The 72,089-nt window shown below is 47.5% G+C and overlaps 1 protein-coding gene across 1 annotated transcript; it reads right to left on the bottom strand.

The window, feature by feature from the left end:
- Positions 1-35,950: 35,950 nt before the first annotated feature.
- LOC112898372 (serine-threonine kinase receptor-associated protein-like) lies at positions 35,951-61,098 on the bottom strand. The gene is made up of 5 exons (XM_025966700.1): positions 60,987-61,098; positions 40,523-40,658; positions 39,917-39,998; positions 38,782-38,957; positions 35,951-36,176 (listed from the first exon to the last, which is right to left on the bottom strand). Exons 1-5 carry the CDS (start codon positions 61,096-61,098, stop codon positions 35,951-35,953), a joined length of 732 nt encoding a protein of 243 aa, XP_025822485.1.
- Between the last annotated feature and the right edge of the window lie 10,991 nt (positions 61,099-72,089).

Genomic DNA, 72,089 nt, shown 5'->3' with positions numbered 1-72,089 from the left:
TATCTTGCATTTAAAGTAATTTTATAACATGAGGAAATAAAAATTATAATAGGAATAAATTGTTTGTGCATTCATACTGCAGCATTGTTTTGTTTGTGTTGGGTTTATAGATTTGAATTCAAATTGTATTTTTGAATTCAATTAGATTGGCTTGAATTAGAGAGTATAGAAAAGAGAAAAGAAATGAAAGAGAAAGGAGCAGCCTAAAACTCCTTGGCCCAGCCCAGCTTCCCTTTCCCCCTCCTCTTTCCCTGCATGGGCCACCCGAGGCCCAGCACCCCTCCCCTCTTTCCTCTCCTCTTTTCCCCGCGTGGGCCGCTCACGCCTGGCCCAGCTTGCCCCGTTCTCCAGCCCAATCACCGCTTCTCTCCTTTCTTTCTCTGGCCAGGTGGCCCCGCACGTCAGCTTCCCCGTCCTCTTCCCCCTCTCCTTCTTCCTCCTCAGCGCGCAACGACCCCGAGATCGCCGGCGGCCTTCTCTCCCCGGGCCCGCGCGCCAGTGTTGCTCCGCCGCCCTACAAAGAGCAGCTCCGACCCTCTCTGAACCCTAACCCTAACCCCCGCAGCCGCCACCGACGCCCAAGCACCACGGCCGCCTTGCTCCGCCGCCCGGCGCCCCTGCTCCGCCGCGGATCCACCGCTCCGGTGCCCTTCAGCTCCAGCCAAGGGCCGTAGTAATTGGGTCTTACGCCTCTGCATCACCAGGAATCTGTGACGAAGCTGCCGCCGGTGAGCCGCTCCGCCCCCGCAATTCTTCATCGCCGGCGATCCCCGAACTCCCCTAATCCCTTTGGCGCCTTCACAGGACCTCCACGCATCAATCCCCGGTGGCCAGTAGCCCGGAGAGCCCCGGCATCACCTTCCTCCGCGAGAGCCAAGCCCTTCCGCCGCCGGTCGTCGTCGTTCTCCTCCGTCCGCCGCAGTTCCGGCCTCCACAACCCCGAGGTGAGCACCACGCGTCCTCCTGGTCATGATGCGCCCGATGTCGTACATCATAAACCACCCTCGAGACCGGAACGCGCGCGCGCGGGCGTTGATCGCCACCCCGAGCCGCCCTCGCCGTCGATACACCCTAATCGTGCCCAAATTCACCGCCTCAAGTGCCCAGATGCGTTCGTAGTGCCCAGCCCTAGCTCCCAGGCCTGATGTCGTCCAGATCCGAGCCCGGAGCACGAAGTTGGGCCATCTCCAGCGAGGCGCCGCCGCGGGGCTTAGTCTCTGGCGACCTGCACAGCTGCCCGCGCACCCGCGTAGTCCTGGTCGTTCGATCTGTTATCCACAGGTGAGATTAGATCGTGGCCTCCTTTGATGCGAACCGTAAGATCCTGATCCGAGCGACCACGTCTGCGCGTACCGATTCGCTCAGGATTTTAAATCTGAGCCGTCCATCTCAGATCCAGCGGGAGGCATTAGATCCGTGCTAGGGGAGGGTCCGGAGCGTCGGATCGAGATCCGACGGCCGATACGCGTAGATACCCCTTCGCGTAATAGACCTAATCTGAGCCGTTAGATGGCGATCCAAGGGCCCAGAACAGAAGATACCGCTTCAGCCGTTTCTTTTGCTAAAGAGCCCTCGGGTTTTCCTGAAATCAACCCGCGGTCCGCTGCAGTGCAATAGTAATTGCAGTTTAGCCCTATTTCTTGCACCGAAGCCCCTGATCTTTATAGTATTAGAACCCGCCGTCCATGCCGTGAGTTTTAGCGTGTTAGACCCTGGAGTCTAGGGTTTAATTGCGTCTAGGTCCCTCAATTTTTGTGCAGAACCCCCTGGAAGTTCTGTTTCCTCGCAAATAGGTCCCTGGATCTTGTTTTAAGCGTAGTTTTCACGTTTTAGCTCCGTTTTAGGTGTTCTTTATATCCACGCGATCGTTGTAACATGTAGAATAGTTCTAGGCCAGTTTTATGTGCTGTTCTATCGTATTGGTGTACTGTTTCTTATATTTTGGTATTGTTTGCATGTGTGTGCATGTGTGGCCCATGTATTGCTGTTACGATCGTGAATAGACGTCGAGCCACCGGAGCAGTACCAGGAGCAGCCGTCTTCCGAGCAGTTCAAGCAGCAGCCGGGAGAGTACGAGGAAGGCAAGTATAACATGAACCTCCTATCACTTTTTAATACAATTTCATACTGCATTTTAATACTGTATGCCTATAAGGATTTCCTAGCCACTTTTATCCCGTATATTATACCTTGGGTTGCATTTTGGTTAGTTGTGCTAAGTGCTGCGCTCTCACATATTATGGTCCTTTTAAATTGATTTGATTAATGGTTATATTCAACTTAATCCTGAGAGTGGCCCTCTGTGCTGTGTGCTTGAGTGGTTCACGTCTCGTTAAAAGATGTTTTTGTTAGAAACTTGGTTTAGGGGGGCCAGCACGGTGCTTAGTGCTTGGTTGGCCACTCTCCATAAGGACCGGTTCATAGAGCGACAACCTGGGACAACCGCGCAACCACAAGACTGGAATGGGATGGTCTTGACTTACTAATTAGGTCGTGTTGGTTCGGGAGTAACTTACTTGCGTGGGCAAGAGGGGTGGTAAGCCTCAATGGTCCCTGCTCCTCCGGCTTGGTCTGTGCTATGTGTCTTGTACCCCCGGAGGTGGGCCCCATCGTCGCTGATCCAGAATCCTTAGCGGTTACACCGTACCAATGTGATCCTTTGTAACGGTCTCGTAGTGTGCTTGCTAGCCATCTCACCTAAGGAAGTGTGATGAACAACTAGCGTAGCTCACGACTTGTGGGTAAAGTTGTGCAACCTCTCGAGAGTGTAAAACTGATATATCAGCTGTGCTCACAGTCATGAGCGACCCAGATCCTCCTTTTGATTAGTGGGGTTATCAACTTTTGATTAGGAAGATTCCTCGGGTGGTTTGGTTTGGTCGGTTCTCAGTAGTTCTTAATTAATACTGATTAATTTCTTATGCAATTTGGGTTCATGGTAATTCATCCACTTGTAGTAATTAGCTTTAATAAAATTTTGCCAAGACTAAAAGCTAATGCAGTGAGTCAGCCAGCCTAGAGCCTCATAGTTTGTGTTATACTTGTTGAGTACTAGCTTGTACTCACACTTGCCTCTGTACTCTTCTGTTCTCTTGGATATCTTCGACTGCTGCTCAGTGCCCGGCAACGTGGAGGACTACGTCAGCGGCTTCGACGACTTCTAGGCGTTTGTCTCCCAGTCCCCGTCCCTGTGGTGCCCAGCTCTTTATGTATTCAATTTACGCTTTCGCATTCCTTGAACTGATTCTTGATTCAGTTGTAATAAAGATACTCATTTTATAATTTATACGCTTTTATTCGTGACATGTGTTGTGATATCTTGATAATCTGTTGTATATATGCGTGACTTGATCCTGGCGCATATATGATTGCTCGATTTATGTTCTTATAAATCGGGTGTGACAGATTGGTATCAGAGCCATGTTGACTGTAGGACGAAGCCTAGATAGAAACGGGTCGAGTTTAGGGATTTCTTTTCGCTTGCTCTGCTTCCGCAAAATCCAAACATTCATTTTTGCTTCTATTCCTTGAGTCTTAAGCCCTTGATTTGCTATCTCTCCTATCTTTTCTGAGATATAGTTTGAGCTTTCCGTAGACGTTGGCCTGAGTCGCTTAGTCCTGTAATTTATAAGTTTAGGCTGTCCCGATGAAAACACGCTAGAACGAGTGTGTTAGTCGAGTGGTGTGATAAACTCGACTAAGTTGTGAACATTGAATGGTTGTTATTGTGCAAATGTATGATTTGGATCTTTGGTTGATTGCATAGTTTAGTAGTTAAATTTGTTCATGCAAATCGACCCTAACCCAACTTGAACTAAATAATAAAATTTGAGTTAGATCGTTGGGGGTAAAACCTATATTCCTTTCTCTCTGTTATATCTGTGATATCCAGGTAGTTAGTCAACTAGATACTAAATTTGGGTATATATATGTAAGCAGGATATAGTTATACACGTGTACAAAGCAATAAGGGTATATTTGTAAATTATAAGTTTTATAAATTTTCATGTGCAAGTATGTGAAAATAATCCTAAATGTCAAATTTCAGATGGCTATAGAAAAGAAAAGAGCAAAGGTAGAATAAACACAAAGGGAAATAAACTTTATATGAAATTAAGGACCTTTGTGTAATTAATACAAACATATAAGGACTTACATATGAAATGGTAAAAAGATAAAAGTAAAACTTAGTTTTACCTAAGGACTAAAGTGTAAAAAGAACTAGTAATGATTACTGCAGGAAAACTTGCAAAAAGGACCCTAAGCATTAAAGCATTATGTTGAATTACACAACAACGTTTATAATTTGAATGGTGCTCTAAAGTTTAAAATAAAACTGTATTCTTTGAGATCTTGAACTTGAACCTTAAAGCAATCTTGTAGGATTTAAAATTCTCTACAACTTTCATGTTGAGCACTTTTCCATTTGACCTTTGTAGCAGTGGGAAAACTTTAGTTTACAGAGGGGTCCCTGAACTCTTTAGAAATTGCGAATAGGTCCTCCTGACATCTCTCTGCTTCTTCCTCCTCTGGCCGCGCCGCTTCCCCCTTCTGCGCCGCTCCTGCCACCGCCGCTCGCCGCCGATACCGCGCCCCGAGCGCCACCTCCAGCTGCCACAACCTCCCACGCGTCATCCCCTCCCGGTCTCGACTTCTTTCCTCTCCCCTCCTGGACTCACGCGCGCGCGCCACGGTAACCCGAGGCTGCCGCCGGCCGCCACCTCCTGGTCGCCGTGGGCAGGCCACCCCGGTGCCTTAATTCCCTCTCCCTCGCGCGCAGCAGCACCACATCCACACCCACCTGCTGTTTTGCTAACCACAGCGTCCAATTTCCAGTACTCGAGCTGCACTCCGCCGCCGCCGTCCCCTTCCTCTCCGGCCGCGCACCACCCGCCCGTGGGCAGCTCACACCGGACCACCTCCGCCCAAGCCAACACTTGCACAAGCTCTTCCGTAGTCCACTGGTGCTCCTCGACCACTCGTGGCCCTCCAATTTCCTTTGCAAACTCGTCGCCGACGAGCACCATCCGCCGCCGCCCTCGGCCTCACCGTGGGCAGCACCCCTCAAGCAATCCCGAGCCACCACGTCACCCTAGACAGCACCACATCATCGCCCTGAAGCTATAGGACCCATCCATTGATCCTCTGGTGCACCACAGAGCTTTCCCGACGCTCGCCGGCGATCTTCCTCGCCGCCGCCGCCTCGGTCTCCGTCGAACTCCCTCAATCTTGCATGAATTCATCTAATTGTTGACACGTGCACGTTCCTCACGACTCACTGGTCCTCGTGCGCAGGATCTTGGCCCACGTTCATCGCCGGAGCACCCTCGTCGCCGTCGACCCCTCCGCCGTCACCTCGGGTTCAAGTCGAATCCCACTGTTCCGGCCATCCCCGTCCACGACACGTAGCACAACAAGACCACAGTAAGCTCCTGACCCGATTCCTGCACTTGGACCTCGCCGCCGGTGACTGCCGTCGCCGGAACACGGCCGTCCCGATCTCACTCTGTTCGGGTTCACGGCCAAGGGCCTCGGGTTAGAAGGAAAGGAAAGCCAGGGGGTTAAGTGTAAAGCCATAGACTCAGAGGAATAGTGCCCAGGGACTTACTTATGTAATTTTGGCTGTCAACTTAGAAATACCATATCTCTTCAAAGAAAATTCATAAAATAGTAAACTAAATTTTGTTAGAAACTTTAGACAAGGATCTGTAACTTTGCTTTAAGAGTCAACTTCAGTTTTTGAATGTTTGATGACCTAATTTAAATATCAAGGTTAATTGCTTGTAGGCTTAAGAATTACATAGTAATTCATAGAAAAATGATAAATTAGTAAAACTAGTGTCAATAATTTTCTTTTGACATGTAGAATTGAAGAAAAATAATTAATCTTGTACTCTAGTAATGTTTTCTTATTGTATAGATTTTGTTAGAAATAATGTGTAGTTTACATATTATAATATAGTTTTAAATGTTCTAAAATCATGAAAATAGATTAAGGTCCTGTTTTGTAATATTATAACATCTTATTAAAATTTTCAACCAAGAATTAGATGTTAATTAAATTAGGTATAATATATTTAATTTTGAAGGTAATGGTAACTTAAAAAAATCATATAACTTGAGAGGTTAATATGTAAAGCTGTTAATATAATTGTTAATGGAAACTACACCACCTGTTGCCCCATGCTACTAATTGAACACTTAACCTAGCTAAATTGTTGTTTAATAAATCTAAGTAAACTTATTAGTGCTCAATAAATGACTGCCCAGTACAGGGTAATTAGGGAATATATCAAAAATAGAATGTTAGTTATATTGGATTGCAACTTTATCGGGAAGTAAAATAAAAGTAACAGCATTCCATAACTTGTAATTTGCATCTCATGTAGACTCGACCACTCTCGCTGACGGGGATTATCAGTTGATCCCGGAACAAGAAGAAGGTTATTCCGAAGACCCCGGGAATCTTGTCACGGATTTCTCTGAAGCCCCGAACCAAGGTTCGGAAGAAGCTAGTTTGACTAACCCCAACCCTGCTAGCGAAGGCAAGCCCCGGACATAACCCCTACTTTATTACATTGCAACCTATGTTATTTATATATCTGTATGCATTAGGTTCTTAGGAGTTATTTGGAAACCTTAGTTGCATTGTTCTAGGGACCAATGTATTGAACACTAGAACTTGAGTCCGACTAGTTGCTCTGCTTATAGGACCGGTAGAAGTCGAGTGATTTCCTGTCACTCGCGCGATATAGGAATTGTAATGTTTACATTCCTGTTTTCACTATAAGGATACCGGACGGGAGTTTTATGAGGTATCATGGACATGATGATACCCCGTCTGTGTTGTGGAATATGATAAGGTCGCAGTGTGTGGTAGCGGTGGCTAAGCGTTTGAAAGTACTAACCACATGCCGTGAAATATGGTAAGCGGTAAGCCTAGTAACCGATCGGCCCGAGGAGTGGACATACCACCCACCACATGTATTTGCTTCTTTTGGTTACTTTGTTCGACGTGTAGGCATATGTGTTGCTGGGCAACCAGGAGTACGGGTTTTGTAGTCGCGCTACAGACGTACGTCCTGCACTTTTGTAGTGCGTATGACCTGCAGTCGCTTGTGGTGGCACTGATCCACGAGTCGGAATGAAAGGCAAACGGTTGCTTCGGAATTACCCTGTGGTGTTCCAAGCGTGTGTGTTAGGTTTACCTTGCAAGGGTTGAATCTCGATTCAGAATCGTCCGCCTCTCACGATGTATGAGACTGCTTATCCCCTTTATCACATAGAGTAACAAGAGTAATCATGTGATTATTAAAGATGATGTTTGAGTAAAGATTCTACCATGTTTGGATAGTTATAGGTGCTTACCTAGAATGGTTAATTCAACTAGAACCTGAAAGCTAAAAATTGAAAATAAAGATCTACTCTTTGTTGCTTTTCAGCTGAAAACCCTACCCAAAGCTAAAAGCCAGCATGAGTCTAGTTATGGGCTAAGATATACCCAATTCCGGGTAAGTCTTGCTGAGTATTAGTATACTCAGCCTTGCTTTCATTTATTTACTTCAGGTAATCCTTCTGAGGAGCCCGCATTCATTACACCATGGCCTTACCCTTTGCCTGATGGTTGGTCCGTGGAATGGGATCCGTCCCCGGCCAACACCGACTCCGCCGAATGATATTATGCCAGGGCTAGCATAGTATCTGTAATGACGTCGTGTATATTCACTACGCTTTTCAAACTCCGCTGCTTTAACCAGAAACTTGAACTTGTGTTGTAATAAATTCTCCTCAGTGAGAACAAATGTTATTTTGTATATTTTTATAATATAACTGCCTGTGGTGTAAATTATTTTGGCATTGTATCTCTGGACTCACCTTCGTGTGAGGTACCTTGTTGGATCCTGCGTTCGGTGGTTCATCGGGACGTTACCCGACAGACCAATAGTTTTATACCGTTTGAAGTGCGAGGTAGCCTTTCATTGAGGACTCGCGTACTTGAGCCGGTATAATTCAGGTTGGTTCTGCCACAGCTGGTATCAGAGCTAACAAGTGTACCCTGGAGATATAATTAGCCTTAAAAAGTAATTTCTAGTATAAAATTTCATTAAAGTATTTGCGAACTACGTTGATACGTTAAGGATTATGTATAGTACGTAAGCCCTAGGGTAATGCTATTATGGGAATTAAAGGTGGCTGTGATATATATATATGACTAACATTCCAGCATTACTTTCAGTTGAAATTTAATTTCATGTACAATCCAACTTTACAATTATGTAACGACATCTTCGATCGGGAGGTAAGCAGGTAAGAATCCTCAGCCAACTGAGGGAGCTTGGCCTTCCTGTCGGTGATGCGAACCGAACGCTGTTTCTCAAGCAGTGGCCTACTTGAGATGCTGCCAATGTATCAACCTCGGTTGACTACATTGGGAGTATATGGTTCGGCGCAGGGTATGGCGATCGCTGTTCATACCCCCGCATTTTGCGGTACCCCGTGAATACGTTATCCAATAACGTATGCTAACGTTGTCTGTACGGCGGTAATTGTACAGATGCTGTTTCTATAGTGAACAGTAATGATTGGGGACGCTTTCATGATATGCTGGCATGAAAGGTTCATTGGATATATATGCATTGTGGTTTTCTGCAGGTACACTAACCACGATTTCGAAACTAGGACGAACAGGGTTTATCGACTAGTTAATAGGGAGAGACGTATTTCTATTGTGCCACCGTAACTAACCACGTAAGACCAAGATTACTTGGCAGTTATTTTTAGTTGTGAGATCGCTTAGTACGTGCATGCATAAATCCATTAATTAACTAAATTGAATGTTTAAATTGAAGCTTCCTAAGAAATCGGCAACATGTTGGTATTTCTTAAATTGGGTAAGTAAGAATCTTTAGTTGGGTATCTTAGACATCCATCTGATTTCCAGCCTTTGCTGTTATCAAAATTAGCTATCTTAATCCATTTTACCTTGTAAACTTTCTCAACAGGGTAAAACATATCTTACCATTTGCATTGTTGTCGCAGATGGCTGCTCCTACTAGTACCTTTTGGGATCAGGAGGGGCACTTTCACACCCATGGTTTACATTGGGAAGGGTTTCCTCGTCTTTTGTGGGAATCCTTGAGTATGTTTCATTATACAGAGCCTCCTATGTATGATGGAGTAGAGTATCTTGAAGAAGGAGTTTTCCGCTGCAGGGTTAAGATGATAATTCCTCAACACCCTTTCCGCTCCTTATGGCCTCCCATAGAAGTGGAAGTGGTTGGATATCGTCTAGTGGATACTCTTGAAACTGCTGCTTTAGAAGGAATCAAACTCTTCTGCAATCAACATCCGATTGAAGTTGCTGCATATCCTATTGGGTTGTTTCCTACCATAGACCCGAGTAATTCGGACTGGGATGTTCGGACAGACCATTATGGTCACTTGCTAGGAGATGTAGCTGAAGAAACCGTCCGTATCATTACCAGGTTCATGGATGTGCAATACCGTTACCAGATGCTACTGCGTCATGGGGTAAATCAGATAACCGGTGTGGCTCAAGGCCACTATCGGAATGCTGATCACCGAGTGACCCAAATAGAAGAGTTACAAGCTTTGGTAACCCAAAAGGATGAAATCATTGCAGCTAGGGATGAAACAATTCTTCACCGCGAAGATCAGATCATGGAGAGTGATCATCTTATCACCCAACGTGATGCTGTTATAGAATTTCTACAAGAGCATATTCATGATCTGATGCTCGAAGCGGATGATGCCCAGGCTCATATTGAAGAATTGCAGCAGCAACCCATCCTTCCTGCTATACCCCTCGTACCTGAAGAGGGAGAAGAAGAAGACCCAGAGGAAATTGAGGGTATTTCAGAGATTGATTCTGAGCATGGGGACCCTGTTATTAGTCCCCATCACTCTCTTTCTGGCAGTCAGTCTTCTGTAGGAAATTTCGACGATTTTTAGTAAATCGTCAACTTTCGAGATGTAATCTAAGGGAATGTAATAGTTTAAGTAGTCAAACCTCGCGCCATTTGATGTAATATAGATGGCCTAAGCTTTCGATATGCGATGTGAGAACTATCTGAATCACCAATGTAATATAATTTCCGGTTTTAATCATCTTGTTCATTATCTTTAATTCTGAAATGAGATGATGGTGCGGAATATATGCATTGTTTGTGTCTTCTGAAATTGGGAGTAAGGATATATGGTTTATAATGGACGTCTCCTTTATTTCAGATGGTTGGAGCTACAAGAGGAACCCCGGAGGGTTTCAGGGCTGATCAAGCCAGTGGTTCTCAGCAACCACCACCACCTCCTCCCAATCTTGCCGAAGTCATGGCTCGGCAAACGGAATTGCTTAATTTGTTGGTTCAAGCACAACTGAATTAGCAGCCACAATTCCGAGGAGGCCGGGATGATCGTAATCCTCCTGTGGCTAGCTACCAAGATTTCCTCAGTACCCAACCGCCTTTCTTCAGTAAGGCAGAGGAACCATTAGATGCCGACGCCTGGCTCCACATCATTGAGTCGAAGTTCGCTTTCCTGACCATACCATGTGCGGATTCTAGCAAGGCTTCTTTTGCTGCTCAACAACTTCGTGGTGCTGCTAGAATCTGGTGGGACAATTTTTATGCCATGCAACCTGCAGGGCATGTCGTCACATGGGATGAATTCCGGGTCGCTTTCAGAGCACATTATATTCCCGCAGGATTATTGGAACGAAAGCTTAACGAGTTCTTGGCTCTTACACAAGGTGCCAACACAGTTCTGCAATATGCACAGAATTTCAATCATCTGTGCCAGTATGCCGGGTATCATGCAGATAATGATACCAAGAAACAAGACCGCTTCCGTCGGGGCCTGAACACCAAACTCAAAGAGCGCCTGAATCTTGTGAAGGCAAATACTTTCAGTGAGTTGGTCAACATGGCCTTAACTCAGGAAGACTGCATTGTGGCGCATTATGCCGAGAAGAAGCGGAAGAACCCTGCTGGGACCTCGAGTGCTCAACCACCGAGGTATCGGGTTGTTCCCAATACGCCGCCCAGAGCACCACAACGCAATGCCCCTACGGGAAGATTGATTTTTAGGCCGCCTCAGCAGCAAGGAAGGTTCAGACCTCCTGTGCCACCGCAACAAGCACAACAATCTGGCCAACGGCCAAATATTCCGCAAGTGCCACAGAAAGGCAACAACTATCGCTGTTACAATTGCGGAAGTGCGGATCATCTCATCCGAGATTGCCCGCGGCCTAAGAAATCCAATCAAGGGCAGAGCTCCACCCAGGGAAACCAGAGTAAGGGCAAGAAGCCGGTGATGCAGGTCCGACAAGGACGAATTAACTTCACCACTCTTGCAGAACTTCCAGATGGAGCTCCTGTCATGTCGGGTACATTTTCTATTCACCACCAACCAGTTGTTACTTTATTTGACTCTGGGGCAACACATAGCTTTATTAGTAACAACTGTGGAACCCGACTAGGACTTGAATCTTGTCCTATCCAGGGGTCATATATGATCACTACCCCTGGAGGAAATGTTACTTCCAACCGAATAAGTAGATATGTGCCAATTCAGTTAGGTAGTAAAGAGATTAAAACTGATTTGGTTTTACTCAATTTAGAGGGTATCGATATCATACTTGGGACAAACTGGATGGCTGAACATCGAGTTCAGTTAGATATATCTTCCCGAGTTATCGAAATTGATTCACCATATTGTGGAGCCATTACTCTTGTTCTGCCTCCGCCAGAATGTCTACACCCTTGCACATATGCTATCACAGATATTAAAGTCAAGGATATTCCGATAGTATGTGAATTTCCCGATGTCTTTCCCGACGATCTGCCTGGAATGCCACCAGATCGAGACATCGAGTTCATCATTGAACTTCAACCTGGCACTGCTCCAATTTCAAAAAGGGCGTATCGCATGCCTCCAAATGAGTTGGCAGAATTGAAAGTCCAGCTCCAAGATCTTCTTGATAAGGGTTATATACGCCCCAGTGCTTCACCTTGGGGTTGTTCTGCTCTCTTTGTCAAGAAGAAAGACGATAGTCTGAGACTATGTGTCGACTACCGTCCCCTCAATGCGGTTACCATCAAAAATAAGTATCCTCTTCCCCGCATTGATATCTTGTTTGACCAACTAGCTGGAGCAAAGGTCTTTTCCAAGATTGATTTACGCTCTGGTTATCATCAAATCAAGATCAGGCCCAGTAACATTCCAAAAACGGCCTTCTCAACCAGATATGGACTGTATGAATATCTGGTCATGTCATTTGGACTTACAAATGCGCCGGCATATTTCATGTATCTCATGAATTCCGTATTTATGCCGGAGCTTGATAAATTTGTTGTGGTCTTCATCGATGATATTCTGATCTACTCTAGAACCAAAGAAGACCATGATATTCTCTACAACTTTCATGTTGAGCACTTTTCCATTTGACCTTTGTAGCAGTGGGAAAACTTTAGTTTACAGAGGGGTCCCTGAACTCTTTAGAAATTGCGAACAGGTCCTCCTGACATCTCTCTGCTTCTTCCTCCTCTGGCCGCGCCGCTTCCCCCTTCTGCGCCGCTCCTGCCACCGCCGCTCGCCGCCGATACCGCGCCCCGAGCGCCACCTCCAGCTGCCACAACCTCCCACGCGTCATCCCCTCCCGGTCTCGACTTCTTTCCTCTCCCCTCCTGGACTCACGCGCGCGCGCCACGGTAACCCGAGGCTGCCGCCGGCCGCCACCTCCTGGTCGCCGTGGGCAGGCCACCCCGGTGCCTTAATTCCCTCTCCCTCGCGCGCAGCAGCACCACATCCACACCCACCTGCTGTTTTGCTAACCACAGCGTCCAATTTCCAGTACTCGAGCTGCACTCCGCCGCCGCCGTCCCCTTCCTCTCCGGCCGCGCACCACCCGCCCGTGGGCAGCTCACACCGGACCACCTCCGCCCAAGCCAACACTTGCACAAGCTCTTCCGTAGTCCACTGGTGCTCCTCGACCACTCGTGGCCCTCCAATTTCCATTGCAAACTCGTCGCCGACGAGCACCATCCGCCGCCGCCCTCGGCCTCACCGTGGGCAGCACCCCTCAAGCAATCCCGAGCCACCACGTCACCCTAGACAGCACCACATCATCGCCCTGAAGCTATAGGACCCATCCATTGATCCTCTGGTGCACCACAGAGCTTTCCCGATGCTCGCCGGCGATCTTCCTCGCCGCCGCCGCCTCGGTCTCCGTCGAACTCCCTCAATCTTGCATGAATTCATCTAATTGTTGACACGTGCACGTTCCTCACGACTCACTGGTCCTCGTGCGCAGGATCTTGGCCCACGTTCATCGCCGGAGCACCCTCGTCGCCGTCGACCCCTCCGCCGTCACCTCGGGTTCAAGTCGAATCCCACTGTTCCGGCCATCCCCGTCCACGACACGTAGCACAACAAGACCACAGTAAGCTCCTGACCCGATTCCTGCACTTGGACCTCGCCGCCGGTGACCGCCGTCGCCGGAACACGGCCGTCCCGATCTCACTCTGTTCGGGTTCACGGCCAAGGGCCTCGGGTTAGAAGGAAAGGAAAGCCAGGGGGTTAAGTGTAAAGCCATAGACTCAGAGGAATAGTGCCCAGGGACTTACTTATGTAATTTTGGCTGTCAACTTAGAAATACCATATCTCTTCAAAGAAAATTCATAAAATAGTAAACTAAATTTTGTTAGAAACTTTAGACAAGGATCTGTAACTTTGCTTTAAGAGTCAACTTCAGTTTTTGAATGTTTGATGACCTAATTTAAATATCAAGGTTAATTGCTTGTAGGCTTAAGAATTACATAGTAATTCATAGAAAAATGATAAATTAGTAAAACCAGTGTCAATAATTTTCTTTTGACATGTAGAATTGAAGAAAAATAATTAATCTTGTACTCTAGTAATGTTTTCTTATTGTATAGATTTTGTTAGAAATAATGTGTAGTTTACATATTATAATATAGTTTTAAATGTTCTAAAATCATGAAAATAGATTAAGGTCCTGTTTTGTAATATTATAACATCTTATTAAAATTTTCAACCAAGAATTAGATGTTAATTAAATTAGGTATAATATATTTAATTTTGAAGGTAATGGTAACTTAAAAAAATCATATAACTTGAGAGGTTAATATGTAAAGCTGTTAATATAATTGTTAATGGAAACTACACCACCTGTTGCCCCATGCTACTAATTGAACACTTAACCTAGCTAAATTGTTGTTTAATAAATCTAAGTAAACTTATTAGTGCTCAATAAATGACTGCCCAGTACAGGGTAATTAGGGAATATATCAAAATAGAATGTTAGTTATATTGGATTGCAACTTTATCGGGAAGTAAAATAAAAGTAACAGCATTCCATAACTTGTAATTTGCATCTCATGTAGACTCGACCACTCTCGCTAACGGGGATTATCAGTTGATCCCGGAACAAGAAGAAGGTTATTCCGAAGACCCCGGGAATCTTGTCACGGATTTCTCTGAAGCCCCGAACCAAGGTTCGGAAGAAGCTAGTTTGACTAACCCCAACCCTGCTAGCGAAGGCAAGCCCCGGACATAACCCCTACTTTATTACATTGCAACCTATGTTATTTATATATCTGTATGCATTAGGTTCTTAGGAGTTATTTGGAAACCTTAGTTGCATTGTTCTAGGGACCAATGTATTGAACACTAGAACTTGAGTCCGACTAGTTGCTCTGCTTATAGGACTGGTAGAAGTCGAGTGATTTCCTGTCACTCGCGCGATATAGGAATTGTAATGTTTACATTCCTGTTTTCACTATAAGGATACCGGACGGGAGTTTTATGAGGTATCATGGACATGATGATACCCCGTCTGTGTTGTGGAATATGATAAGGTCGCAGTGTGTGGTAGCGGTGGCTAAGCGTTTGAAAGTACTAACCACATGCCGTGAAATATGGTAAGCGGTAAGCCTAGTAACCGATCGGCCCGAGGAGTGGACATACCACCCACCACATGTATTTGCTTCTTTTGGTTACTTTGTTCGACGTGTAGGCATATGTGTTGCTGGGCAACCAGGAGTACGGGTTTTGTAGTCGCGCTACAGACGTACGTCCTGCACTTTTGTAGTGCGTATGACCTGCAGTCGCTTGTGGTGGCACTGATCCACGAGTCGGAATGAAAGGCAAACGGTTGCTTCGGAATTACCCTGTGGTGTTCCAAGCGTGTGTGTTAGGTTTACCTTGCAAGGGTTGAATCTCGATTCAGAATCGTCCGCCTCTCACGATGTATGAGACTGCTTATCCCCTTTATCACATAGAGTAACAAGAGTAATCATGTGATTATTAAAGATGATGTTTGAGTAAAGATTCTACCATGTTTGGATAGTTATAGGTGCTTACCTAGAATGGTTAATTCAACTAGAACCTGAAAGCTAAAAATTGAAAATAAAGATCTACTCTTTGTTGCTTTTCAGCTGAAAACCCTACCCAAAGCTAAAAGCCAGCATGAGTCTAGTTATGGGCTAAGATATACCCAATTCCGGGTAAGTCTTGCTGAGTATTAGTATACTCAGCCTTGCTTTCATTTATTTACTTCAGGTAATCCTTCTGAGGAGCCCGCATTCATTACACCATGGCCTTACCCTTTGCCTGATGGTTGGTCCGTGGAATGGGATCCGTCCCCGGCCAACACCGACTCCGCCGAATGATATTATGCCAGGGCTAGCATAGTATCTGTAATGACGTCGTGTATATTCACTACGCTTTTCAAACTCCGCTGCTTTAACCAGAAACTTGAACTTGTGTTGCAATAAATTCTCCTCAGTGAGAACAAATGTTATTTTGTATATTTTTATAATATAACTGCCTGTGGTGTAAATTATTTTGGCATTGTATCTCTGGACTCACCTTCGTGTGAGGTACCTTGTTGGATCCTGCGTTCGGTGGTTCATCGGGACGTTACCCGACAGACCAATAGTTTTATACCGTTTGAAGTGCGAGGTAGCCTTTCATTGAGGACTCGCGTACTTGAGCCGGTATAATTCAGGTTGGTTCTGCCACAATATCCTTCCGAAGTTTCATTTCCGCAGTTGCACAATAATTCTTTCTCATAAAATTTCGTTGTTGCAATCAGATGGTGAACACTAGGCGCACCGGTTCCGGTTCTGACCAGCAGGAGCAGAACAACTAGAGTACTGGTCAGCCGCTACCGATGCCGCTACCACTGACCCCGGAGCAGTTCTTCCAGCTCCAGATGCAGATGATGGCGACCCTGAACAATACCGTTCAGGCTCTGCAGCATATCCATGCCCAGCCACCACCTCCACCGCCACCTCAGCCCCGTGACAGGCGTGCGGATTTCCTGAGAGGTCACCCTCCGACCTTCTCTCACGCCACGGACCCACTCCAGGCGGACGACTGGCTTCGTTCGGTAGAGCGCCAGCTGGTTGTTGCGCAGTGCGACGACCGGGAGAGGGTTCTGTACGCAGCAGGGCAGCTGCGAGGCTCCGCTCTCGGCTGGTGGGAGTCCTACCCGGCTCAGGACCGTGACTCTCTCACCTGGGTCCAGTTCCGTGAGCGTTTCAGGAACCATCACATTCCTGAGGGCATTATGAAGATGAAGCAGAAGGAGTTCCGTGCCCTTAAGCAGGTAAATTTGAACGGAATTCTCTGTAATTTCCTTGAGCTTGATCTATCCTTGATCTCTTTCGTAAGCCTGACATATTGTGCGATTTCCATCCTTGTTATCCGTGTTCGTTATTTCAGGGATCGATGACGGTGACGGAGTACCGTGACCGTTTCCTTCAGTTGGCCCGCTATGCCCCTGCTGACGTCGCTCGTGATAGCGATAAGCAGGAGTACTTCAAGGAGGGACTGGATGATCACATCCAGTATGCGCTGCTGAATCACCACTTCGACAACTTCAACCAGCTGGTTGATGCAGCCCTCAACACCGAGCGTAAGCGCCGGGAGATTGAGGATAAGAAGAGGAAGATGGCTCCATCCTCTTCGGGCAGCAACACTCGTCCCCGCTATCAGCATCCACCACAGCAGCAGCAGAGGCCACCCCAGCAGTAGTAGCAGCGGCAGCAGTACCCTCCTCGTCCTCCGCAGCAGGCAGGACAGGGACAGAGGCTTCCAGCGCCTCCGGCTCCACCAGCTACGAGGCAGGGAGTGCCAACTCCTCCTGTCGGGCAGCAGGCCGCTGCATTTCCGCGAGTGTGCTTCCACTGCGGCGAGCCGGGACACTACGCCAACGTCTGTCCTCAGAAGGCGCAGGCAGGACAGCAGGGGCGTGCAGCACCGCCCAAGGCCCCAGCTCAGGGCAGGGTGAACCACGTGACGGCCGAGTCAGCGGCCGAGGCTCCTAACGTGGTTATTGGTACGTTCATGGTCAACCCCCATCCTGCTACAGTGCTTTTTGATACTGGCGCTACGCATTCTTTCATCACCCAGTCTTTTGTTGAGCATCATGGCATTCCTACTAGCACATTAAAGAGGTGCATGTTAGTATCTTCACCGGGAGGGCAGTTGAGGTCTCATGTCTTCTGTCCCAGAGTCAGTGTGGCCATAAGGGGGGTAGATTTCAGTGCAAATCTGATGGTGCTAGACACCAAGGGCATTGATGTGATCCTTGGGATGGAGACTCTTGCAAAGTGGGGAGTCCGGATAGATTGTGCTCAGAGGACTGTTCTTCTGTCAGCACCGGATGGTCAGGAGGTCACTGTTGGTGCCACAGAGCCTTCTGGATTTCTTCATCAGATGGAGGCTAGACCCACGGATGGTATTCGCGTGGTGTCTGAATTCCCGGATGTCTTTCCGGATGATTTGCCAGGTATGCCGCCTGATCGCGACATTGAGTTTTCTATTGATCTCTTGCCTGGCACAGCTCCTATTGCTAAGCGGCCCTATCGTATGGCACCTGTTGAGCATGAGGAAGTTAAGAAGACTGTCGACGAGTTGCTAGCCAAGGGCTATATCCGTCGTAGTTTCTCTCCTTGGGCTTTTCCTGTATTGCTCGTAGAGAAGAAGGATGGCGCGAAGAGGATGTGCGTCGATTATCGGGATCTGAATGCAGTCACTATCAAGAACAAGCATCCATTGCCTCGTATTGAGGATCTTTTTGATCAGCTTCAGGGTGCTTGTGTATTCTCGAAGATTGATCTGCGTTCGGGTTATCATCAGCTGAAGATTCGTCCTGAGGATATCCAGAAGACGGCATTCACTTGCAAGTATGGGCTATACGAGTATACGGTCATGTCCTTTGGCTTGACCAATGCTCCGGCTTTCTTCATGCATCTGATGAACAAGGTTTTCATGGATTATCTGGACACCTTTGTGGTGATATTCATTGATGATATCCTGATATATTCCAAGTCAGAAGCAGAGCATGAGGAACATCTGAGGCTCATGTTGCAGAGGCTCAGAGAGCACAAGCTGTATGCCAAGCTCAGCAAGTGCGAGTTCTGGATTGACAAAGTTCCATTCCTCGGTCATGTGATCTCTAAGGGAGGTATTGTTGTAGACCCCGGGAAGGTGAAGGATGTGCTTGACTGGGTTGTACCGCAGACAGTGAAGGAAGTCCGCTCTTTTCTGGGCTTAGCAGGTTATTATCGGAGGTTCATTGCGAATTTCTGCAAGATCGCGAAGCCTTTGACTTCCTTGCTGGAGAAGGGTGTGGATTTCTCTTGGACTGATGAGCGTCAGAAGGCCTTCGAGGTGCTGAAGAAGAGGTTGACTACGGCGCCAGTCTTTACTCTGCCAGACCAGAGCAAGAGGTTCACAGTGTATTGTGATGCTTCGAGTGATGGTCTTGGTTGCGTCCTGATGCAGGAAGGCAGAGTGATAGCTTATGCTTCGCGGCAGTTGCGCCGGCACGAGCTAAATTATCCCACCCATGATCTGGAGTTGGCCGCGGTTGTGCATGCTCTGAAGATATGGAGGCATTACTTGTTTGGGCAGAGGTGTGATATTTACACCGATCACAAAAGCCTCAAGTATATTTTCACTCAGAGTGAGCTGAACATGCGGCAGAGAAGATGGCTAGAGTTGGTCAAGGATTATGACCTGGAGATTCACTATCATCCGGGCAAGGCCAATGTTGTAGCGGATGCTCTGAGCAGGAAGAGCTATGTTAACATGGCCGTGGCTTTTCAGATGCCTCAGGAGCTATGCGAGGAGTTTGAGCAGTTGAGTCTGGGTTTCTTGCATCACGCCTCGGGTACATCATTCGAGGCAGAACCCACTCTAGAGGCAGAGATCAGGCAGCATCAGAAAGATGATAAGAAGCTGCAGGAGATCCGTGAGTTGCTCAAGATTGACAAAGCACCTCATTTCAGGGAGGATGATCAGGGTACCTTGTGGTACAAGGGTCGCATATGTGTGCCGGATGTAGCAGATCTCAGGAAGCTGATCTTGAGTGAAGCTCATGATACAGCGTACTCTATCCATCCCGGCAGTACGAAGATGTATTATGACCTGAAGGAACGATTCTGGTGGTATGGAATGAAGCATTCCGTTGCGGAGTACGTGGCTATCTGTGACACTTGTCAGCGTGTCAAGGCAGAGCATCAGAGGCCAGCAGGGTTATTGCAGCCATTGAAGATTCCAGAGTGGAAATGGGAGGAAATCACTATGGACTTCATTGTTGGCTTGCCTCGTACTCAGAAAGGGTACAACTCCATATGGGTAGTAGTGGATCGGTTGATGAAGGTTGCTCATTTCATTCCGGTGAACACTACCTACTCTGGTGCTAGACTCGCAGAGTTGTACATCTCCAGGATCGTCTGTCTGCATGGTGTTCCAAAGAAGATCATATCTGACCGAGGATCTCAATTCACTTCGCGGTTCTGGGAGCAGTTGCATGATTCGTTGGATACGAAGCTGCGCTTCAGTACTGCTTATCATCCTCAGACAGATGGGCAGACAGAAAGGACCAACTGTTCCAGACTGTGCTATTCAGTATGGTACCAGCTAGGATAAATGCCTGCCTTATGCGGAGTTTTCGTATAACAACAGTTATCAGGCCAGTCTGAAGAAGTCTCCTTTCGAGGCCCTATACGGCTGGAAGTGCAGGACTCCGCTGTATTGGGATCAGATTGGCGAGAGGCAGGTATTTGGTCCAGATATTGTTGAAGAGGCCGAACAGCTGGTACAGCAGGTGCGAGAGAATCTGAGGGTCGCTCAGACTCGTCAGAAGAGCTATGCGGATGTTCGTCGTCGAGATCTGACCTTTGCAGTAGGTGATCATGTATACCTGAAGGTCTCGCCGATGAGAGGAATCCGCAGGTTTAATGTACGAGGGAAGCTAGCTCCTCGATACATTGGTCCGTTCAAGGTGTTGGAACAGAAAGGTGGGGTGGCATATCATTTGGAGTTACCACCCAGTCTCTCAGGAGTGCACGATGTGTTTCACGTGTATCAGCTAAAGAAGTGCTTGAGGGTGCCCGAAGAGCAAGCACCGATAGAAGGGTTGGATGTGCAGGAGGATCTGACCTATATCAAGCATCCGGTGAAGATTCTGGAGGAATCCGAGAGAATTACCAGGAACAAGAAGATCAAGATGTGCAGAGTTCAGTGGAGTCATCACACGGAGGATGAGGCTACCTGGGAGCGAGAAGATGAGCTGAGAAAGACATATCCCGATCTCTTTGCTAGCTAGCCTATCAGAATCTCGGGACGAGATTCCTGTAAGGGGGGTAGGTTTGTAACACCCTAATGTAATTTGCCTAATTTTAATAAATTTATGTTGGGCTTAAATAAATTCTCCAGCGTTTTTCCTAATTTATCTTGCATTTAAAGTAATTTTATAACATGAGGAAATAAAAATTATCGTAGGAATAAATTGTTTGTGCATTCATGCTGCAGCATTGTTTTGTTTGTGTTGGGTTTATAGATTTGAATTCAAATTGTATTTTTGAATTCAATTAGATTGGCTTGAATTAGAGAGTATAGAAAAGAGAAAAGAAATGAAAGAGAAAGGAGCAGCCTAAAACTCCTTGGCCCAGCCCAGCTTCCCTTTCCCTCTCCTCTTTCCCTGCATGGGCCACCCGAGGCCCAGCACCCCTCCCCTCTTTCCTCTCCTCTTTTCCCCGCGTGGGCCGCGCACGCCTGGCCCAGCTTGCCCCGTTCTCCAGCCCGATCACCGCTCCTCTCCTTTCTTTCTCTGGCCAGGTGGCCCCGCACGTCAGCTTCCCCGTCCTCTTCCCCCTCTCCTTCTTCCTCCTCAGCGCGCAACGACCCCGAGATCGCCGGCGGCCTTCTCTCCCCGGGCCCGCGCGCCAGTGTTGCTCCGCCGCCCTACAAAGAGCAGCTCCGACCCTCTCTGAACCCTAACCCTAACCCCCGCAGCCGCCACCGACGCCCAAGCACCACGGCCGCCTTGCTCCACCGCCCGGCGCCCCTGCTCCGCCGCGGATCCACCGCTCCGGTGCCCTTCAGCTCCAGCCAAGGGCCGTAGTAGCTCCACCTTGCCATCCAGGAGCTTCCCGGGCCTAATAATTGGGTCTTACGCCTCTGCATCACCAGGAATCTGTGACGAAGCTGCCGCCGGTGAGCCGCTCCGCCCCCGCAATTCTTCATCGCCGGCGATCCCCGAACTCCCCTAATCCCTTTGGCGCCTTCACAGGACCTCCACGCATCAATCCCCGGTGGCCAGTAGCCCGGAGAGCCCCGGCATCACCTTCCTCCGCGAGAGCCGAGCCCTTCCGCCGCCGGTCGTCGTCGTTCTCCTCCGTCCACCGCAGTTCCGGCCTCCACAACCCCGAGGTGAGCACCACGTGTCCTCCTGGTCATGATGCGCCCGATGTCGTACATCATAAACCACCCTCGAGACCGGAACGCGCGCACGCCGGCGTTGATCGCCACCCCGAGCCGCCCTCGCCGTCGATACACCCTAACCGTGCCCAAATTCACCACCTCGAGTGCCCAGATGCGTTCGTAGTGCCCAGCCCTAGCTCCCAGGCCTGATGTCATCCAGATCCGAGCCCGGAGCACGAAGTTGGGCCATCTCCGGCGAGGCGCCGCCGCGGGGCTTAGTCTCCGGCGACCTGCACAGCTGCCCGCGCGCCCGCGTAGTCCTGGTCGTTCGATCTGTTATCCACAGGTGAGATTAGATCGTGGCCTCCTTTGATGCGAACCGTAAGATCCTGATCCGAGCGACCACGTCTGCGCGTACCGGTTCGCTCGGGATTTTAAATCTGAGCCGTCCATCTCAGATCCAGCGGGAGGCATTAGATCCGTGCTAGGGGAGGGTCCGGAGCGTCGGATCGAGATCCGACGGCCGATACGCGTAGATACCCCTTCGCGTAATAGACCTAATCTGAGCCGTTAGATGGCGATCCAAGGGCCCAGAACAGAAGATACCGCTTCAGCCGTTTCTTTTGCTAAAGAGCCCTCGGGTTTTCCTGAAATCAACCCGCGGTCCGCTGCAGTGCAATAGTAATTGCAGTTTAGCCCTATTTCTTGCACCGAAGCCCCTGATCTTTATAGTATTAGAACCCGCCATCCATGCCGTGAGTTTTAGCGTGTTAGACCCTGAGTCTAGGGTTTAATTGCGTCTAGGTCCCTCAGTTTTTCTGCAGAACCCCTTGGAAGTTCTGTTTCCTCGCAAATAGGTCCCTGGATCTTGTTTTAAGCGTAGTTTTCGCGTTTTAGCTCCGTTTTAGGTGTTCTTTATATCCACGCGATCGTTGTAATGCGTAGAATAGTTCTAGGCCAGTTTTATGTGCTGTTCTATTATATTGGTGTACTGTTTCTTATATTTTGCTATTGTTTGCATGTGTGTGCATGTGTGGCCCATGTATTGCTGTTACGATCATGAATAGACGTCGAGCCACCGGAGCAGTACCAGGAGCAGCCGTCTTCCGAGCAGTTCGAGCAGCAGCCGGGAGAGTATGAGGAAGGCAAGTATAACATGAACCTCCTATCACTTTTTAATACAATTTCATACTGCATTTTAATACTGTATGCCTATAAGGATTTCCAAGCCACTTTTATCCCGTATATTATACCTTGGGTTGCATTTTGGTTAGTTGTGCTAGGTGCTGCGCTCTCACATATTATGGTCCTTTTAAATTGATTTGATTAATGGTTATATGCAACTTAATCCTGAGAGTGCCCCTCTGTGCTGTGTGCTTGAGTGGTTCACGTCTCCTTAAAAGATGTTTTTGTTAGAAACTTGGTTTAGGGGGGCCAGCACGGTGCTTAGTGCTTGGTTGGCCACTCTCCATAAGGACCGGTTCATAGAGCGACAACCTGGGACAACCGCGCAACCACAAGACTGGAATGGGACGGTCTTGACTTACTAATTAGGTCGTGTTGGTTCGGGAGTAACTTACCTGCGTGGGCAAGAGGGGTGGTAAGCCTCAATGGTCCCTGCTCCTCCGGCTTGGTCTGTGCTGTGTGTCTTTTACCCCCGGAGGTGGGCCCCATCGTCGCTGATCCAGAATCCTTAGCGGTTACACCGTACCAATGTGATCCTTTGTAACGGTCTCGTAGTGTGCTTGCTAGCCATCTCACCTAAGGAAGTGTGATGAACAACTAGCGTAGCTCACGACTTGTGGGTAAAGTTGTGCAACCTCTCGAGAGTGTAAAACTGATATATCAGCTGTGCTCACAGTCATGAGAGGCCCAGATCCTCCTTTTGATTTGTGGGGTTATCAACCTTTGATTAGGAAGATTCCTCGGGTGGTTTGGTTTGGTCGGTTCTCAGTAGTTCTTAATTAATACTGATTAATTTCTTATGCAATTTGGGTTCATGGTAATTCATCCACTTGTAGTAATTAGCTTTAATAAAATTTTGCCAAGACTAAAAGCTAATGCAGTGAGTCAGCCAGCCTAGAGCCTCATAGTTTGTGTTATACTTGTTGAGTACTAGCTTGTACTCACACTTGCCTCTGTACTCTTCTGTTCTCTTGGATATCTTCGACTGCTGCTCAGTGCCCGGCAACGTGGAGGACTACGTCAGCGGCTTCGACGACTTCTAGGCGTTTGTCTCCCAGTCGACGTCCCTGTGGCGCCCAGCTCTTCATGTATTCAATTTACGCTTCCGCATTCCTTGAACTGATTCTTGATTCAGTTGTAATAAAGATACTCATTTTATAATTTATACGCTTTTATTCGTGACATGTGTTGTGATATCTTGATAATCTGTTGTATATATGCGTGACTTGATCCTGACGCATATATGATTGCTCGATTTATGTTCTTATAAATCGGGTGTGACACTTGCCCAGCCCAAGACCAAGTGACGCTACCTAGTCACCCATGTCGGCGCTAACTCAGGAGTTCCCCTTGCGATTCATCTGTTCCTCGCCATCGTTCTCGGCAACCGACGGATGGTAGCGGCAGCAGCTCTCCCTGATCCAGTCCCATCAGGTGCGACGGCGGCTTCCTCTCTCCCTCGCGGTTCCGTTCCAGCGCCACTTTCCTCTACCCCTCTCCCTTGCAGTTTGATTCAAGGCGGACAGAGCGGCGGCGTCTTCCTCTCCCTCTTGCGGTTCAGCCCCTTCATGATCCCTCAATCATCCGTAGTGAGAGGGGCGGCCACCATCCGTGCTATGGCGATCACGGTGCCAGAGCATTGATGGAGGAGGGATCAGGAGGGGCTGAACTGTGAGAGGGAGAGGAAGCGGCCGCCGCTCCATCCGCCTTGAATCAAACCGCGAGGGAGAGGGGCAGAGGAAAATGGCACTAGAATAGAACTGCAAGGGAGAGAGGAAGCCGTCGGCGCACCTGATGAGCCTGGATCAGGGAGAGCCGCCGCTGCCACCACCGTCCGTCCCTCGGCCGCTGAGGACGATGGTGACGAACAGATAGATCGTGAGGGAAAGGAAAAATTGGATCCATACCATTAAAAGATTGTGATTTTAGAAAAATATCATTGAAAAATTGAAAGTTGGAAAAATACCATTAAAAGGCTGTTCGGTTATTGCTATCTACCATTCACGTCATCTCACGTTAACTCCCGGAAGAACTCTCGCCTAACGCGAGGCCGCGACCCCATGGCTCCTGGTGCTGCACGCACGCCGCAGTCCTCGACGCTCACGTGTTGCGGCGCAGCCCTTGTACACGGACGAGGACGCTTGCTTGTTGTTCGAGCAGCAAGAGGAGACGATGGACTGTGGACACTGAATGAGGACAAACACCTCATGAATAAATTGCTTGCGCCATGGCAAAGGCCGCTGGAATCTCCTCACTTGCTGCTCCGGCGAGTTGTGTTCTTTACATCCACATAGCACACTGCACACACACTGCTTGTTCTATTTCTCAGCTTTAATTACTCGCATCTCACTTGCAATTTAAGCTATCTGATTTTGATCCGCTGCTTGGCTTGGGGTTGAAGAGGACCGGCAAGAGCTGCAACCTTGGACACGCATGGACTAAACCAACAGAGGACCGCAACGCGCGCGCGCAGCTTCAGCCGTGGGGGCACTGGGAGCAGCGGGGAGGGCGCAGCCGAGGACAGCGATGACACCATGGTCACGTCGTCGTGGTCTAGAAAGGAGAGCCGCGCGCGCACGAGCAGCAGGATGGCGGCGCGGCCGGAGGTGAGCGATCGGCGATAGTTCCCAGCACTTAACGTCAAGATAACGTCGTTCAATGGTATTTTTCCAACTTTCAATCTTTCAATTGTATTTTTCTAAAGTCATGATCTTTTAATGATATGGATCCAATTTTTCCCGAGGGGAACGCCTGAGTTAGTGCCGACCTGGGTGGCTGGGTAGCATCACGTGGTCTTGGGCCGGGCCGAAACAAGACCCATACCGGGAAAAAAATAAAATTTATTTTTTGCTGCTTTAAAATTCATGCAAATTTTATGGAAGGGACCATAGGATCAAAACTCTTATTTTATACACTATACCAAAGCCGCTCAATTTTATCGGACATATGTAATTTCGTTGGCCCAAATCAAGCCAACGAAAATAGATCGTTTATTTCGTCGGCCAACACAGGCCGACGAAATTAGAACTGTTTTCGTCGGCCCATCGCAGGCCGACAAAATTTTCGTCGGCTAGGCCATGGCTGACGAAACAAAGAGCTCATTTTCGTCGGCCCAAACTAGGCCGACGAAAATAGAGGTACCCTAATAGTGTTGTTTGGATCTCGTTCTAGGCCTCCAGACGCATACTACTCTCCTCTCCCCCGCGCCCGAGCCCCCCGCCCCCCCGCCCCCACCGCCACCGCCCCCGGGCCCGCCGCCACCTCCCCCGCCGCGGCCCCGCTATCACCGCCGCCGCCCCCGCCGCGTTTCATCGGCCAAGTGGCCAACGAAAAGAAGATAATTATTTTCGTTGGCCCCACTAGCCGACGAAAATATTTTCATGTACTTTCATCGGCCACCTTAGCCGACGAAAATATTGTCAATTTTTTCGTCGGCCACTTGGACCGACGAAAACGTGGTCATATTTTCGTCGGCTTTTTTGGCCGACGAAAATAGCCTTATTTTCGTCGGCAACCGACGAAAAAGCGCCTATTTTCGTCTATTTTATTCCGTCGGCCTAATTTCGTCGGCCGGCCGACGAAAATAGCTATTTTCGACAGCTTTTGGCCTATTTTCATCGGTTTCTGGCCGACAAAAATACACTATTTTCCTGTAGTGATAAACGCAATAAAAACGCAATGTTTTTAGAGTGTGTTGTCGCTGTTAGTTTGGGTTGGTGTGATGAATTTAAATAAACAACTAACTATTGGGAATTTTCCTAGAGATGGAATGGATCAAAGTTCATTTTATGGAACGTTTGAGAATATTGGTTCAAGCCTTTGTGGCTAGGTGTGAAAGATTTTTGCATTGTCTTGATTAAGGACAGTGTTTATGTGTCCTCTTATCGAAACCTACTTTTTTTGTGCAACCACTTGAACTCGTATGTAACAAGGCTTAGTCTAAATCCAACTCTAACTAGTCTTGTAGTCATCTGTGTGCATTGGGATGCCATGGAGCAGGCCAGTGATCTAATTGAAGGCCTTCATAGAAGGTCACAAACTCCTTGATTTGCTTCGTTAGGTGACTAGGAGGGATGATGCTATGGTGGGTAATGGCTTTGATGGAACCATGTTATCACTACGGTATCATGTTATGGTACCGTACATGCGGATAAGATGTACACTTTTGTAGAGCTAATATCTATTGGAATAGCCATGTTCAAAATTGTCGACAACCAAAATTGGAACACGCCGTTTCTTCGATGTCCACGCCACCATCGCGAATATCTTGGAGGAGGACATCATCGACTGATTCTACAATGGCATCACCGATCCAGGCATCTACAGAGATTTCAGGCGGAACAGGCCGAAGACTGTTGCGGGGCTACGTGACATGATGCACGACTGGTTCGAGCAGGAGGAGAAGATGCGGGAGCGGTTCCCGAGGCGCCAAGATGGTAATCTGAGGCGTCCTCATGACAACCGCAATGACAAGAGTCAGCGGGACTATCCGGGTCCACCCCGAAAGCGCAAGCCAGATGATCTCATCACGGCTGTGGATCGTCCCTCGCGAGGCAAGAAGTTGACGATGTAGGAGGAGTTCGAGAAGCTCCTGCAGATGAAATACCAATGGCATCCAGGTGCCAATCACGCAGCCATTGATTGTTACCACCTCCGGAGGGCTTTCAGCAATTCCGGTGGTGGCAAGAAGAGCAAGAAGCCAATGGACAAAGAACCCAAAGATGATGACCAAGGGGACAAAGGGCGCAACCCGAATTTCCCGGATGCTTCGAAGACCGTCAACGTCATCTTCAGGGGGGATGGAGACTTCGGTTCCAGGCGGGATCAAAAACTACTTCTCCGGGAGATCATGTCAGTCGAGCCGGCGGCACCACGACCACTCCGCTAGTCGGAGGTGCCCATCTCGTTTTCCCGTGATGATCAGTGGACAAGCTTTTCGGAGCCTAGTAAGTTCCCCCTGGTTCTGGACCCGATGGTGGCAGAAGTCAGGCTCACCAAGGTGCTCATCGACGGTGGGAGTGGTCTCAACCTCATCTTCGCTAGCACTTTGAGGAAAATGGGTCTGGACTTCACGGACATGCTTGTTCCAAGCAAGTCTCCTTTCTACGGCATTGTCCCAGGTAATACGGCGCAACCACTTGGCACGGTGGTTCTTCCAGTCACCTTCGGCACGAGGGAGAACTACCGCACCGAGTTCATTAAATTCGAAGTTGCTAACTTTGAATCTTCTTATCATGCTATACTGGGTCATCCGGCACTCGCCAAATTCATGGCAGTGTCGCATTATGTTTATCTGCTTCTTAAGATGCCAGGACAAAGTGGGGTACTCACTCTCCAAGGCGACTTGAAGAAGTCATATGGTTGCAACAAGGAGGCGATCCAATATGCTTCGACTATGCGTGTGCCAGATGATTCAGGGGAAGTACTCGCGGCCGCGCAGCAGCTCTCCCAAGTCGGGCTAGAGATCCCTTCAAGAAAGGCCAGCAAGTTGAGCATCCAGTTGACTGGTGACATGGCCCACAAGTTGATCCAGCTCCAGGAGGATGACTCATCTAAGACCGCCGTCATCGGAGCGGGCTTAGATGAAAAATAGGAACTCGCGCTCGTTAGTTTCCTTCGGGCTAACCGAGACATATTTGCGTGGAAACCAGCGGATATGCCAGGGGTGCCTAGGGGGCTGATCGAGCATAGTCTGAATGTACACCCAAAGGCTGTGCCCAAAAAGCAACGCCTTCGAAGATTTGTGCACGACAAGCGTGAGGCAATTAAATGGAAAATAGCTAAACTCCTCGTGGCTGGCTTCATTAAAGAAGTGATTCATCCAGAGTAGATAGCTAATCCCGTCCTTGTAAGGAAAAAGAATAATGAATGGAGAATGTGTGTTGACTACACCGATCTCAACAAGCATTGCCCAAAAGATCACTTTGGGCTACTGCGCATTGATCAAATCGTCGACTCGACGGTGGGTTATGTACTCCTTTGTTTCCTTGATTGTTATTCAGGATATCACCAGATTGCGCTCAAGGAGGAGGATCAAATCAAGACCACGTTCATCACCTCGTTCGGGACTTACGCCTACAAAACTATATCTTTTGGTTTGAAAAATGCAGGAGCAACCTATCAACGCGCTATTCAGATGTGCTTTGCTGATCAGCTACATCAAAATGTTGAAGCCTATGTGGATGACGTGGTCATCAAGACCAGGAATCCCGATGGCCTGATTGCAGACTTGGAAGAGATGTTCAGCAGCCTACACAGGTTTCGGTGGAAGCTCAACCCAACTAAATGCGTTTTTGGAGTACCATCAGGGAAATTGCTCGGGTTCATTGTCAGCAACTAGGGAATTGAAGCCAACCCTGTGATGATTTTGGCCATCACTGATATGGGGGCTCCAGCCACAATCAAAGATGTGCAGAAGCTAACAGGCTGTATGGCTGCCTTGAACAGGTTCATCTCCCAGCTCGGGGAGAGAGGATACCCTTCTTCAAGCTCCTGAAGCGCCAAGACTAGTTCCAATGGACGGAGGAGGCCGAGTGAGCTTTGCAAGACCTGAAATATCACCATCAGTCCCCTCTGGTCCTTACAGCACCATTGCCGGGAGAAGATCTACTACTCTATATTGCGGCAACAACTCATGGTATCAGCAGTGCTATTGTAGTCGAGCGAGGCGAAGAAGGCCATGCATTTGGAGTGCAGAGGCCTGTATATTTCGTCAGCGAGGTACTCTCCGAATCCAAGTACGATACCCGGCAGTCCAGAAACTTTTGTATGCAATTTTGATTACATCAAGAAAATTGTATCATTACTTCGATGAGTACAAGATCACTGCAATTATGGATTTTTCATTGGCGGATATTCTCCATAATCAAGATGCCACGGGATGTATATCAAAGTGGGAAGTGGAACTGGGGGTTTTGTCTATCGACTTCAAGCCACGCACTGCAATCAAGTCCCAAGCTCTAGTCGATTTTATGGCTGAATGGAGGGAGATAAAATTCCAACTCCAGTCAACAAGCCAGAGCACTGGACCATGTACTTTGATGGGTCTCTTAAGCTTGATGGCGGCGGTGCTGGAGTTCTATTTATTTCTCCAAGAGGTGAACAATTGAAGTATGTCCTCAAGATCCTTTGGGAGGTATCCAATAATGAAGCCGAGTATGAAGCACTCCTTCACGGGCTATGTTTGGCGATATCACTAGGCATCAAGCGACTTATTTTACATGGTGACTCACTTCTAGTTGTTCAGCAAGTTAACAAAGAGTGGGACTGCAACAAGGAGATGATGGACGCTTATGTACACGAAGTGAGCAAGCTGGAAAACAAATTTTCCGGCCTGGTGGTTCATCATGTGTTACGGGAGCATAATGTTGGCACAGATATACTATCCAAGCTGGGGTCTACTTGTGCACAGGTTCCAGCGGGAGTCTTTGTCCAAGAGTTAAAGCAACCATCCATCAAGTCTTCACCTCAGGTAACCACCGATGCGGGCCCTCAACAATCTGATCAGGAGGTTATGATGCTTGGTGAGGACTGGAGAGAGGCTTATATCGATTTCATCCGGGATCAAAGGCTACCGGTGGGGACGGACGCAAGGAGCGCAGAGGCAGCTCGTGTCATGCGCAGAAGTAAGGGGTTCGTCCTAGTCGACAGCAAGATTTACCGGCGTGGCGCACATTTAGGCATTCTCATGAAGTGCGTCATCAAAGAAGACGGCTATGACATACTACGGGAGATACATGAGGGTGTTTGCGGCAACCACGTAGCTTCAAGAACGCTGGTGGGGAAAGCATAGAGAGCTGGTTTCTGGTGGCCCACCGCAGTGTCCGATGCCGAGGATCTTGTGCGGAGGTGTCAAAACTGCCAATTCTTTGGTAAGCAATCTCACCTCACATCCTAGCTCACAGTCTCATCACCATACCACCATCCTGGCCGTTTGCTTGCTGGAGCCTTGATATGATTGGGCCCTTCACAACGGCGCCAGGCGGTTTCACCCATGTATTGGTGGCTATCAACAAGTTTACCAAGTGGATTGAGTACAAGCCGATAGCCAAGCTCACACCAGATCGAGTTGTTGATTTCATCTTCGATATCCTACATCACTTCGGCTTCCCGAATACCATCATCACGGACTTGAGATCAAACTTCACAGCCAACCAATTCTGGGAGTTCTGTGAAAATGCGTGCATCAAGATCAAGTTTGTCTCTGTTGCACACCCATGGGCCAATGGTCATGTCGAGAGGGCGAACGGCATGATAATTGTTGGCTTCAAGAAAAGACTCTATGATGAAAACAGCAAGAAAGGAGGCAAGTGGATACACAAATTGCCACATGTCATCTGGGGGCTCCGAACTCAGCCGTCCAAAGCCATAGGACAAACACCATTCTTCCTCGTATATGGTTCTGAAGATATCTTGTCGGCCGACATCATGTGGAAATCCCCAAGGGTTGAAATGTACAATGAAGGTGAGGCAGACGAGGCAAGGCAGTTAGAGCTCGATTCTATCGAAGAGGTTCGCTGTACCGCTCTTGTTCCGTCAGCCCGATATCTCTAGGGGATCCGGCGATATCACGATCGCAACATGAGGGAACGGTCGTTCAATATAGGTGATCTGGTCCTACACCGCATCCAAGACGAGTCCAGCATACACAAGCTCAACTCAAGGTGGGAAGGTCCGTTCATCGTCAAGCAGGTTACAAGACCAGGGTCGTATCGACTACAATACCCCGAGGGCCAAGATACCCCGAATTCGTGGAACATTCAGAACCTACGCAAGTTCTACCCATGAGGAAGCGTGCGGGGATAGCTGTTCTTCGGGCGCCTAGGCAGCCTTTTTCTTCCAAATCAATTTGGAGGCTACATGTCATAAAATTCGGAATGTAAATTTCTCTGTTAACAGACGGAGGCTCCGGCCACGTTCATGTTTTATAAATCGACTTCTTGCCATGAGCTGTGACGGAGGCTACGGCCACGTTAATGTTTTATCGACTTCGTGTTATAAGTTTTGACGGAGGCTTCGGCTACGTTCATGCTTTACATGAATCGACTTCCGCCGTGTCGGTGTTTTACCGGCCGCCCACCGAGGGATATGCCCAAGGTGGTAAGTTTTAGGTGAGGAGATGCCGAGATCAGGAACTCGAAGGTGTAAGGAACACAAAACTTAGACAGGTTCAGGCCGCGAGGTGCGTAATACCCTATGTCCTGTATGGTGGTTTGTATTGCCTTGGGTGTAGAATGATCTAATGATCTTGTTTGGAGAGGGTCCCTGTCTCCCCTTATATATCCGGGAGGTCAGGGTTACATGAATCCTAACCGATACTAGCTAAGGAATCGTACCAGAATATATCTCAAGTAGATTCCTTCTGTATCGGTTAGCTTTATCTCCTATTTAAACGGGATAAATAAGAGATAAATGAGATGAATAAGAGACAAGACAGACTTAATCTCTTAAACTTGTTTAAACTACATTATGTACATAGTCCCGTGGCCCCGGGTCTGACAAGCCCTCGAGCTCTTCGTAGCTGAGTACTGTAGGCTTTTCGAGTACTTTTGAAGTAGTCTTCGGCTTCTTCTGAAGCTCCATCTTGAAGTTCTTTTTCGAGTACTTACTTGACTGCATCGAAGCTATGAGGTGCTCATGCCCCGAATTATTTCTTTGGTATGGTGTGCGATTGAAAAATTGCACTCCATATGGAGTAGCCCCCGAGCCTTAGGTTGAATCGAAGAATCAGGCTAAGGGTCGAATTAGTCTTGAATCTTCCTTACTTACTTTTTCAAATAAATTCAAAAAAATAAGTAGTCGATGCCACATACCCCGCAGCCTCCGAGCCTTGAATCCAAATCTCCCAAGTTTGGAAGTAAAGATCCAAAAGTCGTGGCATGCAGTGTAAAAATATCCCAGAATAAATAACTGATGCGATGGTACAAATGGTGGAAGTTAGATCTGAAATCCGAAAAATCCCTTTTTTCGGGACCATTAACCTTGAAAAAATGATTAATCGAATTTTTTATCTAAACAATCCACCAAACGACCCCTCAAATTCTGAATATTCTCTGAAATGACTTTTCAACTTCAGAACAGTAAAACTGTTCCCAGCTGCTGGTTATTTAACCCCGTGGTAACTCCAAGTAAAAATTACGCTTCCAATATGCAATTCGCCCAAAACCGCCAAAATCCCCAAATAGAGCCGCGCTCCGCCTTCATCCTCCCGGACGAATCCCAATCCCCCCAAATCTCCCTGCTCCTCTCCCCGCAGCCCCCGAGCAACTCGTGGCAAGCGGATTCAGAGATGGTGTCCAAGAAATCAGAGAAGGAAGGGAAGAAGAAGGAGGCGCAGCTGCTGACCGGAGAGTGGACACACTGTAAGTGCTCCCTCAACGATCTCAATAGGCTAATTTTCGAGGGATTGCTCCAAGACAAGAATCTTGTCAATTGGCGCCCCTCATTCCGCGAACCTTTCCCTATGGAAAATGTTGATGAAATCGTCACATTTTACCATTTTGCCGAACGGGGTCTGGCCGTCCCCTCTTGTTCTTTTTTCCGTGGCCTTCTTTACTATTACGGGCTTGAGCTCCATCACCTCAACCCGAACTCCATTTGCCATATTTCCATCTTTATTCACTTTTGCGAAGCTTTTCTCGGAATTGAACTCCACTGGGATCTTTTCCGCTTCCTCTTCCGAGTCAAACCACAGCCCACCTCCAAGAATCCATCCGTTATAGGGGGCGCCGGCATCCAACTTAGGCAACAAGCCGGCGACAAGTACTTTGCGTACAAATTCCCCTCCAACATTCCCGGGTGGAAAAATCATTGGTTTTATATCGAAAATTATGCCCCCCAACTCCCAGAAAAGTCAAACAGTCCACCTGTTGTGAGACCGGAGTGGAACATCGAGCTTTCCAGGGGGGACATGGATCAAGTGGAGGAGCTGTTAGACACCATAGCAGCTCATAAGCTGATGGGAGTGACCGGTGCATCCGTCATGTTTTCTTTCTTCAAATGCTGAGTCCAACCAATCCAACAACGCCACCGTCTTGGCTTCGAGTACACGGATGCTGAAGATCCATCTCGCATGTGCGTAGAGGAGCTGTCAGATGAAGCTGCGCTCCTCCGAGTCAAGCAGGTGCTGTTGGACGTGGATGCAGTCCCCTACGTCCCAGGACTGTTCTCCACGCGAAGTCCTCCAAGACCAGTGAGTATTCGACTACTTCTTGTTGAAAACAAACTCTGTTCTGCAGCTGCTAACTGAAAATCTTCTGTAGGGGCACACAGAGCTATACCGGAGCTACCCGCCGCAACCCGACATCCCTCAGCCGGACCACCTCTTCCCTAGCGCTGCGGCCGAAGCCATGAGGGCTCGAGTAGCCGAGGCTTTGCCCGGCATCGAGTCCACGGAAGGCGGAAGCCCCTTGGCGGAGAAAGAAGCTGAGGAGGAGGCGGGCAGAGGCAACTCCCCCGGACCGTCCGTGGAGTTGACCGACGCCCTGCCCGCGGTCCCGCAGGGTCACCGAGTCATGCGCAAACTAAAGGCGCAAGAAGTCGAGTCCTCCAGGTATGAACATGCTGCCCTGTTGTCGTACACCAATATTATTGCATGCTAACATTTCCCGTTTGCAGTCCTCCAGCTTCTCCACCCCGGCCCGGATGCCAAGAAATTGAAACAGATCCAACGGCCTCTGCGGCGGTTACCATTGCCGTGGCGGGCACCGCGCCACCGGCTGGTGTGACCCCACCGCCGATGACGAGTACCCCGCGACGGGCTATGCGGGTGAAGAAGGCGGTCATGAAGAAGTCGACACTGTAAGTTTGCATCCTATTGCATAGTAAACATTTTGCTCTTGTCGACTTGTATGATGATATGACTAATTCTGCTTCCCTAGGTCTGCGAGTGCCGTGAAGCACAAGCTGAAGCCAGTGACAGCTACCCCAGCCCCTAAGCCCTCAGCCTTGGAAGAGCCCACGCCCCAGGGACCGGCCGCCGGGGCAGACACGACGCTGCCCGACCTGCCGCCACCCGCCGAGCCAGAACAAGCTGAAGCCGGGGCTGGTGATGAGGGACAAGTCGAGGCCCCTGATGCCGCTCCTGTAGATGGCACAAGTAAGTGTCTAACTGCTCACGGCTAGCTACTTAGCCCCAGGTATGCTGTACTGATCGCATCTTGCCTTGTAGGTGCCCAGCAGCCACCACCTAAGGAAGCCGCAGGGACTTCAGGGAGTCCTGCTGAACTGCTGAAGGCTGGGCCCGGGTACCAAAATGTCATCACCACCGATCTGGTGGATGATCCAATGCTGACGGCCGGCAACATAAAGACCTTCAAGAAGGCCTACCAAGAACTGTATGATTTTGCCATGGTAAGACCTGAGTACTTTTCTGCTTGTGTACATTGTCGAGTTGCTTGTCTTAATCTCCTCCTTTATGCAGAATGTGATCACTCACTCTTAGAAGAAATTAGAGAAGCTGAAAGCAGTTGTGAGTGGTCACCAAGAGCTTGCTGCCCTAGAAAAGCGCATCTCCGACGAGAAGATAAAGAACTGCTATCTGCGGAGGGAGCTCGACATGCTGAAACAGGAAAGGACTCGAGAGAATTGGCTACTCAAGAATGACCTGCAAAACCTCGAGAAAGCCAACTCCGAGCTCCAAGAACAACTCGAGGAGCAGAACAAAGCGCACCAGGAGCAGCTCAAAGAGCAGAAGAAAGCGCACCAAGGTAAGCCCTTGCTTCCCTCGAGTACTTACATTTATCATTTTATCCTGGATTCTGAAAAAATCTTTGCCACAGAACTTAGGAAAATCTTAATGTGTAAAGAAGAGCTGCTTACTAACGTGAAGAACCTGCTGTATCATCGTACAGATTACGTCGAGAGGCTGCAGAAGTTGATCGGCGACACTGAGCAACAGTTCGCCGACTGCCTTCAGCAGGTCAAGACGCTAGGCGAGGAGAAAGGGCGGCGGGAAAAGGAACTGGAGATTCTCAGGGAGGCCGCCTAGAGGCTCGTGGATATGGTGGATCTAGCGGAAGAAGGCGAAGCAGACAAGCGGCCCCTGCTGGAGCGACTTCGTGGGGTGGCGGAAAGAGTCGTCAAGTTCCTCACGGACGCCCCGGCCGCATGCGTCAGCCATGCCCTTGCATTTGTAAAATCTTTTTGGCCAGAAGCTCCGCTGGGAATGTTCGCACAGGGAGTGGCTATGGAGTGCACTGGAGAACAGTTCAAAAAGTATCTCCAAGAAGCCCAACCTGTAGCAGAACAGATAGTACAAAGTGTACTGCAAGATTAGAGTGTGAAGAACAAGTACTCATTGCCTTGTATATATTCTTATTTTGTGTTTCTACTTATGTATGCCTTATCCAGGCTTAAGGGCTAAGTAGTAGACACTACCCCGGGTGTAGCGACCCTGGAAGTAGCCATAGCTCCGAGTAGGAAACCATCCCATAAGTTAGATACAACCCGATCGCGCGGGCCTAACTAGTTAGGAAAGAACGCGAGCATCATCGCGGGATTGCCGTACATATGGCAGGGAGAAACGAAGCTACCCCAAGTGCAACGACTCTGGGTGTAGTCGAAATCACTCCTCATGTGAGCGCATCCAACAAGTTAGGTATAAACTGATCGAGCGGATCGAATTTGTTGGGAAAGAACGCGAACACCATCGCGCAGCTGCCGTGCCTCCGGCAAGGAGTCAAAATTGCCCCGAGTGCAACGACTTTGGGCGTAGTCGACATAGCTCCTTATGCGAGCCCATCCAACAAGTTAGGTATAAGCCAATCGAACGGATCGATCTTGTTGGGAAAGAACGTGAGCATCGTCGCGCAGCTGCCATGCTTCTGGCAAGGAGTTGAAATTGCCCCGAGTGTAGTGACTCTGGGCGTGGTCGACATAGCTCCTTATGCAAGCCCATCCAACAAGTTAGGTATAAACCAATCGAACGGATCGATCTTGTTGGGAAAGATGCGATCATCATCGTGAACGACCATCAAAGATCATGGTGAGAAGTCGATAAAGCATGGACGTGGCTGTAGCCTCCATCACACTCGCGACAAGAAGTTGATTTATATAAAACATGCACGTGGCCGTAGCCTCCGTATGTTTACAGAGAAATTTATAATCCAAATCTTGTGACACGTAGCCTCCAAATTGATTCGGAAGAAAAAAGACCACCTGAGTGCCTGGAGATCAGCTATCTCAGGACATTTTCTCATGGGTAGAACTTGCGCAGGTTCTGAATGTTCCAAGAGTTCGGAACAGCTTGGCCCTCGGGATATTGTAGTCGATACGACCCCGGTCCTGTAACCTGCTTGACGATGAACGGACCTTCCCACCTTGAGTTGAGCTTGTGTAGGCCGGACTCGTCTTGGATGCGACGTAGGACCAAGTCGCCTATGCTCAATGACCGTTCCCTCACATTGCGATCGTGATATCACTGAATCCCCTGCAGGTATCGAGCTGACTGAACAAGAGCGGTGCAGCGAGCCTCTTCGACAGAATCGAGCTCTAACTGCCTTGCTTCGTCCACCTCACCTTCATTGTACATTTCAACAACAACAACAACAACTTAGCCTTTTGTCCCAAGCGAGTTGGGGTAGGCTAGAGATGAAACCTACAGAAAACAAGAATAAGAAACATAAAAAGGGTACACGCCAAAGGAAGAGTTAGGGGTTAAACAAAAAGTAACAAAAGTCACGGTTCAGGTACGTTAATTGCTAATCTCCAAGCGCTCCTATCCATAGCTAATTCCTTAGCGATATTCCACTCCTTAAGGTCTCTCTTGACCGTCTCATCCCAAGTTAGTCTAGGTCTACCTCTACCTCTTCTTACATTATCGCCCCGCTTTAAAACTCCACTATGCACCGGCGCCTCGGGAGGCCTCCGTTATACATGTCCAAACCATCTCAACCGATGTTGAATCAACTTCTCCTCGATAGGTGCCACCCCGACCCTATCTCGAATCTCTTCGTTCCGGACTCTATCCCTTCTTGTATGCCCACAGAACCAACGCAGCATACGCATCTCTGCTACGCTCAGTTGCTGGACATGTCGCCTTTTTGTAGGCCAACATTCAGCACCGTATAGCATCGCCGGGCGAATCGCCGTCCTATAGAACTTACCTTTTAGCCTCTGTGGCACCTTCTTGTCACAAAAGATGTGAGAAGCCTGCCGCCACTTCAACCAACCGGCTGAAATTCTATGCCGAACATATTCATCAATGTCTCCATCTTTCTGAAGCATTGATCCTAGATACCGAAAAGTATCCTTCTTGGCCACCACTTGACCTTTGAGGCTAACGTCCCCATCCTCATGCCTAGTCGGGCTAAAGTCGCACATCATATACTCGGTCTTGCACTACAGGAAAATAGTGTGTTTTTGTCGGCCAGAAACCGACGAAAATAGGCCTCGTCGGTCGGCCGACGAAATTAGTCCAACAAAATAAAATAGACGAAAATAAACACTTTTTCGTCAGTTGCCGACGAAAATAACGATATTTTCGTCGGCCGGAATATGCTCACGTTTTCATCAGCCTAAGTGGCCGACGAAAATAATGGAGATATTTTCGTCGGCTTTAATGGCCGACGAAAATACGTCATGTATTTTCGTCGGCTTTAATGGCCGACGAAAATAATAGAATCCTGCTTAAAAAAACAGCTGCATTGAAAACAAAAAAAGAGTTCCCCATATGATATATTTCTATGTTTACTAATTATGCCAGGCTCTCTGAATAAGTGTTCAGCATGCCTATTTTGTATATTAAATCAATTTTACATGGCAGCACTAATCACAATAGGGAAGACAAAGGGAAAATCTAGAGCTAAAAATTAATACAGTTAATGGTACATCCAGACAAACCGCACACCACCCATATCCGTGCAGGAACTTAGTATAGTTTGGTCACTATGAAGCCAAGTGACAGTTCTGACAGAACCAGGTGATTTCTCAATTTCACTTGGAGCTGCATCCAGACGGTTCAAATCATATATGCGCAAAATCTTCTCAAAACCTCCAGTAAGCAACATGTGGGTATCCTGATGAAACATTAGTCTTTTAGATGAGGTTTATGCATGCAGAAAAACTCCTGGAGTCAATGGGGGAAAAACTTCAATCAAAGGTTAAGGAAACAATTATGTAGGGATTTAAAGAAGTTTAAGATGATCCGTTGGGTAACTTTCTAGAATTAGTCATCAGAAAGTTATCTTCAAGATGGACATTTCTAGATCTTTCTTCACGACTAATGTAACTGGCTTGAGAATAAACCCTATACGGAATTTCAGACTAAACAAATAAGTCCAGAATTTCAGTCTAGACAATATAAGCCGATCTTGTACAGTTCAAATTTCAGAAGGTACCTAATTGGAAAACTAGCTAAAACATAAATAATAAAAGTACATATTCCCAAAGAAAGAGAAGATGGATAATCTAACAACTTTCTAAATTAGGAAATTCCAACTCGAACCACATGAGGAGCAAATCAAATAGGGAGCTAACTGGAAAGGAAACTGTACAGTACCTTAGAAGATAAGATTGAAAAACTGCATAAACTTACTTGCATGTACTGAGAGTTAAGTTAGGAGGACAATGCTTTGAAAGTCTGTGGACAACTTCAAAGTACAATATCAACTAAACCAGTTTTAAAGAACTTGTGATGATCAGATCAAGGATGTTCACATCAGCAATTGACACTTCCAGCCAATGATCGCATAAATCCTTAATCCTAGTAACCCATGCAACCAAACGAGACTCAAGAGGACAGCTATTTTTGCCATTATCAATAACTATATGATCAGTCAGATGCTAAATGTCAAGAAGCCAAAAGTAACACAGATAATCACCATCATCCTCAACCAAGAAAAAATAAACATGAATCACTAGGGAAAAGAAGAACTGATAGAACGAGGCAACAAAAAGGGTAATAACAGCAGCCGATGGAAGGACTTGGTTAAGAGAAAGAAACATGCATAATGCTTTATTATGGTTAGAGCATAACCTCAGAAAAAGCACATGCACAGACAATGTGCTTGTGTTCGAAGGAGTGGAGCACATCGCCTGTCAGCGCATCCCATATTTTTCTGAAAGAAAGAGATATAATCAACAACCTATTCCCAAAAATGGAACCATAACACTCTAGGTCATCATGTGGAAACTGAACTTGCATGGCATTCACGTAAACGATCCAGTGTAGTTTGGACATTCCATTTTTCCATTCAGGTAGCTAGCGGAAAATCCATCCAGTCAACATATTATTCTAGTTCTAGTGCAATCCATCCAGTCTTTTGGTGCATACTCTTAAAACATCATGTACTAAGTAAATAAAGACCACCATAAACATATTACCAAGAAATTCCATCGACACTTCGCGAGCAGCCAAGCATACAATGGAACAAAACTGATTTAAGCAAGCCATAAAAGGTGCTGTAATCTGTCTTGTTAACAATAGCTTTAGGTCTGCTCCAGGAAAACTGCAGCATATATTATAAGTTTGTTTACCAAGCCATCACAACATACAACATGCCAACATTAATGTATCAAAAATACCATAGAAGGATTATAATCAAGGTAACATGGAGAGGAGTTTGCGGGGTGAGAACCATACGCTGAAAAGTCAGCGGAACCAGAGGCAGCACGCAGAGCATTGGTGTCAAGACAAGCGCTCCAAACAGCACCTTTGTGGCCTTGAAATGTCCCAATCCAATCTCCGGTCTCTCCATTGCGAAGCATTGGATTTGAGTCTGAAAACAAAACCATGTTATCAATATCAGCACTAAGTGAACAAGGAACATTAATCTGACAATAAATTGGAGCTCATCCCCAGGGGGCGCGGGGCGCGGGGGCGGCGGCGGCGGCGGCGGCTGGCGGCGCGCGCGGGCGCCGGGGCGGCGGGGGCAGCCGGGGCGCGCGGCGCGGCGGGGGCAGCAGGGCGCGGGGCGGGCGGCGGGGGGGGGGGGGGGGCGTCGGCGTACGGGAGCGGCGGGGGCAGCAGGCCGCGCGGGCGGCGGGGGCAGCCGAGGCGCGGGGGCGGCGGGGCGCAGGGCCGGCCGGGGCGAAGGGGGCGGGGGCGGCGGCGGCATGCGGGAGCAGCGGGGGTGGCGGGCGGCCGGGGCGAGGGTTCCGGGGGCGGGCGGGATCGAGTGATAAGTGTGGCGGCTGGCGGCTAGTAGCCGGGTTGCGTGGCGATTTATTAGGGTACACGTACTTTCGTCGGTCAAATGGGCCAACGGAAATAAACATCTTAATTTCATGGGCCTAAGCGGGCCCATGAAAATAAAGAGCTTAATTTCGTGGGTCTGAGCAGGCATGCTATTTTCGTCGGCCTAGGTTAAGCCGACAAAAATAAGATGTTTGTTTCGTCGGCCCTTATCAGGCCGACAAAAATAAGGTAATTTCGTCAGCTTTCACAAACCGAGGAAATAATTTACATATTTTCGTCGGCTTAGTTCAGGCCGACGAAAATAAATTTGGTCGACGAAATTGACCTGTTTTGGTGTAGTGTTGGTCCTACTCAGTCTGAACCCCCTCGACTCTAACGTGTGTCTCCATAGCTCCGACTTTGTATTAACCCCTGCTCTACTCTTGTCAACTAGCACCACATCATCAGCAAAGAGCATACACCAAGGGATATCACCCTGTATGTCCCTTGTGACCTCATCCATCACCAAAGCAAATAGATAAGAGCTCAATGCTGACCCTTGATGTAGTCCTATTTTAATTGGAAAGTCACTGGTATCTCCATCACATGTTTGAACACAAGTCATCGCATCCTTGTACATATCCTTGATGAGGGTAATATACTTAGTTGGGACTTTGTGTTTTTCCAAGGCCCACCACATGACGTCTCTTGGTACTTTGTCATACGCCTTCTCTAGGTCAATAAAGACCATGTGTAAGTCCTTCTTCTCCTCTCTATATCTCCCCATCAAATATCGTACTAAGAAAATTGCCTCCATGGTCGACCTCCCAGGCATGAACCCAAACTGGTTTTGGGTCACCCTTCTCAATCTTCTTAGGCGATGCTCGATAACCCTCTCCCAAAGCTTCATCGTATGGCTTGTCAGCTTAATCCCCCGATAGTTAGTACAACTTTGAACATCTCCCTTATTCTTGAAGATCGGTACTAATATACTTCTCCTCCATTCCTCCCGCATCTTGTTTGACCGGAAAATTAGGTTAAAAAGCTTAGTTAACCATACTACCGCCCTCTCGCCCAGGCATCTCCACACCTCAATGGGGATGCCATCAGGACCCATCACTTTACTTCCCTTCATCCTCTTCAAAGTCTCCCCGATCTCTGCCTCCTGAATCCTCTTCACAAAGTGTCTGTTGGTATCATCAGATGAGTCGTCCAACTCGAAGGTAGGACCCTCATTTTCTCCATTAAACAACTTGTCGAAGTATTCTCGCCATCTGTCCTTGATCTTCTCATCCTTCACCAAAAGTCGATCTGTCCCATCCTTGATGCATTTGATTTGGTTTATGTCCCATGTCTTCCTCTCACGGGTCCTAGCGATCCTATAAATGTCCTTCTCTCCTTCCTTCGTACCTAGCCGTTGATAAAGGTCATCAAAAGCCTGACCTTTCGCTACACTTACAGCTCGCTTTGCAGACCTCTTCGCTAATCTATAGCCCTCAATGTTGGTTGCGCTCTTGTCGAGGTGAAGGCATTTGAAACACTCCTTCTTCTCCTTAATAGCCCTTTGCACCTCGTCATTCCACCACTAAGTCTCTTTCACTTCCTGCTTGCCTCCCCTACTCACACCAAACACTTCTGAGGCCACCTTCCGAACACATGTCGCCATCTTTAGCCACATATCATCTACATCTGTCCCTTCTTCCCAAGGCCCCTCGCCTAGCATCCTCTCCTTAAACGTTTGTGCCTCTTCCCCTCTAAGCTTCCACCACTTCGTTCTCGCAATCTTGGCACGTTTGTCCTGGTGGGCACGTACCCGAAAACGAAAATCCGCCACCACAAGCTTGTGTTGGGGACAACACACTCCCCAGGTATCACCTTACAATCTAAGCATGCACGTCTATCCTCTCTCCTAGCAAGGATAAAGTCGATTTAGCAAGAGTATTGTCCACTATGGAAAGTCACTAGATGGGACTCTCTCTTTCTAAAGAGGGTATTCGCTAAAAGCAGGTCGTAGGCCACCGCAAAATTCAAAACATCCTCCCCCCTCGTTCCTACTACCATATCCGAAACCCCCGTGTACTCGCTCATATCCTACATTAGTCGCTCCCACATGGCCATTGAGGTCTCCTCCTATGAAGAGCTTCTCACTGATAGGCATGGTACTAACCATGCTATCAAGGTCTTCCCAAAACTGACTCTTGGAGCTCTCACTAAGACCTACCTGAGGGGCATAGGCATTGATCACATTCAGAACCAAATCTCCAATGACCAACCGCACTAGGATAATCCGGTCACCTTGCCTCCTAACATCTACAACTCCATCCTTAAGGCTCTTATCGATCAAGATGCCTACACCATTTCTACCCGACGTTGTCCCCGTGTACCAGAGCTTGAAGCCAGAACCCTCTTATTGTACATTTCATTGTACATTTCAACCCGTGGGGATTTCCATTTCATTGTACATTTCAACCCTGGGGATTTCCACATGATGTCAGCCGACAAGATAGCTTCAGAGCCGTAGATGAGGAAGAACGGAGTTTGTCCTGTGGCTTTGGACGGCTGAGTCCGGAGCCCCCAGACGACATGCGGCAACTTGTGTATCCACTTTCCTCCTTTCTTGCTGTTTTCATCATATAATCTTTTCTTGAGCCCCTCAATTATCATGCCATTCGCCCTTTCGACTTGACCATTGGCCCTTGGGTGTACAACAGAAACATATTTGACCTCGATGCACGCATTTTCATAGAACTCCCAGAACTGGTTAGCTGTGAAGTTTGATCCCAGGTCTGTGATGATGGTATTCGGGAAGCCGAAGTGATGCAAGATATCAGAGATGAAATCAACAACCCGATCTGGCGTGAGCTTGGCTATCGGCTTGTACTCGATCCACTTGGTAAACTTGTCGATAGCCACCAATACATGAGTGAAACCGCCTAGCGCTATTGTGAAGGGCCCAATCATATCTAGGCTCCAGCAAGCAAACGGCCAAGATGGCGGTATGGTGATGAGACTGTGAGCCGGGACATGAGATTGCTTTCCAAAGAATTGGCAGTTTGGGCATCTACGCATGAGGTCTTCAGCATCGGTCACTGCAGTGGGCCACCAAAAACCAGCTCTGTATGCTTTTCCCACCAGCATTCTTGAAGCTGTGTGGTTGCCGCAAACGCCTTCATGTATCTCCCGCAATATGTTATAGCCATCTTCTTTCGTGACGCACTTCATGAGAACGCCTGACCGGGCGCCATGCCGGTAGAGCTTGCTGTCGATCAGGATGAAACCCTTGCTTCTACGTGTGACACGAGCTGCCTCTGCGCTTCTTGCGTCTACCCCTGCTGGAGTTTTTGATCCCGGATGAAGTCAATATAAGCCTCTCTCTCTAGTCCTCCTTAAGCAGCATAACCTCCCGATCAGGCTGTTGAAGGCCATTATCAGTGGCTATCTGAGTTGAGGACTTAATGGATGGCTGTTTTAGCTCATGGACAAAAACTCCCGCTGGAACCTGTGCACGGGTGGATCCTAGCTTGGACAATATATCCACACCAACGTTATGCTCCCGTACCACATGATGAATCTCCAGGTCGCAAAATTTATTCTCCAGCTTGCGCACTTCCTATACATAGGCATTCATTCGTCTCCTTGTTGCAGTCCCACTCTTTGTTGACTTGCTGAACAACAAGAAGAGAATCGCCGTATACAAGTAGTCGCTTGATCCCTAGTGATATCGCCAAACATAGCCCGTGAAGCAAGGCTTCATACTCGGCTTCATTGTTGGATACCTCCCAAAGGATCTGAAGGACATACTTCAATTGTTCGCCCCGTGGAGAAATAAATAGGACTCCAGCGCCGCCGCCGTCGAGCTTGAGAGATCCGTCAAAATACATGGTCTAATGCTCTGGCTTGTTGACTGGAGTTGGAATTTGATTCTCTCTCCACTCAGCCATAAAATCGACTAGAGCTTGAGACTTGATTGCAGTGCGTGGCTTGAGGTCGATTGACAAAGCCCCTAGTTCCACTGCCCACTTTGATATACGCCCAGTGGCATCTTGATTATGAAGAATATCCGCCAAAGGGAAATCCGTAATCACAGTTATCTTGTACTTGTCGAAATAATGGCGCAACTTTCTTGAGGCAATCAGAATTGCATATAAAAATTTCTGAACTGTGGGTACCGTACCTTGGATTCGGAGAGTACCTCGCTAACGAAATATACATGCCTCTGCACTCCAAATGCATGGCCTTCCTCGCCTCGCTCGACTACAATAGCACTGCTGACAACATGAGTTGTTGACACGATGTAGAGTAGTAGATCTTCCCCTAGCAGTGGTGCTGTCAGGACCGGCGGAGACTGAAGGTGATGTTTCAGATCTTGCAGGGCCCTCTCGACCTCCTCCGTCCATTGGAACTTATCTTGGCATTTCAGGAGCTTGAAGAAGGGTAGTCCTCTCTCCCCGAGTTGGGAGATGAACCTGTTCAGAGCTGCCATGCATCCTGTTAGCTTCTACACATCTTTGATTGTGGCTGGAGCCTCCATATCAGTGATGGCCGTGATCTTCACAGGATTGGCCTTAATTCCTCGATTGCTGATGATAAACCCGAGCAATTTCCCTGATGGTACTCCGAAAATGCATTTGGTTGGGTTGAGCTTCCACCAAAATCTGCGCAGGCCGCTGAATGTTTCGTCCAAGTCTGCAATCAAGTTGTCGGAATTCCTGGTCCTGATGACCATGTCATCCACGTAGGCTTCAACGTTCCGATGCAGCTGATCAGCAAAGCACATCTAAATTGAGCGCTGATAGGTCCCGAAGGACATATGTCCCGTATGGGGTGATGAACGCGGTCTTGATTTGATCATCCTCCTTGAGCGCAATCTGGTGATAACCTGAATAACAATCAAGGAAACAAACAAGCACACATCCCGCCATCGAGTCGACGACTTGATCAATGCGCGGTAGCCCGAAGTGATCCTTCGGGCAATGCTTGTTGAGATCGGTGTAATCAACGCACATTCTCCATTCATTATTCTTTTTCTTTACAAGAACGGGATTAGCTACCCACTCTTGATGGATTGCTTCTTTAATGAATCCAGCCGCGAGGAGTTTAGCTATTTTCCATTTGATTGCCTCACGCTTATCGTGAGCAAACCTTCACAAGCGTTGCTTTTTGGGCACAGCCTGTGGGTGTACATTCAGACTATGCTCGATCAGTTCCCTAGGCACCCCTGGCATGTCCGCTGGTTTCCACGCGAATATGTCTCGGTTACCCTGAAGGAAACTAACGAGCGCGAGTTCCTATTTCTCACCTAAGCCCGCACCGATGACGGCGGTCTTAGATGGGCCACCCTCCTTGAGCTGGATCGACTTGAGGGCCACATCACCAGTCGACTAGATGCTCAACCTACTGGCCTTTCTCGAAGGGATCTCCAGCGCGGACTGAGAGAGCTGCTGCGCGGCCACGAGTACTTCCCCTGAAGCATCTGGCACACGAGTAGTCGAAGCATACTGGATCGCCTCCTGATTGCAATCATACGACTTCTTCAAGTCACCTCGAAGAGTGAGTACTCCACTTAGTCCTGGCATCTTGAGAAGCAGATAAACATAATGTGGCACTACCATGAATTTGGCGAGTGCCGGAAGGCCCAATATGGCATGATAAGAAGATTTGAAGTTAGCCACTTCGAATTTAACGAACTCGGTGCGGTAGTTCTCCCTCGTGCCGAAAGTGACTGGAAGAACTACCGTACCAAGTGGGTGCGCCGCATTACCTGGTACGATGCCGTAGAAAGGGGACTTGCTCGGAACCAGCATGTCCGTGAAGTCCAAGCCCATCTTCCTCAGAGTGCTAGCAAAGATGAGGTTGAGACCACTCCCACCGTCGATGAGCACCTTGGTGAGCCTGACTTCTGCCACCACTGGATCCAAGACAAGGGGGAACTTACCGGGCTCTGAGAAGCTCGTCCACTGATCGTCACAGGAGAACGAGATGGGGACCTCCGACCAACGGAGTGATCGTGGTACCGCCGGCTCGATGGACATGATCTCCCGGAGAAGCAGCTTCTGGTCCCGCCTAGAGCCAAAGTCTCCCTCACCCCCGAAGATGACGTTGACAGTCTTCGAAGCATCCTAGAACTTCATGTTGCGCCCTTGATCCTCTTGGTCGTCATCCTCGGGTTCCTTGTCTACTGGCTTCTTGTTCTTCTTGCCACCACCGGAGTTGCTGAATGTCCTCCGGAGGTGGTAACAGTCGATGGCCGCGTGATTGGCACTTGGATGCTATGGGTATTTCTTCTACAGGAGCTTCTCGAAGTCCTCCTGCGTCGTCAACTTCTTGCCGCGCGAAGGATGCTCGACGGCCGCGATGAGATCATCTAGCCTGTGTTTTCGGGGTGGACCCGAATAGTCCCGCTGGCTTTTGTCGTTGCGGTTGTCATTTGGACACCTCAGATGTGACATTCAGGTACTTAGAATTAAACTACACTAGATTCTATATAAAGTGTGCATGTTTGGTCTTGTGTATGTGTGCTAAAATTTATATGCTAAGGGAAAAGGATATTTTTATATAATTCTGAAAAATTTAGGTCCTTTAGAGTTAAATGGGTGAGAATGGGAGGTAAAAATCAAAATATATGGAGGTTGTTTTGCAAAAGTCAAGAACTTACTTTTAAACCGTAAATAGAGGTGAAACTACCCAAAGGATGCCAGTGTAGTGTAGATTTTAAATAGGATTTAATTAAAGTTTAAAACTTAACCAAGTTTAAAAGTATATTCAAATCCTTAGCTCTTTTGCAACTGAACCTTAAAGCAAAGTTGTAGATCTTGTTGAACTCTACACTTTTGCTTTTGGGCACATTTTCATTTGAGCTATGGTTTGAAGGTTAACTCAGCTTTACAGTGGAGCCCTTGTATTTTTTGGAGAATCACAGAATAGCCCCTGTCTTCAATCTCCAGCTCCCCCTCCTCTGCTCTGCTTGCGCCCGTGAACCCCGCCGCCTTCACCGGCCATGTGCCACGCACCTGCTACCCCGCGCCGCTCTCCTCTGTGCCACGTGCCTCCCCAGCGCCCGCGCCGCCGTTTCCCACCCCGCGCTAGCCCTATCCTCGCCCCTCCATGTCGCGCCGCTGCCGCCCGAGCCGCCACGCCTCCCGCCGGTTGCCAGCAGCTGCTCCCGCATGACCGTGCCTTCTTCTGGACCCCGAGCACATCCTGGAGCTCCTCGTGAACTTGCTCTTGCACTTGCACACACCCATTTTGCTCACCTCTCTCTTTCCCGAGCTCTCCACCTTGCCAGACCTCCGCCGCAGCTCCTGCTCGCCGTCGACAGCCACCGCTGCTGCTTCCCACACCCGATCCAGTGCTCTCACAGCACCACAGCAACCCACTGAAGCTCACAAGCCTGCCCAATTTCGTTCTCCTGCGCTAGATCACCCGGACCATAGCACCGGTGAGCTCGAGCTTCCGCCGCCCCTCGGCATCGCTGTCGTCCCGGTGATCCACCGCCTCTTAGCCCCGGCCAAGCACACCACCAGCACCACATCATCGCATAGAAGCTGTCTAGCCACTTCCTGTGGCAGAACCAACTTGAATTACACCGGCTCAAGCACGCAAGTTCTCTTTCAAGGGCTCCAACGTACTTCAAACAGTGTAATCACTTGGCCTGTTGGGTAACGTCCCGATGAACCACCAAATGCAGGATCAAACAAGGTACCTCGCATGAAGGCGAGTCCAGAGATGCAATCACCGTCATAGTTTACATCACAGGCATTTATATTACATGAGTTGTCAAAAGTAATATCAGTTTCAAACTGATAGGAGTTATTACAAACCGGTGCAAGTTTAAGTTTACGGTAGCGAAATTTAAACCACAACCACTGTACACATCGCCAGTACAGATATCATGCTAAGCCCTGGCATGATATCACTCGGTAGGATCAGTGTTGGCCGGGGACGGGTCCCACTCCACGGACCAACCTTCGGGCAGAGTGTAAGGCCATGGCACAGGCAGAGTAGAGTCTTCAGGGGGATTACCTGAATAAAATTCACAATGCAAGACTGAGTATTCTAATACTCAGCAAGGCTTACCCGTTTCATAGTATACTTAGCCATGTAACTAGACTTATGAAGGCTTCAATGGTTATGGGTAAAGTTTTCAGCTGAAAAGCAACAAAGAGTAGATCCTTAATTTCAAATTTTAGCTTTCAAGTTCTATGTGATTAATCATTCTAGATAAGCACTATAAATATTCAAGCATGGTAGAATCTTTAGCCAAACATCATCTTTGATAACCATAAAGTTGTTCTTGTTACTCTATGTGGCAAAGGGATCAAGCAGTCTCAATTTTCACGAGAAACGGACGATTCCTCAATCGAATTTCAGCCTTGCAAGGGTAAACCTAACTCACACGCTTGGAACATCCAATGATTGTTCCGAAGCAACCGTTTGCCTTTCATTCCAACTCGTGGATCAGAGCCACCACAAGCGACTGCAGGACCATACGCACATCCAATGTGCAGGACATACGCCTGTAGAGCGACTACACGGCCGTACTCCTGGTTGCCCTGCAACACGTATTCCTACACGTCGAAGCAAGTAACCGGAAAAACCAAATACGAGTGGTGGGAGGTATGTCCACTCCTCGGGCCGATTGGTTACTAGGCTTACCGCTTACCATATTTCGCAGCATGCGGCTAGTACCTTCAAACGCTTAACCACCGTTGCCACACGCTGCGACCTTAACCAAATTCACCAACACAGACAGGGTATCATCTCAATCTTGATACATCACATAAATCCCGTTCGTCATCCTTATAGTGATTACAGGAATGTAAACATTGCAACTCCTATATCGCGTGAGTGACAGGAAATCACCTGACTTCTACCGGTCCTATTAGCATAGCGGCTGTTCGAACTCAAGTTCTAATATTCAATATATTGGTTCCTAGGAAAATGCAACTAGGGATTCTCATACAATTCCTAAGAACTTAATGCATAGATAGTTATAAATAAATATAGATTGCAGTATAAATAAAGTAGGGGTTATGTCCGGGGCTTGCCTTCTTGAGTAGGGTTGGGGGCAGGAGTGTCAAAGTTTTCCGAACTTTGGTTCGGAGCTTCAGTTAGATTTCCGACGATGTTCCCGGGGTCTTCAGAAATTTCCACTCCCTGATCCGGGATCAGTTCGTAGTCTCCGTCGGCGAGAGTAGTTGAGTCTATATGCAAAGATATAATTTAACGGATGCATGTACTTTTATTTTATTTCACGATAAAGTTGCAATCTAATGAAAACACAATATGCTTATCAAACATTTCATTTATCTTTTTACTGGGCAATCATTTATCGGGAATGAATTAACTTAGTTAGCTACATTAGGCAACATGATTTGTTGTTATAAAATAAGTTATCATAGTACTAGGGTTGAAATCTTGATTTCTACAGCTTAGGTTATGTTTAAGCCATAGTAAATTTATTAAGATTTTATTCCTACAGAAATTGAGCTATAAAAATATATAAAAATAATTAACGTTAGTACTAATCCATTAGGTATTATTTAAAACTATATATCTATGTAAGATTTTGTTCTAGATTATTGTACACAGGTCACCTTACTCAAGTTCAATATCTTCAATTATTTCCATCGTTCACCTCCGTCGCCGGCCGCACTGTCCTCGTCGCGCCGCCGCTACAGGTCACCCTGACCCGATCTCGAGCATCCATAGGTGCGCAAGAGCCTTGTGATGCTTCCCCACCCCTCCACCCTCGCTGCCGGCGATCACCGTCGCCGGAACTGACCGGTCAAACCCCTACCTCCCCCTCTGACCACGGCCAGGGACCTCGGGCTGGAAGAACCAAAAGCCCGAGGGGCTGTCTGCAAAGCCTAAGACTCAGAGGAATAGTGTCATAAAGGACCTCTTTGTTATTTCTGCTGCCAACTTTGAAATTCCATAGCAATTAAAGGAAAAATCATAAAAATGCACTGTAAAATTTGTTGGATTTCTTATTTTAAGATCTACAACTTTCCTTTTATGTTGACTTTCAGTTTCTGAGTAGTTTGTGCTCTAATTTAAATGCTAAATTTAAGTAGTTGTAAGCTAAGAAAATGCATAATAAATAGCAGAAAAATGGTAAAAATGTGAAACCAATTGTGTTAGTCTTGTTTTGACATGTAGTACTTAGAAAAATTAATTAACCTATTGTTTGTATAATATTTTCATAATGTGTGAGTTTAATTATGAATAATATCTATTTAACCTTGCATATTTAATATCTGTGTATTTAAAGAGTAAAAAATTATGGAAATAATTGAAGATATTGAACTTGAGTAAGGTGACCTGTGTACAATAATCTAGAACAAAATCTTACATAGATATATAGTTTTAAATAATACCTAATGGATTAGTACTAACGTTAATTATTTTTATATATTTTTATAGCTCAATTTCTGTAGGAATAAAATCTTAATAAATTTACTATGGCTTAAACATAACCTAAGCTGTAGAAATCAAGATTTCAACCCTAGTACTATGATAACTTATTTTATAACAACAAATCATGTTGCCTAATGTAGCTAACTAAGTTAATTCATTCCCGATAAATGATTGCCCAGTAAAAAGATAAATGAAATGTTTGATAAGCATATTGTGTTTTCATTGGATTGCAACTTTATCGTGAAATAAAATAAAAATATATGCATCCATTAAATTACATCTTTGCATATCATATAGACTCCACTACTCTCGCTGACGGAGACTACGAACTGATCCCGGATCAAGGAGTGGAAATTTCTGAAGACGCCGGGAACGTTGTCGAAAATTTAACTGAAGCTCCGAATCAAAGTTCGGAAAATTTTGACACTCCTGCCCCCAATCCCACTCAAGAAGGCAAGCCCCGGTGTATAACCCAGTATTTCAATTACTACATTATGCAATCTTATACTTATCTATTATATTTTGTATTAAGTCTAGGAGTTGAAATGGAACCCTAGATGCATTGAATCCTAGGAACCTATGTACTATGCCTGAGTTCTTCTCGAATATATATGCTCTGCTAATAGGACCGGTAGAAGTCGGGTGATTTCCTGTCACTCTCGCGATATAGGAGCTGCAATATTTACATTCCTGTAGTCACTATAAGGACGACGGACGGGATTTATGTGAAGTATCATGATTGAGATGGTACCCCGTCTGTGTTGATGAATTTGGTTAAGGTCGCAGTGTGTGGTAGCGGTGGTTAAGCGTTTGAAAGTACTAGCCACATGCCGCGAAATATGGTAAGCGGTAAGCCTAGTAACCAATCGGTCCGAGAAGTGGACATACCTCCCACCACTCGTATTTGGTTTTTCCTGTTACTCGCTTCGACGTGTGAGAATACGTGTTGCAGAGCAACCAGGAGTATGGTCGTGTAGTCGCTCTACAGACGTACGTCCTGCACATTGGATGTGCGTATGGTCCTGAAGTCTCTTGTGATGGATCTGATCCACGAGTCGGAATGAAAGGCAAACGGTTGCTTCGGAACAATCATTGTATATTCCAAGCATGTGAGTTAGGTTTACTCTTGCAAGGCTGAAATTCGATGCAGGAATCGTCCGTTTCTCGCGGAAATTGAGACTGCTTGATCCCTTTGCCACATAGAGTAACAAGAGCAACTTTATGGTTGTCAAAGAGGATGTTTGGCTAAAAATTCTACCATGTTTGAATAGTTATAGGTGCTTATCTAGAATGATTAATCACATAGAACTTGAAAGCTAAAATTTGAAATTGAGGATCTACTCTTTATTGCTTTTCAGCTGAAAACTTTAACCATAACCATTAAAGCCTTCATGAGTCTAGTTACATGGCTAAGTATACCATAAAACGGGTAAGCCTTGCTGAGTATTAGAATACTCAGTCTTGCATTATGACTTTTGTCCAGGTAATGCCCCTGACGATTCTGCTCTGCCTATGCCATGGCCTTACCCTCTGCCTGATGGTTGGTCCGTGGAGTGGGACCCGTCTCCGGCCAACACAGATCCTACCGAGTGATATCATGCCAAGGCTAGCATGATATCCGTACTGGCGACGTGTACAGTGACCTTGTTTTGAACTTCGCTGCCATGACTGAAAACCTAAACTGTTTTGTAATAATTTCCATCAGTTGGGAACTGATGTTACTGTTGAACACTCATGTAATATACCTGCCTGTGATGGCAATTGTATCTCTGGACTGGCCTTCGTGCGAGGTACCTTGTTTGATCCTGCATTCGGTGATTTATCGGGACGTTACCCGACAGGCCAAAGGATTACACCATTGAAGTATGTTGGAGCCCTTGAGAGTGGACTCGCGTACTTGAGCCGGTGTAATTCAGGTTGGTTCTGCCACACGGAGCCATCCAATTCATCCCAAAAATAATGTCCATGCCTTCAAGTGCCAAAAGGATAAGGTCAGTTTGATAGTTTTACTACCCAACTTGATCAGTACGTGCCTTATGATTTGGTTGGATGCGATTTTACCACCTGGTGTTGATATCATGTATGACCCTTTTGTGTGATAAAAATCCAAGCCCACTTTTGCACCAAATTTTGCACTAATAAAACTATGGGATGCACCAGAATCAAATAATATAATTGCAGGCTTGTTGTGGATAGAGAATGTACCCGACATCACTGGTGCACCTTTTGGAAGATCAACAAGTGTAGTGAAATTGATCCTTCCCTGCTAAACTTGAACAGTCTGTCTTTTTCCCTTGCTCTTATTGTTTTTATTACAACCTTGCCCCTGATTTGGCTGCCAAGGCTGGGGACGTTCTCGTGCAAAGTGGCTAGAACCCCCATAATTAAAGCAATGATTTGCGTTGCTCGGATGAGCTGGCTACTAAGCAATCATCCTTGGGCCAGTCTGCTGAGGCATAGGGGGTTGTGCAACACCCTGCTGCTACGGGGGCCTGAAGACCCAACTCCCTTGTTGAGGGGCCTTCTGAGGAGCTTTAGAAGTAGCATTCTGCACCAGACAATACCTCTGTGGCGGAGCACTAGAGGGTCCAGCTGGTGCCTTCCTCTTCTTTTCGGCTTGGTGAGTCATGATGCAATCTTCCTGAGTCAATTTTTTCATCAAAACCGCTTGGGGTGTTGCGGGTCCCTTGAACCATCTGCCATGTGCAAATTTTTTCATCACTTTGGAAATCCACAATACCTCCAAGGCTGAGTGTCATAAGTGCGGAAGATTTGGAGCTCAAGGACTCATAGATAAACTATGGATGGAACATTGTTGGTTGCAAGAAAATTCGTAACTCCTAGTCTGTTCATCCAAACCCTTACAAATTTAGGCAGTGACTAGGAAATTTAGTGGCCTACAACTTTGGTATTCAACTACACCTCTGACTACAACGACTGCATCTTTGACTAGTTCGACTACATTTTCGACTACTACGACTACATCCCCAACTGCTTCAACTACACCTCTGGCTACCACAACTACATCTCGACTACTTCCACTATACCTCCGACTACTTCAACTACATCTCTTACTACTACGACTACATCTCCGACTGCTACGGCTACATGATCGACTACTTCGACTACATCTTCGATTGGTTCAACTATATCTCTAACTACTACGACTATATCTCCAACTGCTTCAACTATACCTCCGACTACTATGACTACATCTTCAACTACAATGCATCTTTGACTACTTCAACTACATCTTCAACTGCATCTCTGATTACTTCAACTATATCTCTGACTACTATGACTACATCTCTGATTGCTTAAGTTACACCTCCGACAACTACGACTACATCTTCAACTACACTGCATCTTTGACTACTATGACTGCATCTCCAACTATTTCAACTACATCTCTAAGTACTACGACTATATTTTTGACTGCTTTAACTATACCTCAGACTAGAAGGACTACATCTTCGACTACAACACATCCTTGAATACTTCGACTGCATCTCCGACTGCTTCAACTATATCTCTGACTACTACAACTACGTCTCCGACTACTTCAGTTACACCTCCGACTACTATAACTACATCTTTGACTATTTAGACTGCATCTTTGACTACTGCGACTACATCTTCAACACTTCCACTACATTTCCGACTGCTTCAACTACTACGACTATATCTTCGACCACTTCGACTACATCTCTGACTACTTCACTGTTTTGGCGTTTTTTCAGTGGACAAAGAGCTAATATTTTGATAACCAGGGAAAATATACTCAGCCAAAAATTTCCAAATTTGAACCATAGCTGATTAAGTTTGCAACAAGTTTGATGTTAAACACTTCTGCAGAAAACTTCACTAAGAAGGTCTACGAATTTATTTGTAACAGGAGTGCTCAAAACAGGCAGAAAAATGAGGTGTGGAAGTTTCTAGTGTCGCCCACTGAGTACTAGTCCAAAAATTCTCAAAATTTAGCAGAAGAAAGGGAGCAAAATTTGAAGCAATTTTCCTGTTGACCTTTTCTTTAGATAAGATTATTTCCTAAGCCTAATTAATTCCTCTTTCTAGATATGTAGAAAAAGATAGATTTCTAGATAGCCTATAAGTGAGTGCTCAAACGTGCTCTAATGCAACTTACTCTCTTATAAACCAAGGACAATATTTCATTCAATTTTCATGTATGATCATGATGCAGGCACGCCCTATTCATCCTTACAAAGCAAAACAATTGTCAAATAGCTTTGGTCTTATCTGGTTAATTTTGGTGGCATACATAATACGTCTGTCCTTATATTAACTAGCCGAATTTTTCTAACCATTCTTAGCTTAACGTAATCGTGGTTAGCGTACCTGCAGAAGATTGTGTCACACCCTAAAATTTTTAAATTTCAGAATGTGATTAGGAAGAAAATTAAACAACAATTTTATCATAATTTTATAAATTTTCCAACATTTATTTTATTTGTCAGAGAATTTAATATAGGATTGTCAGAAAATTTAATATTTGTCACAGAAATTAATATAGGATTGTCAGAGAAGTTTTCCAACTTTTAAATTTAAATAATTTGTTCTGCGTGTTGCATTCATGCCGATGCATTTAGGTGCTTCATGAGTGCAAAAGGTTTTAAAATGCGTTTATACGATGTCTAGGTTCTTCTGAGAAGTTTTTAGAATTTTTTGGAAATTATTCTCATTTTCCTAGAGCTAAATCTATTTATGAGAAGACTCTAAAATCTTTTTCATGAGTCTAGATATTTTATTTGGACTCCTCGTATCCCAATCTATCTCTAGGAATTTTCCTGTAATTTCTGAGATTTTCTGGATATTTTTCATGCTTTAAAACATTTGTTAGACTTTTCTAGATTTGTTTTCGCACTGAAAAATAATTTCTGAAAAATAAAGAAAAAACTAACCCTTACCAGTTCCGGATCCGACAGAATCCGACCTGGCCCGCTAACCCGCTAGCCAACCCGCCAAATCCCGCACAGTCCTGGCCGCCGCCGCCGTCCTCGGCGGGCACGCCACGGACAACCTCACCGTCCGCGCCTATAAAAACCTTGTCATTCGTACTCGTCGCCCTACATCTTGCTCCACGCCTCACGCCGTCCTACATAGCGCCACCCAAAATCAAGCCGAGCCGAGCACCGCCAAATCCCGCCGGCCATCGTTGCCCTCATTCACCGTATACCTCGCGAGCCAGAGCAATCTGACGTCACCACGAGCTTGGCAAAGTCGAGCCGTACATCAGTCCGCTTGCCCTTGATGCCTCAACGCCGTCGGAGCTCTGCCAGCAACAAGAGAACCGAGCCGGCCATGACCGCCGTCATCCACTGCCACCATCGAATTCCGGCCACCACCGTTCATCCCCGCCGCTAGTGAGCATACCATCGAGATCGCCTCAACCTTCTCTTCCTATTTCCCGCATCAATCGAGCCTCTCGTCACCCGTAGCACCGGCAAGACCGAGAGCCAAACCGCCGGCCAGTGTGAACCAGAGGTAGAAGATGACAGTTTTGCGATTAGGTCCCTAGAAGATCTAGTAACCTTTAGATGAATTTCTATGTCTTGGCCTTTTTACAGAAAACCCCCTGGATAGATTAGATCATCTTAACCAAGTCCAGCCCGAGACCTCTTACAGATTTGACCTCGAGAATTTATCTATTCGCAGTAACTGTTCTTTGTGTCTAGGTATTCTTCTTTGTTAGCCCCTGAGGTCCCAGCTTAATTACGATTACATCCCTACAAACTTGATTTATCCCTAGTTTCCCCATTTTAAATCCGTTTCAACCCGTTCTTGTTTTGTTAGACTCGTAATACCTTAAATAACATAATAGTGGTGATGTTCATGATATTTTGTGTTTTTATAATTAATTTAAATATTAATTTGATTAATTGCTTATGAACATTGTTTTGCAAATAAAATCTATATAGACTTGCACCGCGTGTTTCACAATAAAGTTTAATTTGATTAATATTTATTTCATTACTTTTCTGAGTAAAAGTTAAATAGGGTATATCTCTTTGTAAAATAATCTTAATTTGATTAATGCTTACTTCATATGCTTTTCTAAATAAAACTGGATTAGACCTTTACACCGGCTTGTTTAATTAAATATTGACTTGATTAAATCTTATGATGACTACTTATCATTTCTTTAATTAAAAGCAAATTAGGTTTACACCCCGCTTTTTATGAGTAATGCTAATATGATTAATGGTATCATAATTTCTTTCTAATAATAATCTGATTAGTTTAACAAGAATAAGAAAATATACGATTAGATGTTTCATGCGCCTTTCTTTTCTAAAAGTTAATCGAGTAATTGTATAATTTAAACGTGAACATTTATGAATAAAATTTGATTAGGCTTTTACATCGGTTTTGCATAATCAAATGTTAACCTGATTTTAACTAGCTTTTCTAATTAAAAGTTAATTAGAGTTATACTTTGATTTTTCATAACAAAGTTAATATGCATAATAATAGTATGGATGTCTTCTTAATAATAACATGATTAGTGGAACACGTATAGTAAAGCTATTCGATTAGATGTTTGATATATCCATCTTTTATAAAGTTTATTATATAATTGGTATAATTTAAACATTAACAGTTATGTATAAAATTTGACTAGGATTTACCTCGACTTTTGCAAATAAACTTTAATATGCATTAATTCTAACTCAGGGTATTCTTTCTGAAATATCTTTTCACATATGTTTTGCTAATCAAAATAAATCTAGCATATAGTCTTTTGCTCTTCATAAATGCAAATCGTTCCATAGTGGTCCTTTTCAACCCTACTTCCGCTTTCGTTTCTTGCGTTCGCGTAACCTTCGATCGAGCCCTGTCCTTTAGTACGCTCTTTTAAAGCTTCTCTCTTGATTGGTGTATTGTTCTTAGTCATGCTTGTTTGTTTGCTCTAGAGTGTTTTCTTGTGCTTGATGAATGCTGCGAGTAGAAGGAATGCGTCGTTCGAGAGTTCTGAAGAATAAGAGTTGAAGATATTCTGAGCAGCTATTGTCTGGAATTAAGGCAAGTGTTTCCTTGATCATGCTTTTGTCCTAATAATCGCAATAAATATAACTTTATTTTATGCATGCATGTGTCTTGGCTAATTAATTAGTGACTCTAGCTTATGATAATCTTACCGAAAGGGCAAGAGGGGTTGCATTGACGGGGTATAGCTCAGTCCTCTTGAGGCTTTATGATATGTGGTCCTTGGCTAAGGCACTTCCTCATTAGGGAGAGTTATGACCGATTTGACTTGAAACCTTAGCAGATTGTCATAAGTTAGGGAATCTTTTTAAAAGTCTCGTAGTGAATCCCTTGCCACTCACCTCGGAAGTGTTTAAAAGGCTAGCTACCTCGGGCAAATTGGGAGACACGAATTGTGGGTAAAGTGTACAACCTCTTGTTGTCGGTCGAAACCCACCGGTGAGCAGCGACAAGCAACATGAGGAGCCGGGAGGCTCCCGGGATTGCTGGCGGGCCCCGGTCCCTCGGTCAACGGCCCAGGATCTGGCACACGACCTCGCGTCTGGGTTTGCTAGGCGTGCCACTTGACCTATACCTGATCAGAAAGGTGTAGATGTAGTTTCAGTTAGTTTACTACGTACACAAATATGTTCAAACATTAGTCCGAGCCGTGATCGGCTCTTCAGGTAACCCCCGCAATCAGCTGTAAAGAGCCGATTGTCTCCCAGTATCAGATCGGATCTATATATCTGAACAAAATGCATGTATCTGATACTAATATAAGCTTGCTCTGTAATCAATAAGTTAATTCAATCTACGACGGTTGAAGCTTTCACCACATGACCGGAACATCCCACGCATAGTCAAGCCTAACAAATACGAAAGACAACAGAATAGCAACCTAAACAGAGGCCTAAAAACCAGCAGAAAGCCGATTCCCAGAACAATCCCTCTTTAGATTAATATAAAGCATCAAACGTACTACCGGATCATTTAACCCATTTGAAGGGCCTAACCATGCGGATATTAAGCCAAATCTTTGATGATCAAAGACTAACCATAACAGATTGGATCTACTAATTAAAATAGAGCAAGATGCTGCCCTCGCACCCAAGATCGGGCATAAAGACAGCGGACGTTTACAGGCGGCAAACAATGCATGAATAGGATATAAGAGCCGATGCAACCCTGTAAACGCTAAGATAACTAGTGTTACTCACCATCAACAATGCTTCAGCACGAGAAACACAAAGATAATAGGCAAGAACAATGCTGGCCCGATCACTCAAGCATGATCTGGGCAACATGGTGATTACATGGAAGAAACCCTGAAACAGGTGTGGCGATGAGCCGAGATCTTGTTTGTGAATGGATGTTCTCATTCAAATAACCTAGGATACATATTTATAGTCCGAAGACTTGCCTCTCCTAACTAATCCTAACTGACTACGACATGAATCCTGGCTATCTCTATCTAAACTTATTTAAATGCACACACCTATCTAGATACATGGCCAATCCTGGCCTTAAACTGCCCACGTAGGAGCCGATTCGCAAGCCCATTACAATTATCCTTTAAGCCCATCTTGCTCGCGGCCCACCTTCTAGCCCATCCAAATTATGGCGATAACACATGCCCCCTGGTTTCGGCGATAATAATTCCGAAACCATTCTTTTCCTTTTCATCGTCTCGCCTCTTCGACTTCAAAAATTCGTACACACGTGCCGCTTCCACTTTCACGGGATGTGACTACTCTGCATCTAACTCCTTGGAAATTTTCACGGTGCCAATTCATATTCCACTCCTGCCTTTATAAGCCTGCTCGTGTTAGATTTCTTTTTAACTCATCTCCTTCCTTCAGCCGATAGCAACTGCTGTCGGTGTTTTTACCGTCAGCCTACCTAGGGATACCCTAAGGTAGGTGATTATTTGGTGAGGGAGCGCCGGATCTAGAACTTGAAGGTGAACGCAAGGACACAAGACACAAATTTAGATAGGTTCGAGCTACTAGAGTAGCGTAATACCCTACATCCTGTTTTGGGGTATTGTATATTGCGCCCTGCGCTTGGGTGTTGAGCTGCCTGTTGGCTGCTCTCTATTAGTTCTCTGCCTATCTAGGTATCCCTACCCTCCTTTATATATCCTAGAGGATAGGGTTCCTAATAGGATTACAAGGTAGGGGTCCTAGTAGGATTACAGGGCATGAGTCCTAATTGGATTACAGGGTATGAGTCCTAATAGGATTACAGTGGATTCCTAGTAGGAATCAGACTTATTTTTCCTCATGGGTAGCTTCTTTGCAATACCCAGAGGATCCATCCCTGACAACTGCAGCAGTTTGCTCCTCCTTCTCCCGCAAATAGCCTCCTCATCCTCTGCCTCCTCCATCTCCATCGAATCTGAGACCACTCGAGAGGCGACCCCGGAGTTTCATCCCATAGCTGCATACGACGCCTGTGCTCCTCTGCATTGGGATGCAGAAGAGTGGGATTTCCAGGCCTGGTCAGAGGATGATGAATCCCTGACCGACGGTGAAGATCTCCAGCTCTTCCTTGGCGGGGAGCTGGATGAAGACGACGACGACGACATGTCCTGGGAGGGGATTTCTCCTCCTCGGAGGCTGGAATCGATGGCCCATCGACCGAGGAAGACTTGGCAGCTGGAGGCTTCCTTCATGGCGGGTCGTCAGGGGATGATGAAGAAACCGATGGCGGCATCGGCCACAGTAGTGATAGTGGCAGAGACGATGGCAGCGATGATGACGGCAGCGACGACGATAGCGACACCGGTGCAGCCCCTCCGATCAAGCGCCATAAAGTCTCAGGCACTTACTGGTGGAAGTTCCTAGGATTAGCAACAACTGCCATGTACAGAGACGATAGATCGGCTTTAGGAGTAATCGACTCCCCTTTTGTAATGATCTTCCCTATGAAGGATACCTTTCATTTTAGTCAACAACTATTTAAGAAGCCAATTTACCGGGAGCTGATGGCGGATCCGGATCCGGATCTGAGTCCATCCCTGAACCAATTCCATCTTCCACTTAAATCCAGAACTTTCCTGAAACAAATCTACACAGATTCCCCAAATCCAAGTTGCGCTCCAAAACCCCTGCTCACAAATCCAATCGCAAAACCCCAGGTCGAAGCCACAGAGCGCTAACTTGAAACTCGCGAAGCAAACCCTAGATCCAATCTCAGGCCTTCGATCACCATTGGAGTTTCAGATGGCGGAACCCTCGAGTGCCGATGCGGGCGTCCTTGGTCTGAAGGTAAAACTCCGACCTTTCTCCAATTTAATGAAGTAATTATTCGAACCCTTGAAGCATTAAATGATTCTTTCCTGCTATTTGGCTCTTATCGATTCTTCAGGTTTCAGACATTCTTTTGCCGCATGCTTCTTCCCCCAATTCCTTTTGTCTTGGGCCTCGTTCTTATGAGAGTCCAGTAGATCTGATTTCTTGTGAGGCTAACAGGATCCCATTCGTAAGCCAAGACATAGATTTAGATTCCTGGGCCGACAGCCTGCGTGCCTGGCCAAACCCTCCCGAGGGCTGGGTATCATGGTATAATAGAGTAGCGAAAACCTACCAATCCACATGGGAAACCATAGGAATAGCCGATGCTCTGTCTCTGTCATTGTCCCCCCTTGAGAAGAATGAGAACCTTCTGAAGACCACCGGCTATTTTTGGTCTGATGCCCTGAACTACTTCTTTTTGGCCATGGGCCGATGACTCCAACCCTCATGGATGTCATGATGATTACTGGCTTGGAGATTGCATCACCCAGCCCCTCTGCCTTCAGATTGCCTGAGGTCCCCTTTAAATTGTCCTCCAAAATAGAGTGCACAAACTAGGGTGCCTACCTAAACCAGCACATCAAAACCAAAGGCCCTGTAACTGAGAAACAACATACGGCCTTTCTGAATCTCTGGTTGGAACACTTCATATTCTGCGGTCCTTCCCTTGCCGCAACCAAAAACTACCTCTCCCTAGCATATGAACTGGCCAAAGGTAATACTGTTGGCCTTGGTAAATTGTTCCTTGGGGAAGTCAATAGATATCTTGTAACACCCTAATGTAATTTTCCCTAATTTTAATGAATTTATTTGGGCTTAAATAAAATTTCTAAGGTTTTTCTTGATTTATCTTGCATTTAAAGTAATTTTATAATATAAGAAGATAAAATTTAACATAAGATCAACTTGTTTGTGCATTCATGCTGGAGCATTGTTTTATTTGTGTGGAGTGTATAGGGTTTGAATTCAAATTCTTTTGAATTCAAATAGAATTGTTTGAATGGCTTGAGTGTAGAAAAGGAAAAGAAGAGGGAAAGAAAGCAGCCCCAAACCCCTTGGCCCGGCCCAGCTCTTCCCTCCCCTCTCCCCTCTCTTTTTCCCTGGCCCAAGCTGACCCCGAGGCCCAGCACTCCTCTCTCTCTTTTCCCCCGCGTGGGCCGCGCCAGCCCAGTTCCCCAGCCCGTGCGCCACCAACCTGCTCCCTCCTCCTCCCTCTGCCAACTGGGGCCCGCACGTCAGCATCCTCTTCCCCTCTCCTCCCCCTCCCCTGTTTCTTCCCCCGCCGGCCGCCCGCCCTGCCGCTGACCGTGGGCCGCTCCGCCGCACCCCTGGGCTCCCTTCCCTGCGCTCGCAAGGCCCCACTGGCCAGCACCCGAGCCCCTCTTCCTTCTAGAAGCTGCCCGCACTTGGATCAGGTCAACCCGCAACGAGTCCGCGGGAGGCGCGGGGGCCGTTGCGCGAACGACCCGCACGCCGAGGCCGCCCCACCTTTTCTTAGCCCCGGCCGCTCTCTCGCACTCCCCCCTCAGCCGTCACTGCTTTCCCCAGCTTCCCCCGTGCCCTTGCGCCGCCGTGCCGCCGCTCGACCGAGGACAGCGCCGCCGTCGACCGAACGCCTGCGCCGCCACAATTTCATCCCGGCGCCACCAATCTCCGACCGCTAGCTGCTGCCGTAGCACTCTGGGGTGGTAAGGATCGCGCCGTGCCCCTTCTTCCTTCCTCTCTCCCTCCGCGCGAGCGCGTCCCCCTTGCCACCGTGACCCCGAGCCGCCCTCGCCGTGGGGAGCACCGAACCGAGCCCTAATTCGCCTCCTTGAGCGCCTAGATGAGTTCCCCACGTCGTGTTCTACCTCCAGGGCTTGACCTCGTCCCGGATGGAGGCCGGACGGCCAAGATAAGCCAGCTCCGGCGAAGCGCCGCCGCGGGAGCCGAGCTCCGGCAACCAGCGCTGCCGCCCTGAGCGCCCACCTGTCCCGGGCCGTGAGATTCAAGGTGGACGGTCACGATTAGATCGTGCCCTAGGTAGATCAGGAGCGTCGGATCTGAATCCGACGGGTGAGAAACACGCGTACCGGTTCGGCCTGTCATTTTGCTAAAGAGCCCCCAGCTTTTCCTGGAATCAACCCGCACTCCTGTGTAGTTCAAATGAACTTGCTGTGAGGTCCTGTTTTATTCGTTTAAGCCCCTGAGCTCCTAGGAAATTGAACCCGCCATCCAAGCTCTGAGTTTTTGCAGGTTAGACCTCAGATCTAGCCTTTAATTACATTTAGGTCCCTGGTTTTTGCCTAGAACTCCCTGGAAGTTCCTATTTTCTTTCAGAAAGGTCCCTGGACCTTGTTTTAGCCCTAGATTTCGCGTCTTAGCTCCGTTTTAGGTGATTCTGGCGCTCACGCGATCGTTGTAACGCATAGAATAGTTCTAGGCCAGTTTTGTATGCTGTTCTATTGTATTGGTGTACTGTTTTCTTATAGTTTGCTATTATTTGTGTATGTGTGTATGTGTGGACTATGCTTGATGATCGTGAGTAGACGTCGAGCCTTCGGAGCAGTACCAGGAGCAGCCATCTTCCGAGCAGTTCGAGCAGCAGCCGGGAGAGTTTGAGGAAGGCAAGTATAATATGAACCTCTTATCACTTTTTAATACAAATTTCATATTGCATTTTAATTCTGTATGCCTATAAGGATTTCCTAGCCACCTTTATCCTTATATATATATATCCTTGGGTTGCATTGTGGTTAGTTTTGCTAGGTGCTGCGCTCTTACATATGATGGTCCTTTTTAATTAAATTTGATTAATGGTTCTATGCAACTTAATTCTGAGAGTGGCCCTCTGTGCTGTGTGCTTGAGTGGCTCACGTCTCCTTAAAAGATATTTTTGATAGAAACATGGTTTAGGGGGCCAGCACGATGCTTAGTGCTTGGTTGGTCACTCTCCATAAGGACCGGTTCATAGAGCGACAACCTGGGACAACCGCGCAACCACAAGACTGGAATGGGACGGTTTTGACTTACTAATTAGGTCGTGTTGGTTCGGGAGTAACTCACCTGCGTGGGCAAGAGGGGTGGTAGGCTTCAATGGTCCCTGCTCCTCCGGCTTGGTCTGTGCTGTGTGTCTTGTACCCCCGGAGGTGGGCCCCATCGTCGCTGATCCAGAATCCTTAGCGGTTACACCTTACCAACGTGATCCTTTGTAACGGTCTCGTAGTGTGCTTGCTAGCCATCTCACCTAAGGAAGTGTGATGAACAACTAGCGTAGCTCACGACTTGTGGGTAAAGTTGTGCAACCTCTCGAGAGTGTAAAACTGATATATCAGCTGTGCTCACAGTCATGAGCGACCCAGATCCTCCTTTTGATTAGTGGGGTTATCAACTTTTGATTAGGAAGATTCCTCGGGTGGTTTGGTTTGGTCGGTTCTCAGTAGTCTCATGATTAATTTTGATTAATTATTATGTAACTTGGGTTATGGTAATTCATCCACTTATAGTAATTAGCTTTAATAAAATTTGCCAAGATTAAAAGCTAATGCAGTTGAGTCAGCTAACCCTAGAGCCTCACAATTCGTGTTATACTTGTTGAGTACAAGTTGTGTACTCACACTTGCCTCTTCCTCTCTTCTGTTCTCTTTGGGACATCTTCGACTGCTGCTCAGTACCAGGCGACGTGGAGGACTACATCAGCGGACTCGACGATTTCTAGGCGTTGTCTCCCAGTTGACGTCCCTGTGGCGCCCTGCTCTTCATGTATTTATTTTACGCTTCCGCATTCCTTGAACTGATTCTTGATTTAGTTGTAATAAAGATATTCATTTTATAATTTATACGCTTTTGTTCGTGACATGTGTTGTGATATCTTGATAATCTGTTGTATATATGCGTGACTTGGTCCTGGCGCATATATGATTGCTCGATTTATGTTCTTATAAATCGGGTGTGACAGATTGGTATCAGAGCCGTGTTGACTGTAGGACAAAGCCTAGATAGAAATGGTCGAGTTTAGGACTACTTTTCTCTTGTCTTGCTTCCGCAAAACTTCTAACATCATTTCCTACTTCTATTTTCCTTGAGTCTTAAGTCCTTGATTTGCTATCTCTCTCCTATCTTTTCTGAAAAATAGCTTGAGTTTTCCGTAGACGTTGGCCTGAGTGTCTAACCCTATAAGCTATAAGTTTAAGCTATCCCAATGAAAATACGCTAGAACGAGTGTGTTAGTCGAGTAGTGTGATAAACTTGACTAAGTTGTGAATATTGAATGTTTGTTATTGTGCAAATGTTTGATTTGGATTTTTGGTTGATTGCATAGTCTAGTAGTTACACTTGCTCATGCAAATCAATTTTAACACAAACCTAAGTTAAAAAAAAAAGAGTTAGAACGTGGGGGTAAAACCGTACATCCTTTCTCTCTATTTTATCCTGTCAGAGTTTCCTTTCCGGAAGTTATACAATATCTATCTCTTATAAATTTCGCTCGGCTGCAAACAGATGGTGAACACCAGGAGCACCGGCACCAGTTCTGGCCAGCAGGGGCAGAACAACCAGAGTACTGACCAGCCGCTGCCGATGCCTCCACCTCTGACTCCGGAGCAGTTCTTCCAGCTCCAGATGCAGATGATGGCCACCCTGAACAACACTGTTCAGATGCTGCAGCAGATCCACGCTCAGCCGCCACCTCCTCCACCGCAGTAGCCCCGCGATAGGCGCGCGGATTTCCTGAGGGGTCACCCGCCGACGTTCGCTCATGCGGCTGACCCACTCCAGGCTGACGACTGGCCTCGTTCGGTGGAGCGTCAGTTGGATGTCGCTCAGTGCGACGACAGGGAGCGAGTCCTGTACGTAGCAGGGCAGCTGCGAGGCTCAGCTCTCAACTGGTGGGAGTCCTACCCAGCTCGGGACCGCGACACTCTCACTTGGGTCCAGTTCCGGGAGCGGTTCAGGCACCACCACATCCCTGCTGGAGTGATGAAGATGAAGCACAAGGAGTTCCTTGCGCTCAAGCAGGTAAATTCGAGTAAAATCTTTCCGCAATCTCTTTTTGAGCTCAAACCCACCCTTGTTATAAAAAATGCTGAGTAAATTTCCATCCTTTCTTTTCCGGTGATTATCGTTTCAGGGAGCTATGACAGTGACTGAGTACCGTGACCGCTTCCTCCAGCTCGCTCACTACGCCCCCGCTGAGGTCGCCCATGATGGCGATAAGCAGGAGCGCTTCAGGGAGGGACTCGATGACCACCTGGAGTACGCGCTCATGAACCACCGCTTCGACAACTTCAACCAGCTGGTTGACGCTGCCCTCAACACCGAGCGCAAGCGCCGGGAGATTGAGGACAAGAAGAGGAAGATGGCTCCTGCTGCGTCGGGTAGCCACACTCGGCCTCGGTACCAGTACCCGCAGCAGCAGCAGCAGCAGTAGCACCAGAGGCAGGTCCAGCAGTACCAGTAGCGCCAGCAGCAGTACCCGCCTCATCCTCAGCAATAGCAGCAGGCGGGACCGGGCCAGAGGCTTCCAGCGCCTCCGGCACGCTCTGCTCCACCGGCTCCACCAGCTCCGCGGCAGGGAGTGCCTACTCCTACTGCTGGGCAGCAGGCTCTAGCTTCCCACGGGCGTGCTATCACTACGGCGAGCCGGGACACTACGCCAACGTCTGTCCTCGGAAGGCGCAGGCAGGACAGCAGGGGCGTGCAGCACAGCCCAAGGCCCCAGCTCAGGGCAGGGTGAACCACGTGACGGCCGAGTCAGCGGCCGAGGCTCCCAACGTGGTTATTGGTACGTTCATGGTTAACGCCCATCCTGGTACAGTGCTTTTTGATACTGGTGCTACGCATTCCTTCATTACTCGGTCTTTCGTTGAGCATCATGGCATTCATACTAGCACATTAAAGAAGGGCATGTTAGTATCTTCACCAGGAGGGCAGTTGAGGTCTCATATCTTCTGTTCCAGAGTCAGTGTCGTCATAAGGGGGGTAGAGTTCAGTGCTAATCTGATGGTGCTAGACACCAAGGGTATTGATGTGATCCTTGGGATGGAGACTCTTGCTAAGTGGGGAGTCCGGATAGATTGTGCTCAGAGGACGGTTCTTCTGTCAGCACCGGATGGTCAGGAGGTTACTGTTGGTGCAACAGAGCCTTCTGGATTTCTTCATCAAATGGAGTTTAGACCCACGGATGGTATTCGCGTGGTGTCTGAGTTCCCGGATGTCTTTTCGGATGATTTGCCAGGTATGCCGCCTGATCGCGACATTGAGTTTTCTATTGATCTCTTGCCTGGCACAGCTCCTATTGCTAAGCGGCCCTATCGTATGGCTTCCGTTGAGCATGAGGAAGTTAAGAAGACTGTCGACGAGTTGCTAGCCAAGGGTTATATTCGTCGCAGTTTCTCTCCTTGGGCTTTCCCTGTATTGCTTGTAGAGAAGAAGGATGGCGCGAAGAGAATGTGCGTCGATTATCGGGATCTGAATTCAGTCACCATCAAGAACAAGCATCCATTGCCTCGCATCGAGGATCTTTTTGATCAGCTTCAGGGTGCTTGTGTATTCTCGAAGATTGATCTGCGTTCGGGTTATCACCAGCTGAAGATTCGTTCTGAGGATATTCCGAAGACGGCATTCACCTGCAAGTATGGGCTATACGAGTATACGGTCATGTCCTTCGGCTTGACCAATGCTCCGGCGTTCTTCATGCATCTGATGAACAAGGTTTTCATGGATTATCTGGACACCTTTGTGGTGATATTCATTGATGATATCCTGATATATTCTAAGTCAGAAGCAGAGCATGAGAAGCATCTGAGGCTGGTGTTGCAGAGACTCAGAGAGCACAAGCTGTATGCCAAGCTCAGCAAGTGCGAATTCTGGATTGACGAGGTTCCATTCCTCGGTCATGTCATCTCCAAGGGAGGTATTGCTGTGGACCCCGGAAAGGTGAAGGATGTGCTTGACTAGGTGGTACCACAGACGGTGAAGGAAGTCCACTCTATTCTAGGCTTAGCTGGATATTATCGGAGGTTCATCGAGAATTTCTCCAAGATTGCGAAGCCTTTGACTTCCTTGCTAGAGAAGGGTGTGGATTTCTCTTGGACTGATGAGCGTCAGAAGGCCTTTGAGGAGCTGAAGAAGAGGTTGACTACGACGCCAGTCCTTACTCTGCCAGACCAGAGCAAGAGGTTCACAGTGTATTGTGATGCTTCGAGGGATGGTCTGGGTTGTGTCCTGATGCAGGATGGTAGAGTTATCGCTTATGCCTCGCGGCAGTTGCGCCGGCATGAGTTGAATTATCCCACCCATGATCTGGAGTTAGCCGCAGTTGTGAATGCTCTGAAGATATGGAGGCATTACTTGTTTGGGCAGAGGTGTGATATTTACACCGATCACAAGAGCCTCAAGTATATTTTCACTCAGAACGAGCTGAACATGCGGCAGAGAAGATGGCTAGAGTTGGTCAAGGATTATGACCTGGAGATTCACTATCATCCGGGCAAGGCCAATGTTGTAGCAGATGCTCTGAGCAGGAAGAGCTATGTTAACATGGCCGTGGCTTTTCAGATGCCTCAGGAGTTATGCGAGGAGTTCGAGCAGTTGAGTCTGGGTTTCTTGCATCACACCTCGGGTACATCATTCAAGGTAGAACCCACTCGAGAGGCAGAGATCAGGCAGCATCAGAAAGAAGATGAGAAGCTACAGGAGATCCGTGAACTGCTCAAGATTGGCAAGGCACCTCATTTCAGGGAAGATGATCAGGGTACGTTGTGGTACAAGGGTCGTATATGTGTGCCGGATGTGATAACCTCAGGAAGTTGATTCTGAGTGAGGCTCATGATACGGCGTATTCCATTCATCCGGGCAGCACGAAGATGTACTATGATCTCAAGGGACGATTCTGGTGGTATGGGATGAAGCGTTCAGTTGCGGAGTACGTGGCTATCTGTGACACTTGTCAGCGTGTCAAGGCGGAGCATCAGAGGCCAGCAAGTTTATTGCAGCCGTTGAAGATTCCAGAGTGGAAATGGGAGGAAATCACTATGGACTTCATTGTTGGCTTGCCTCGTACTCAGAAAGGGTACAACTCCATATGGGTGGTAGTGGACCGGTTGACGAAGGTTGCCCACTTCATTCCGGTGAATACTACTTACTCCGGCGCGAGACTCGCAGAGTTATACATCTCCAAGATCATTTATCTGCATGGTGTTCCGAAGAAGATCATATCTGATCGAGGATCTCAGTTCACTTCACGGTTCTGGGAGCAGTTGCATGATTCGTTAGATACGAAGCTACGTTTCAGCACTGCTTATCATCCTCAAACAGATGGGCAGACAGAGAGAACCAACCAAGTGTTGGAGGATATGCTTCGGGCTTGTGCTATTCAGTACGGTACCAGCTGGGATAAATGCCTGCCGTATGCAGAGTTCTCGTATAACAATAGTTATCAGGCCAGTCTGAAAAAATCCCCTTTCGAGGCCCTGTATGGTCGGAAGTGCAGGACTCTGCTGTATTGGGATCAGATTGGCGAGAGGCAGGTATTTGGTCCAGATATTGTTGAGGAGGCAGAACAGCTGGTATAGCAGGTGCGAGAGAATCTGAGGGTCGCACAGACTCGTCAGAAGAGTTATGCGGATGTTCGTCGTCGAGATCTGACCTTTGCAGTGGATGATCATGTGTACCTAAAGGTCTCGCCGATGAGAGGAATCCGCAGGTTTAATGTAAGAGGGAAGTTAGCCCCTCGATACATTGGTCCGTTCAAGGTGTTGGAACGGAAAGGTGAGGTGGCATATCGTTTGGAGTTGCCTCCCAACCTCTCGGGAGTGCATGATGTGTTCCACGTGTCTCAGCTGAAGAAGTGTTTGAGGGTGCCAGAAGAGCAAGCACCGATAGAAGGGTTAGATGTGCAGGAGGATCTGACTTACATCGAGCATCCGGTGAAGATTCTGGAGACATCTGAGAGAGTTACCAGAAACAAGAAGATCAAGATGTGCCGTGTTCAGTGGAGTCATCACACAGAGGATGAGGCTACCTGGGAGCGAGAAGATGAGCTGAGGAAGACATATCCCGGTCTCTTTACTAGCTAGCCTATCCGAATCTCGGGACGAGATTCCTGTAGGGGGGTAGGTTTGTAACACCCTAATGTAATTTTCCCTAATTTTAATGAATTTATTTGGGCTTAAATAAAATTTCTAAGGTTTTTCTTGATTTATCTTGCATTTAAAGTAATTTTATAACACAAGAAGATAAAATTTAATATAAGATCAACTTGTTTGTGCATTCATGCTGGAGCATTGTTTTATTTGTGTGGAGTGTATAGGGTTTGAATTCAAATTCTTTTGAATTCAAATAGAATTGTTTGAATGGTTTGAGTGTAGAAAAGGAAAAGAAGAGAGAAAGAAAGTAGCCCCAAAACCCTTGGCCCGGCCCAGCTCTCCCCTCCCCTCTCCCCTCTCTTTTTCCCTGGCCCAAGCCGACCCCGAGGCCCAGCACTCCTCTCTCTCTTTCCCCCCGCGTGGGCCGCGCCAACCCAGTTCCCCAGCCCGTGCGCCACCACCCCGCTCCCTCCTCCTCCCTCTGCCAACTGGGGCCCGCACGTCAGCATCCTCTTCCCCTCTCCTCCCCTTCCCCTGTTTCTTCCCCCGCCGGCCGGCCGCCCTGCCACTGACCGTGGGCCGCTCCGCCGCACCCCTGGGCTCCCTTCCCTGCGCTCGCAAGGCCCCTCTGGCCAGCACCCGAGCCCCTCTTCCTTCTAGAAGCTGCCCGCGCTTGGATCAGGTCAACCCGCAACGAGTCCGCAGGAGGCGCGGGGGCCGTTGCGCGAATGACCCGCACGCCGAGGCCGCCCCACCTTTTCTTAGCCCCGGCCACTCTCTCGCGCTCCCCCCTCAGCCGTCACTACTTTCCCCAGCTTCCCCCGTGCCCATGCGCCGTCGTGCCGCCGCTCGACCGAGGACAGCGCCGCCGTCGACCGAACGCCTGCGCCGCCACAATTTCATCCCGGCGCCACCAATCTCCGACCGCTAGCTGCTGCCGTACCACCCTGGGGTGGTAAGGATCGCGCCGTGCCCCTTCTCCCTTCCTCTCTCCCTCCGCGCGAGCGTGTCCCCCTTGCCGCCGTGACCCCGAGCCGCCCTCGCCGTGGGGAGCACCGAACCGAGCCCTAATTCGCCTCCTTGAGCGCCTAGATGAGTTCCCCACGTCGTGTTCTACCTCCAGGGCTTGACCTCGTCCCGGATGGAGGCCGGACGGCCAAGATAGGCCAGCTCCGGCGAAGCGCCGCCGCGGGAGCCGAGCTCCGGCGCCCAGCGCCGCCGCCCCGAGCGCCCACCTGTCCCGGGCCGTGGGATTCAAGGTGGACG

This window comes from Panicum hallii, chromosome 6, assembly GCF_002211085.1.
Source record: "Panicum hallii strain FIL2 chromosome 6, PHallii_v3.1, whole genome shotgun sequence".
Taxonomy (NCBI): Eukaryota; Viridiplantae; Streptophyta; class Magnoliopsida; order Poales; family Poaceae; genus Panicum; species Panicum hallii.
This window is presented reverse-complemented; position numbering and strand designations above follow the sequence as displayed.

Coding starts and splice junctions, on each gene's coding strand:
- LOC112898372 (XM_025966700.1), bottom strand. CDS start 61,098: ATGGGCCATCGATTCCAGCCTCCGAGGAGGAGAAATCCCCTCCCAGGA. Junction 40,659..60,986: donor GCTGGAGATCTTCACCGTCG/GTCAGGGATTCA, acceptor TTTTGTTTTCAG/ACTCAAATCCAATGCTTCGC. Junction 38,958..39,916: donor GTGCATGTGCTTTTTCTGAG/GTTATGCTCTAA, acceptor ATGTTTCATCAG/GATACCCACATGTTGCTTAC.